Source organism: Impatiens glandulifera, chromosome 4 (genome assembly GCF_907164915.1).
Source record: "Impatiens glandulifera chromosome 4, dImpGla2.1, whole genome shotgun sequence".
NCBI lineage: Eukaryota > Viridiplantae > Streptophyta > Magnoliopsida > Ericales > Balsaminaceae > Impatiens > Impatiens glandulifera.
Window position 1 is genome coordinate 8,860,863 of NC_061865.1, and position 60,948 is coordinate 8,921,810.

Genomic DNA, 60,948 nt, shown 5'->3' on the forward strand with positions numbered 1-60,948 from the left:
GTTATTTCTTGTAACATCTCTGTTAATTTTGTTTGAACTCCTTACAGAAAGTTGAGAAGGAGAATTGGAGAAGCTAGCAAAGGTACGTTTCGATTTGATTCAAGCTATTTCTTTATTTTACTTCTTTGGGAAAGGTTTAAGTCTTCATGTATATGTCTGTTTCTTTTCATTATATATTAACACCCTTTAAATCTTGTTACCCAAATAACCCACTTTTTCATACCCTTGTACAAAACAAACAAATACATTTACATTTGGTAACAAAAGTATGGGTCTGTGACATATGATGTGGGTTTTTGAGGTGATTTTCAAATAACCTCATATCCTATCTATCATCCATCACATCATTCAAATTCTAAATATAATTAGTTCACCCATGCCTAAAATTTGTTGGAGCGATTTCAGGAGAAATTGGCAACAGCTTCAACTGAGGTGCCAGTAGCGGAAGCTGCTAAACCGAGCCAATCATCATCATCGTCTGCTGTGTGTCCCAAGATAAGGACAGGAACTATGCAATTCTTGCTGGTTTCGTTACTATTGCGGGTGCTCTTGGATGGTATGCTTTATCCAAGAAAGACAAGGACAAGCCAGAAGTGCAGGACTAGCCGACTTCACATTCAATAAGGTAGTTGTAATAATTTGCTTGCCGACATTTTAAGGGTTTGGACAAGAAGAAATAAAAGAGAAAAAGGAAACTTTCCCCTTTTTTTTTCCGCAATTGCATATGAATATGATGTTTATTTTGGATAACCTTGTTTTTGAAACTGTTTGTCTTGTATTATGATATGCTCTTTTTACTTTTCTAATGAGAAAATGTTTTTAATGATATCCTTACTCTTTGTCTCAATTCTCATATAGATCTCTAACTTTCAAAGTTAACAATGAGAAATTTGAGAATTGAGACAAAGTTCCTAGGGAAACTACTAATTATCCCTCAAATGAATTTGTGAATTTAAATTGATTTAGATCTTTGAAAAAAGAAGTAGAAATAAAATGCTTGAATGTTTGTTTAGCTTATTGGTAAAGCACATTATGAGTATAAAGTGATGGGATTAAAACATGAATTTGAAAGTTCATGACCCTTTTACAAAATATAACAAAGGAAATGGTCATTATTTTTTTTGTTCCAAATAACTCTAAAAAATATTTGCTGTTTTATTAATTGTATTTTTTCAAGTGCAAATGAATTCCAAAACTTTGTTTGTTGGAATCTCAATTTCTTAAATTTGGAAAACTATAAAGTAAAGGTTTTTCAAGCCAAAAAATTCTGTGTAGATTTAAAAAAAAAAAAAACATCATGAATTTATTTGGAACTCAATTTGTAACAACAAAAAAAAAAACTTTCATTTCAATTTTTTTTTATATTTTAAAAAAACACAGTTTTCAATTTGTGACTGAAGTTTGAATCATCATTTTTCGAATCATGAAAATTTTAATAAAATTTAAACTTTATTAAAAATTTAAAAATATAAATATTGAATCTCCTAGAATAAATCATAAATAAAATCTTACTTTCTGTTAGTTCAATTTCCACACTAAAAGATTTTAACTCTATGTATTTAAAGTTTAAATGAAACCATTACAATATGCTCAAATACATTAGTTGTTTTTCAAAGAAATAAAAAAATCATTAGTTGATGTCGGATAACATAGATGTAATCGTCGATGTCAGATTGACTCGTCTATGCCAGATGGCTCGGGTCCCCAAGCACTTGTCGATGTCGGATGACTCCTAATGCAAGATGACACAAATGAATTACTCAATGCTAGAGATAGTATAGTTGTATTTCTCAATGCTAAATGACCCAAATGCATTTATCAATGTCAGAGAAGGTTCGGTTGCATTCGTCAATGCTAGATGACCCAGATGTATTCATCAATACTGGATGACTTAGATGCATTCGTCAATTTTGAATGACTCAGATTCATTAGTCTATACAGAATAACTCAATGTTCTATCGTCCCTCCTTCTAGATCTAGAGTTGTCTCCGAGACAACTTAACAACTTCTTTTTTAACCTAATATTCAAGGGGAAATTTGACGAAATAACCCTCGTAAGAGGGTTATTACCAAATTTAGCATAGGCTTCAAATTAAAAAAAATAAAAAAATTTAGTTTCTTCCCTCCCTCTCCTCTTTTCATATTTTTAAACGGTCCCTCTTTCCCCTTTCCAAACTGCCTCTTCATCATCCCCCCGAACCCCCTCTCCCCCGATGACTCTCCGATCCAAGCCCCCAATCCAAGCCCCGACGACTATCCGAGTGTTCGACAATGCAATGCAGTATAACGCTGAAAAGAGCGATGTTCATTTGATAGCGAAGACTTTGTCAGAAAAACAAAGAAATTTTTATAACGATGAAAAGAGCGATGTTCATTTGATGGCGAATATGCATCTATAGCAGACGAAGGTGCATCTGTCGCAGACGAATGTGCATCTGTCGCCTGCGACAGATGCACAGTCGCCTGCGACAGATGCATATTCGTCTGCGACAGATGCATATTCCGCCTGCGACAACCTTCGACAACCTACAACAACCTTCGACAGATGCATTTTAAACCCAAAACGATTCAGTCAGCCAATAAACCTAAACAATAAACACTAAAACCCTAGTCGTTTGTTCTGCTTTTGCTTGGATAGTCGACAGATGCATGAAAGGTAAAAGACATAAAACGGGAAAAACTCACCTTCAATGATAGACGTTCTACTTGGATGGTCGTCGGGAGCTCGAATATGTCATCGGGGGCTCGAATAGTCCGTCGGGGGTCGGGGGAGAGGTGGGGTTTCGTGGGCTTGGAACGTCGTCTGGGAGAGGTGAGGTTTCGGGAGTTTGGATTGTCGTCGGGGAGAGGTGGGGTTTGGATCGGTCGGTCGTCTTCGGGGAGAGTTCGTCGTTTGGAAAATATGAAAAGAGGAGAGGGAGGGAAAACTGAAGGGAGAAAGGAAGGAAAAGGGGGGGAATTCGGGAAATGTTTTTTTTAATTTAAGGGCAATAAGGTCTTTTTTACATAAACAAATGGTTATATTTGAAAAAAATCAATAAGTCTGCTACATTTGGAAGTCAAATTTCCCTATTCAAGCCTATTCAACCGTTTGTAAGCCACATTTCCATTGCCCGAAACCGGCCGTCTGTAGTCCCACCCGTCTCTGGCATAAATTACCTAAATTCCAAGGTTTTAAAATACGCGGTCCGATCGGTGGTCTAACCGGTCCGACCGCGATACGGTTGAATGAGCTGTCCGGTTTTTACCTTAAATAAATTACCTTTCGAACCGGTCAAAAATCCGGTTCGACCGAAAATCTGAGCCGGAAATTTCCGGTTCGTAAGGTCATTATTCTAGTTTCAATATTCTGGATAATTCTTCCTCCTAATTCGGCGACCTGGATAATTCTTCCCCTCGAAATCAGATCTCCGGCAAGGGTAGAGAGAGAAATGTGTTCGGTGGATGAACAGTGAAAATGAACCTGTCAATGACGGTCATTTCAATGTCCCATTTCATTTATGACTTATCAACGACTTCCTATCATTATTCCTATATTGTTTGTTTTAATTACATGAAACTTCCTATCATTATTCCTATATTGTTTTGTTGTAATTACATGAAATTATGTATTTGATAGAGATATTAATTTAATTTTAAAATATTTAGTTTATTAGTATATATTTGATTATTTTTAGATACAATTTACGTATTAATCTATTTAAATTTATTTATTTTTTAAAGATAATTAAAATCCGGTCCAACCAGTGGTTTAACCGGTGAACCGGATCGGACCGAAGTTGCTAAAAATTCTGAGTCGATGACCGAAACATTTTCAATACCTTGCTAAATTCCTTTATCAGAATATTATTATTCTTGTCAATAAATAATTTCATTAACCAAAATAATTTTACATTATTTTTATTAAATTAAAATAACATTTTAATAGTTAAACAAATTAAAATCCAATATAATTTTTTCTTGACGACGGCGTCAGAATTTATTCTCGACGGTTTTAAGTGATTAGGGTTCAGGTCGTCGGAGGTGAGAAATTCATCGGTGAAATTCAATTCTCCGGTGGTGAGATTGAGAGAGAGATAGAGAGATGTCTACTCTACCAGACGATCTAGGAGGCGAATACTAAAGATTGGAACATCAACTCCGAACTTGTTAAACTTCAAGGATCTTTGCCGCCTTTCCATCACTTGCCGATCTTTGAATCGTCTCTCAATCGAAGAAGATCTCTGGTCTCATTTACTTACTTCCGATTTCCCACAATTTGCATCATCCACCAGAAATAACACCTCTTCTCAGAATCCTACAAGCAAAGCGCTTTACAGAAACAGGTCATTTCTTCTTAATTGTCTGTAATTTTATCATATGTATGTATAGAGAGATAAATTATCCTCACTGGGTCTGAAATTAACATGTCTCAGGTACGAGAGGATTAGATCTAAAATGCATTCAGCCCATCTAAGAATTGTTCTAAGGATACAGAGTCGGATTGCAGAGCATACAAAACAGTTGGAGGATTTAAAAGTGAAACGGGCACAAGAAATAGAGAAATTAGAGGTAGCAGTTGCAGAATTGTCAAATTTAAGCAGGATCAGGTAATACTTCCTGGGAAATATTGTAATTACAGCAAATTCTTGTTCATGTGATATAGATTAGATAATCATATGAATTAACACATGATGTGATCTATTTTGAAAAGATAGATTTGTTTTGGTTGTCCTAGTCTTTCATATACAACAAAGAAACATTGGAAGTAAACAACAATCTTTCCCAATACTACATTATCTTCAAATGTAGAATAATCCGACAAAACAACAATAAGGATGCTTGAGGTTGACACATATAACAGCCTCGAAAGGATATTTAACTAATATTCTTGTTCGACAACCCCAACTTGGGAAAAGATGATTTCATTGACTGTAATTGGCCCTAGTTTAAAATAGTTTATGTGGGTTTTCTTACTCTATTTCAAAAATCTTCAAAGTAAAATGTTCTCTTTAATTCCAAAGAAATGAAAAACAAGGATGCATAATCTCCATTTTAATCTCCAAAGAAAAAAAAATTCAAATTTGTTGTAAAAGTGAATAATTTGACAAGCATTACCAATAATATCCTTAGTAAGGGTATTTTGGCTAATGATTTAAATGATGAGATTGAAGAAGTGATGTTTGATTGGATAGTGGATTATTTGAAAATAACCCACATCAAACAAGGCTAAAGTTTTGAACAAGTGATTTGAAATAACGATATTAAATTTCAGCTAATGATGTTTTGATTGGGTGAAGGCGGGCTTCAGTAGCACTAAATATTTGGCAACCAGAAGTTGTGAAGGGGAAACACAAACAATTAGTTGAGCAAGGTGTTGTCTCAATGGATTCGCGCGTTCGTGCAGTTGAGATGGAGATTAGGCTATGCAGGAAACAACTTGAAGGTTTTGATAAGACTTCTGTAAGTAAAGTAAATGATTTTTGGTTTATTTGGATGATTATGATGATGATTGTTATATAATGTGATGCAATGACAGAAAGATGTGCAAAAAAGGCTCGATTATGCAAAGTTGGACTTGGAGTCTGCCCAATACCATCCTTTTGTTTTTGGAGATCAAAAATGTTAATGAAAGTGGAAGTGTTGATGATAGTAGCTGGAAGAGGACAAGGAAGAAGAAGAGAGAATTAGTCAAATAAAGTAAGTAAATCCAATTCTTTCCATATTTGAAAGGATAGGACCCTATTTGTGTTTTTGGATCTGGATATGGCTAAGATATAGGCAATTAATTTCTAAAAACAGATCCATACATGATTGGTCGGTTAGGTTTGAAAGATGGAGTTTTGGAATATGGTTAAGAAATGGTCAATTAATTTGTAGAAACAGATACATATATATGGTTTGTTGATTATGTTGTTTGAATATGGTTAAGAAATGGTCATTAATTTGTAGATACAACCTGTATTGTCTTTTGTAAAAGACATGTCTAGATTCGTGTGTGATGAGAAATCTGGTCAAAATGGTGTGTTTCAAAATGAAAAAATATTATTTGAAAGTGTTACTTTTAGCTACCAATCTAAAAAATCTGTTCAAGACAAAGCAAGTTTTTGGATTCTTTTCATAAGAAGAATATTGGGTTAATGTCACTGTTATGTATTATCATTTCTAAATCAAAACAGCATACAACAGTAGAAAAAAAAAAAAAAAAAGTATTAACTAAGAAAACACATGGTCTTGACTCTTACAATTTGTAGACCCTATTCGAACATCTTCCGGATGAAAAGACGAAATGACTTCATCATCAGCAACATCTTCAATTGCATCTCTCGGTAATGGTCTTTCTTCTTCATATGATGATGTCTCGATAACAACGATCTATCTTCACACTCCTTGTGTTTATCAAACAGATATTAGAATTGCACTTGTAAAAAATAAGTTTGCAATCGATTATGAGTTAAAATATTGATATTCTATTGATTTGAACCATACAATAAATTCATTGATAGATGTCAATTATAAATCTTTTTTTAGATGATTTTTGAAAAACAAAAGGATAGATGCTTTGAATAGTTCAATTCTAGCAGTCCAATTCTAGCAGACAATGTTTCGTGACTCTCAGTGGATTAGGGGAAAAAAGTTATATCCGCATTTCTGATAACACTTTTTTTACCTTCGTGAAAAAACAAAACTTGAGTGTTTTGAAAACAGGTTTAGGAATATACCTCATGTAGAATAAATTCTTCCTTCGATTTTGAATATGAAGACCAACATTTTTTTCATGAATTACTTAATATTTTAGATCAAACTTTTTTGCTATTAACAAAAATTGCATTTCAATATTTAAACTGATAAAAAATAATAATAATAATAATAAGGCATAATCCTATTAAACTCTCAAAACTATTTAGAGGGCTATTCTGATTTTTGAATCTATCTAATCATATCTTAAACCAAATACAAAATGTATGAAAGGTTTGAGTGGCTAAATATTTGAAAAAACTTTGATGAGAAATTTAATATTAATTTTTTCACCGAATTTGAATTGACATGGATTTGTATGGTTTAATAAATAAAAGATATTTGATGGATAAAAAATAGTTGAAAATATTGAAAAGAAAGAATTATTAAAATTTATTAAAATGTGATAAACTAGTTGAAAAATCTTGAGAGAAACAATCCATTTCAAGAAAAAGTTTTATAAGTTGTAAAACTTTTATTTTCAAGTAAAACCAATAACAAATTGTGCATGAATTATCAAATCATTGATATCTAATCAAACTTTCTTTTTATGACAATTTCAGACTTAGATTGAAGTTTTTTAAAAACAATTTGAAAAAATTAATGATTCGATGATTTTTGAAAAGATTGACAATTATTTTTAATAAAAAATATTTAAAAGGGTATTAATATATATAAAAAATATTTAAAAGGGTATTAATATATAGAAAAAAAATTTAAAAAGGTATTAATATAAAATAAAAGATATTTTAATTAATGAAATGAAAGATTTAATTGTTGAAAAGTTATTAATTTGAAAAGCCTCATAATTAATTTTTAACATAAAAGTAAACATTAAAAAAACAAATGATTGTTCATCTATTCATCAAAGGAACATTTCAAAAAAAGTCATAATAATAATAATACATTCTAAATAAATAAAAACTGCTTAATCATCTTCAAAAGAGAGGGGGTTCCAGAAAATTCAAAATAACCAAACCAACAAAATGACTTCTCAAAAGATTCTGACTGGCTTTCCCATGGTGCCTCTTCAGGTACAGGCACCTCACCTTTAAGAATAATAAATACCATCAGATATATAATCAATCGAAGGAAACAAATACTTCATATAATCTGTGAATTCAAAAACCGATACGAGAAAGAGATTGAGCTCACATTTTGCCAGTTCTTCTTCAACAGGGAAACGAGAAAATTAACGCTCATTTGCACATTTTGGAACAACTGCTTCTCTTCCATGCTTAGGTTCCCACAGCAACACCCATGCACAGAACCTTCTTCATTGGAACTTACTGTTGCCTTTATCTCGTTCACTTTCGCTTCTAGCGATTCTTGGTGATTCACAAGAGTCGGGAATTTTTCCTACACACAACCAATACATTTCATGTCAAATCAATGAAATCAGTATTCATTATATACTGAATTTTAAGTACTTGTTAAGCAAGTTGATTTAATGAAATGTTAAAAAACTAATGTTGGAAAAGTATTTAAAGACTATCTTACCCTTATACTGAATTAAGTTATGTATATAAACTTAATTGAGCTGAATCTAAAATTTTAAGCAGTTTTAAGTAACACTTATAAGCAGTTCTGTAAGACAATAAAATTTGGTTCTAGAAAATTCTTTTGAATATTATATTTTAAATGTAGTTTGAATAATATTTTTCTAAGAGAAGTAAAATTAATTTGATTAATGTTTGAAATGCTTGCCCTGCTTTGTTGAGACCGGGGCCTAGAAGACGCGGAATTTGCTTAATAATAGCCTTCAGATGCCAAGAATGCATGATACTTCTTAGCAAGTTTCTTAACCAGCTTCTTATTTTTGTTCAGTTTTTTCAAGCTTCCACATCCATGTACTCAAGGCTAATCTTCTCAGCCTGCAGTTCAAATGGAAATTATATCAGATAAAGGTAAAGTTCATGGTATTTGGAAACGGTCCAGAATCAAAACAAAACACCTTTATTATAACAGTCTTTGGTAATCTTTGTTAGAAAGCAAATGCTATTAAAAAACATAATGGTTCAAGTTGATTAATTTATGACAAATTATGTCATTACTTGGGTTGTAATGCAACTACCATGTTTAACGTTTGGATTAATGAAAATGGATCTCACTTTTTCAAAAAAATATGTTCTTTACATTTGATGATGTTTTTGACAAATTATTAGTTCATGCTACAGATTGATAAGAGCAATGTAGCAAATTACTCTGTAAAACAAAGTTTAAAACACTTGCACAGTGAAAATATTAAGGTCCATGAAATCATGGAATATTTTATAAAATAGATACATAATCGAACATGGTTTCCCTATTTTCTGCATCCATTAATTTCAGAAACATCAACAACACAATTACCTCTCCAATATGCTGAGCATCTCCAGCATGCAGCCCTTCATCTTGGGGCGAGAATATGAGGCAACTTAACTGATCCACTGAAACGTTGTCTTTCTGGGGATCATAATTCTTCAAACCAATCTGCAGTTCAACAGTTTCAGTGAAGTTACGCTTCTTCTCCTTAGCATCAGTTGATATCTGAGTAATTGCTTCTCTCAGGCATCACTCTGAAGCTTACTGTAGATAGAAAATGAAAAAGATGTTATTAGTAATCAAACAAGTGAGCAAAAAAGGAAGAGATGCAGAGACTTCTTACAAGACAATAATATAATAAAAAATGTAGATTAACCATTAGATAACGAATCAAAGTATGAACAAATCTGATCATATATCAATGCAGTCCACCAATTAGCATCAGATCCTAATGTATGAATATATCATTAAACAAAGATCAATTAAGAAATTTCGCTCAAATGTTAGAAATGACATGCCAGGTCTAAGGAAGCCACTTAGGCAATCCTCCGCGTAAAATGAACCTCAAATTTGATGAAATTACTAGATCGATTTCAAATCAAAACGATAATCAAACAAGTGAGCAAAAAGGAAGAGATCCAGAGACTTCTATGACAAGAACATTATAGAAAATGTAGATTATCATTAAATAGCGAATCAAGTACTAAATTTAACATTTATAAGCAGCAGAGTATAATCTGATCATATATCAAAGCAGTCCACAATTAGCATCTGATCCTCATGTATGATTACACCATTAAACAGAGATCATTCAAAATTTAGCTCAAAAAGTTAGAAATGACATGCCAAATCTAAGGAAGCCGCTTAAGCAATCCTCCACATAAAATAACCAAAAATTTGATGAAATTACTAGATCGATTTCAAATCAAACAAGAACATTATAGAAACTATAGATTAGCAATTAAATAGCGATCAAAGTACTAAATTAACAGTTATAAGCAGCGGAGTATAAATCTGATTCATATATCAATGCAGTCTACAATTAAAAAGAGATGATTCAGAATTTCGCTTAAAAGTTAGAATGACATGCCAAGTCTAGGAAGTCACTTAAGCAATCATCCACGTAAAATGAACAACAAATTTGATGAAATCACTCGATCGAATACCAATAAGCCTGACGAACTGATCAATACATAATAAGACTAACGAACCAAGGATGCGAAGAAGTACCTCATGGCTGAATCTCTGTCCTCGGCTCAATTTGCACACTGAAAGAAACAGAAAGAAACATACAATCAATCAGTCAGTCGGCAACAACAAATCAGATGATAATCGTCTAGAAACAGCATGAAAAATGGAATGTAAAGGAGTAAAATCTGAAGTTGATCATCATTTCTAGTATCATTACAAGAAAAAGGCGGATTCCGACGAGAAAGAGAAGAAGAGTTTACCAGAGAGAGGGAGAGATGAGAATCAGAAGGAAATGGCGATAAGCTTCTTCTATGAGTTAAAACTACTCAATCAGAAACCCTAGAAGCCATACCCTTATTGGGCCGGGCTTTTATATTAAACCATATTTAATTATAACTCAACTAATTAAGAGCCCAATTTTGCAAATGACAACACCTATATTTTAATTCTTCTTTAGAATTATTTTAAAAAAAATTATTAATATTTTTTTTGTTAGAAATTTATTACAACTTTCAGAAATGAAGCCTATTAACGAATAAATTCTTATTAAATCAAATAAAAAAATTACATATAAATATTAGTTTGTAAATAATATTAATAACATCTAAAAAAAAAATCAAATAATACATATTTATAAAGATTAAAATTTTAATAATAACTCATTTGAATTTTTAATAACAATGAAGGATTAATAAGAACTAGTTGGCCAATTAATTAATTAGTGTAGTGTGAGTCCAAAATTTGTCAGGTTTGGTAAATAATGTTGTTTTCTTTTCTCAGGCGAGAAACTCATACAAATAATTAAAAATACATGTAAAAGAGATTAAAGATAAATATAAAAAATATTTATTAAAAAAACAGAAAATAAACTACATATGCAATAAAATAATTTTTTTTGCTGCAAAGAAGAAAACCAACATTAACTTGAAAAATGGTCATCAACCACAATTGAAGGTATGAATAGACTAGACTAGACGACTCACTACATCATTATGATAATATTATGCAGATTAAAGTGCGAGATAATAAATCTGATTCGGAAAAAAAAAATTAATGCACCAAACCAAAATAGCAGCATAATTCCTATATAGTGATGGAAAGAAAAACAAAACATTCTAGATGCTAGAAAAACTAATGAAATTTAGAGTTTTCTTTGTTAGGTGATTTTTTTATTAATTAAAACATAAGCCTACTAAGACTTTGTCATGTATTTATTTAGAAATCAATTTTATTAATTCAATACATATCAAAATTAAATTACAAAATAATTCGAACAAAGTTAAAACTTGTCATCTTAAATATGTACAATTATAAATAGACTAAAAAAAGTACATGTGTTGGTTTTTCTTAACTAATAAGAGTAGCAATTTCAGTCTGAGAAAAAAAAATACAGTCTATTTGAATTTTTTTTGAGAAGAAAAAGAAAATGTATTTAAAGATGGGCATTTTTTAATAATTAGACAATCAAAATTCATTGAAAATGAAGAAAAGTAAAAAGAAAATTTCTTCTGCTATAAATTAATTTTTATAATTTTATGTGATTTTTTAGCTTCTTTCCCTATAGAAAAATATATTTAGATTTTACTATAATTTTTCACATATAAAATTATCAAGGTAAGGTTTGTACCCTAAAAAAATAAAATTTAATTTAATTTAACAATTCAATATTAATTTGTTCATTAAATTATTGGTGAAAACTAATCACTTTTTTTTTTCTTTCTAAATTTGAATATTATATATATATATATAATAATAAAATAAAATTAATTTGCTCGTGGGTTAAGAATGATTATCTATATTATCTAATAACGCTTAATTTGAAATGTTGAGAGTGTATTTCAGGCTCTCTCCAAAATAATTCTCATATCACAAGATATTTTTTTCATATTTCTCTCTCTTCATTTATGAATTGTTTTTCTTCTCTCACTGTAAATATATTAATTAATTTTAATTTGTAATATATATATTAATGTTATAATTATTATTAAAATATATTAAAATTAATATTTTACATATACATATAAACCAAATAGTTAATATTCTATATTAATTGAGTTTTAAACAATTAAATACTAATTATAAAATAGAAAAAAAATTTATCATGTTTAGCATTAAATACTAACTACAAAATATTAAAACCTACAATAAACTTAATAATTTCAATTATATATTATATTAAATTATAAAATTTAACTTTCTGTTATCATATTATATTAATTATAATATAAAACTTAACCTGCAATAAAATTCAAATATATATTATATTAATTATAAAATGTAACTTTCAGTTACTATATTATATTATTATAATATAAAACTTAATTTTCAGTTATCATATTATAATAATTATAAAATTTAACACAAAAACATAATTATGAAAAACATAACACCGTTTAAACTGCAATTAAATCAATATAATAAATCAACCCAACTTTTCATCTTTTCTTCCATCTAAATATTGTTTTCCTATAAATAATTTTACATCAACAAGGTTAAATTTAAGAGAGAACGAGTGATATTCTGCCTATTCGTCTCCTTTTGCGGCTTTCACTATTTGTTTTTTTTCTCTAGAAACTACAACAACATTCTATCTTTTGAATTTCATCTTGGTTAAAGTGAGTAATATTAAAATTATATTAACATCAATTTCTCTATCAACATCATTATTTCATTCAATAATTAAAGTTGGTAATATGTTATGTTCACCAATGTGTATTGTTCATTGTTTTTTTTTCAGGAATTTGATCATTTCGGGTCGCTGCAACAACGTCCTATCTTTGAATTCGATCTTGGTTAAAGTACAAGTAATAATTAAATTTATTACTAATTAATAAAATAAAAAATTTAAATGCATATAATCTCTTTATTCTTAACATAATATTTTTTTCTATTCTCCAATTTTTTTTAAATATTATTATTACTTATTATAACGTTTAATTAATTAATTTATTATTCATATTATTTTATAATATTTGTCCATATTTAATATATTTATATGATATTAATAATCTTTTTATATTATTTAATCTAAATATTTTTAAATTACTTTAGTTGAAATTATCCAATATAATATTCATCCTTCTTTTGAGTCAAAGTAGGAGTAATGACTATATTTTATGATTTAATAAAATAAAAATAATTGTTTAGGTTAAATATATTTAATTTTTTTAAATACATATAGTTTTATTAGTTGAAAAAAAAGATGATCTCTTTCTTTAAGTATAAGATTTTTTTTTTCTATTCCAAACAATTTCACATGATAAAGTTTAATGTATTTAATAATTTTATTTTAATCACAAAGAAATAAATATTTTTTTGGAAATATTATTATAACATTCAATTAATTATTTATTATTTCCATTATTTTTCAAATTATTTTATATTCTCATTTTTAATGTATTACATATTATATTAATAATTTATTATTATTATTAACATATGATATATAAATAATTTTTTTTATAATAAATGTGTTTGTTATGTCCATAAACATCTAATTTTTAAATATTTGGTCATTTTTTTCGCATATACTTTCGTTAATTATAACAATCCAATTATTCACTTAAATATTCTTAATGTTTTTTATATAAAAGAATGTTTTGCATAATATATTAAATTTTCATAAAAATAAATAACTATTTTTAAAGAAGATGGTGAATTTATTAAAAGCTAATACACGATATTATTTTTAATCATAAAGAATTTTTTTAAATATATTATATTTATTATTTCTCATTATTTTATAATATTTGTCTTTATTCTCAATTTATATATTATTATTTTTAATTTTTTATTATTATTCAATCTATATTTACTTATAAATATTTTTAAAGTTTTTTATTTTAAATTTTATTTTTATGTTTATATTTATACTAACTATTTAATTATAATGTCAATTCATATCAAAATATCAGAAAATGGACACACAAGCCTCCATTGGAGTGGAATTATAGATTTGATTACGGATGGCAACTACAAACTTTAGTTAGCAAGAGTTATGTAAATGTGGGATGCAATAAATACTAAAAAAAATAATGAATTACTAAGTGTTATTTCTTATTAATAGACAAGGGAGGTAAGTGTGTTTAATATTTTGTTATATATTAATGTATGTTATGCAAACTAACATGTAATGTATAGGGTGCGGTTATTCACGTCAGCATCGATCGTCAATTTGTTCCAAGACATCGAAACTTATTAAGGATGGTAACATGTACATATTTCAAAAAATTGAGTGTCAAGTCAAACGCTCAGTACAAACCAGTTCCAAACTCTTGAAAATTTTGTTTAGCTACGGGACCACCTGAAGTCTGTTTTCTGAGATTCTAAATATTCCGAGATATAAATTTAAGTTTTCTGATTACAAGGAGGTTATTTCTAGAAGTGACAATTGCTCACACTAACAGATAGTGTTTTGATTAACTATGTCTTTCATTTAATTTTTAACTTACATTTTCCTTTTTTATGTTATAGTTATTACAGCTCGTCTTATCAGTTTGGGCTCTAAGACTTTTAGCAAACTGGATATAAACACACTTGCAAAACGTGGTTTAAACCTTCATTTGATAGTTTGGTTATTTATAAATCTATAAGTTAAATTGAGTTCTTTTGTTTTTTTACTCTATTAAATATTTTAATTTATTAAATATTTAATTTTTACCTTTTCTAGTGTTATTTTATAGTGGAGAAGATATTAATCTAACTTTATGGGGAAACATAGCCGACAAATTTGAATTTGGTTGAAGGATCTAACAACCAAGATGCCTATCGTAATAGTTGTGACCGACTTACTTGTCAAGTTATACCAAGGTATGAATTGTAAAAAAAATATGTTTATGTCTTAATATGTTTGTGTTAACCATTTTATGTGCTTTCAATAGTCATCATGTCCTTTCTTCAACAACGGCCACACAAGTTTTTCAAAATCTAATGATTCCAGAGGTGGTGACTATGCGAGAAAGGTTATATTGTCTTTCTTAAAAACAATACTCTTTGTTTAAATATTTGTTGTTTTAAATGACTATTATTTTTTGGGCCACCTTTACTCAACTATGTGTAGATTTGCTGTCCATCCATATCAAGTATGTTTGTTGGATGATACTGTTGAAAGTTCGATGTCTTTACAAGATGAGATGATGAAAGATCGACACACAATTGAGGAATTATACACACTATTGTCAAATGAGGAAAGCAAGGTTGGTAAAATTGGTATTTCAATTTTTTATAGTTATCTTACTGGTTTATTGGTTAACAGGAATGTATACGTACCGTTGAGGCGGTCAATCAATAATGTATGCAACTACAATGGTTGATTTTCTACTCTTGTGATGATTGTCGCAGAAAAGTACGCTCGAGGGCGATGTTTTTTTTGCAACTCATGTGTTAAAGTTACAAAAAATCCTACTCCAGTGTTTATTTTTGTCTCTTTGATCATTAACAAACTATATTCATATATTTAATTATATCTATTTTGTTTTTTCAATTAATTATTTTGTATCTATTTAGATATAAATTAGAAATTGAGGTTGGTGACGAGTCAGGAGCTGCACTATTTGTGCTTTTTGATAGAGTTATAAATAGTTAGTTAATCTAACTGTTTCAGATTTGTTACAATTACATCCGAGTTGTGACAAAGATTTACCATTTCCGTTATCATCAATGTCATCGCGAAAACTTGTGTTCCAAGTTAAAATTACTGATTACAACCTCAAGAAAAATCACACAATTTTTACAATTATAAAAGTGTTTGATCCAAGTCAATCACTCATTACTCAACAGGGTAAACATATTTGGATATCTTTATGCTCAACTTTGAAACATGTTTTATATATTAAATTAAATTTTGTTAAGGGAGGAGCATCAATTTCAGACAAATTGTTGAAGAGGTACTTTTTCAATTTTTTTATCAAATAAATTGTTTTTTAATCTATTTTAATGTCTTATTTAGATATTTGAAACGTTTATATATATTTGATTAAATTTTATTAGGGAGGATCATCAATTTCAAACAAAGTTGTTAAAGAGGTACTTTTTCAATTTTTTGTGATCAAATAAATTGTTTTTTTTATTATCTATTTTAATGTCTTATTTAAGTTTTTGAAATGTGTTTATATGTTAATTAAATTTTATTAGGGAGGAGCAGCAGACAAAGTTGTTGAAGAGATAGGACAAAAAGACAAAAAAATTTAGTTTTTATTTTACAATTTTTTAATTTCATTTTATGAAAGTTGTTTTTTTATTAGTATACATTATTAACTATTATTATAATATAGGATATCTTAATTATACTAGAGTTATACATTTTTTTTTTTTTTTTATGAATGCTTGTTTAATATTGTGTTAACTTAAATTTTATTTTGCTTTCAATAGTTTAAATTAAATCAAGCCTTTTAGTTTGTATTGTATTATTATTATTTTCGGTTTTAATGAATCATTCTTTTTCTCACATCATGTATATATTTCATAATTAATTTTATATAAATATATTATTCCTTACATAATTTTTCCACGATTATTTATATATTATTTGTTTATTATTTATTTTTATACATTTACTTATATTATGAAACAATTAATAATAATTATTTTTTCTATTTTTTTCTCTAATTATATATATATATATTATATATTTTCTCTTCATATAAACATATCTCTTTATTAAATTAAATATTTTATAAAAATTTCGTTTATATTTTTCCCGTATAACGTAGGGTTTCATACTAGTTATAAATAAACTGATATAAGAAATAAGAACACAATTGTTTGGTACAAAAATGCATCATTGAAGCAGCACTTCTATTCACTATTCCTCAAACAACAACACATGCTAAAGAAAATGTTATTATAAGTAATTCAATAATTTAGCAAGCTAAACTTCATCTTCTATGTATAGTTGCAGCTTCTGATTTAGGTTTTGATCGGTATGATTCCACTAACAGCGGATCATCGAGAGTTGGGATATCGATACAGCCGGCTAAAACCCACAAGGAATGAAGACCCCATAAGAAGATCATATCCTCCATTGTCTCAAATCAAACTAGAAAAGTTTAGTAAACTGCTCTGTACAAAAATTAAGAAAAATGTTAAATTTGATTTTTGGTCTTGTTTCTCAAACAACTAATAAAGTAGTGGTTCAAAGTTTGGAAATAGAACTTAATCAAACACAATTGATGGTTTCTCATCTAGATCCTGATCCAGAATGTATTTACAAACAAAAAAGTTACCTTTTATGAAGACAAACTTGGCTCCAATTCCTGGTTTTGTTCTTGTTCCCTCACGAAGAATGGAAGGCCTCCCGGATCTTCTCCTCTAGTATAAGGTTCGTGGGGGTAAATGGCGGGTACTTGTTTAAAATGTAGTCTATTTCTTCTCCACAGATCTCTGTTTGGCTCAGAAGAACCTGCATAACAATTCAATTTGAAGGAGTCATATAGTATTTTACTTTTTTGTTCCATCTATTGATATAAATCATAAGGAAGAAAAGAAACAGTTTTTTGTTTATAAGAAGTTGAAAATTGAAAAGGTAGTATGTATACATACCTTGACACTCTTAAGCAAAGCTGCATGGTGCTTTCTCAGCAAGTTAAGGGTTTCTCATAAGAGTTGCAAAGTAATTCTTCGGTCCTCTTTGCAATATCATCGTCCAATTCAAAATTAAGGGCAGGCTCGATCAGATCGTAGTCATCATATAACGATCCTTCAAAGTCTAGCCTGGGGCCCACAAACTTATTACCCTTCCTCCATGGTGGCGGTTCTCCATGTATCACCATCGGATTCTCCAAATTCCATCTGTTTGAGAAACAGGGGATTAGAATTTGAACTACAAATGAAGGTAAAATTCAGTGGCTTTTGGGTGCTTCTATGGGGTATATTCTGACTAATAAATTTTTTTATAAAATAAACAATAACTAAATTTTGAGAGCTTACATTGAGATAATTTTACGTGCGAGCCAGGAAGCATCTGCAAGGTAGTCAACCGATGCTCTTGATGTATCACGTCCAAAATTACTTCTTCAGCCGCTCTTCCACCAAGTAATATCTTCAAATGTTGAAAACGCAATCAATAAGAGAACCAGATAAAACACAAGCCACATAAAGGCAAAAAAGTTCATACCTGAAGGCGGTTGAAGCAATTGTGGCCTTCGCTCAAACAAATAAGCTTCATCATCTAGTCTGTTGAAAACAACTTGGGATAGCGTCTGCACATCCACAAACACCATTTGAGAATGATGGGATTCACTTAAAAACGAGCAATTAACAAACAAATTGCAAGTAACAAGGACTATTTGGAAACACTTTGAGCTCCTTTGATGTGGGATTTTTTGGGTTATTGGAAGATTTTGAAATAAAAACCTTTTTGATGAAAAAATGCTTTTGGGGATTATTGGGTTAAATTACTAAAATGTCCTTAAGTGTCTTTTTGGTATTTTAGTTAAGTGATTTGATGATCAGTTTTTTTCTTCTTCTGAAAAGACGCAAATAACCCAAGATCAAACAAACTCAAATCTAGATCCGAATCCAAATGAGAAACCGCCACTCAATTTTTAATATGTTTTAACTGAGTATGGCAATTTGGATCCACATCCCATATGTTTGACAAAAAATAAAGTGTGGACATGCCTGGCCACGAGGGTTAATTGAGATACGGTCACAGCTTTCAACTTTAGCATTCTCCAATTGCCTAACAAGTGAGCGATCAACGCAGTTCCCACTTCGGTTGTGGGCTCTACGACATTGTCCCTGATGTCCTAGCTCAATTCCTACTTTTCTGGGTCCCACTGTAAGACGGTCAACAGCATCATCCATATCTGATTGAAGAATGGCATTATGTCCTTTCCTCACAGCCACTAGAGCAGCCTCTTGCAAAAGTTGAGCCAATTTTGCCTCCTGACCAACCTGATTTAAAGAAATAGAAGCGTGCAAAAGAGTTGATACACAGAAATGGAACTTCAAAAGACTATGTACGGTTAGGAAGATAAACATACCCGGCAAGTTTTTAGCATAAGTAGATAAATCACCGAATTTGACATCTTTACACTTCGGGCATGAACTTTCAAAACATCCAGTCTCCCTTTTGCACTTGGAGGAAGAATTCTTATCTATATTGAGTAAACAGAAGAATTTCTACAATTAGGAGAAGTCACATTGAGTAAACAGACAATTCTACTATTAAAGCCTAAAACTATGTTGCAAATCCAAATTATTGCATAAATCGATGATATCTATAATGTATAAACATATTCTCAATAATACAATTTCTCTTTAGTTCTCTGCACACATCAAACAACTCACTATTGATTTACAATTTTGTATGATGTATTCTTTGCTTAATGATCCTTGTTTTATGTTATCATTTATATGCTTGTGGTTATTTGTAATGTGGAAAGATACGACCTTCATATCATCATTTCTTAATGAAGAAAACAACAGATACAAACCTTACGGTCAAAACGACCTGGCCGAAGAAGTGCAGGATCTAATAAGTCCCTTCGGTTTGTAGCACCCAAAAATATTACGCCTTTGCCTGTGTCAAATCCATCAAGCTCCGTCAGCAGCTGGTTCAACGTTGTCTCTCGTTCTTGTGTCGCAGCATTGTACATCTCATCGCTGGAATCACTGAATGTTCCTTGCCGCCTAAATCACATGTGACGTCGAAATACAAATCAATCCTTAGATTGGTCAATAAACAACATTGTTTAACAAGAAAACCCCAAGAAAATAACAGGTCAAAAAACGACAAACTACGTCATAACACATTTTGTAGCCTATAAAAAAATTAGTAGTAGATTGCAGCAAAGCCTATAAAAAGCATACTTTGTAGCCAATGCATCGATCTCGTCAATAAAAATAACCGATGGTTTGTTTACCTGCAAAAATATTTGACTACAGTTAAATCACAAACTTAAGCATATCTTCTAAGGAAATTTTCTATTTATGTTAAACTCCTGAAAACTTTTGTATCAATCGCAGTTGAAACAATTGAACCTAAACTTCAGATTCAGATCTTCACGAGAATTATTTCAGATGGAACCAAATGCATCATCTTTTTTATTTGTATCGGAAACTAGATTTAGTCATAGACATATTAAAAAATGATTGATTGTTTCTCATTTGAATCGGGATTCAAATACAAAAACAAAACTATAAGTGTTTCCGAAAGGGACTTAGTTAATCCCACTCAAGGAAGCAATATGTGAAGAGTCATCATCTACCTTGGCCCTCTTGAACAAATCCCTAATACGAGCAGAACCAACACCAACCAAAACTTCAACAAATTCAGATCCAGCCATCTGATAAAAGGGAACGCCAGCTTCACCAGCTATGGCCTTTGCCACCAAGGTCTGGAAATATGATTAGTATCTTCAATTAGAACCAGCACAAATGGAAGATTCAATATCCATAATATTGTTACATACTCATCAGAGAAAACAACCAACCTTGCCGCAACCAGGTGGACCCTCCAGGAGAACACCATGTGGAGCCTTGATTCCCATCTTATCAAAGAGATCTGGATTCTTCAAATATCTTACTAGCTGATAAAAAGACACACATATCCTTTTTATCTTTAATATCTTACTAAAACATAAGTAAAAACAATGGCATTCAATCAAATAAATGATATCAAATGTCAAAATGATTCAGACAGGGAAGTTGATCTAATCAACTAGCATGATTAAGGCCATCCTCAGAAACCATCATAAAAAAAAATAAGTGATCTATCTTCTTCTTTTTTAAGTTAGCAGTGAAAAATGGCTGATGTGTACAAAAAAAATGTAACTCCGGCATACAAAATAACTGATTAATAGAAATGAAAGCGCATAAAATAAAAGGAGTTCAGAAAATATACATATAGAAATGAAATGCAGAATCAAAAAGTGAAAGCAAAATACTGTACCTCTTGAAGTTCTTCAACTGCTTCATCAATACCTGCCACATCATTAAATGTAACTCCAGTTGAACCCTGAACAAAAAAATATAGGGATTGCAATCACTACATGGGAAAACTTTGTTCGCTAAGTAAACCAAATTGATCATGAAACTAACATCAATACGGGCTTGAGGCTTCGATTGAGAAAATTCAATGCCTTGCCATATATCCTGCATATCGTGAGAAATATGTCAGGAACAATATGAACTTACATAGTAGTAAATAGAGGTCAAGATTCAAATGAAAGAAGGAAAACTGCACCCATTTTCTGAAATTCTTAGGTCTTCTGGAAAGTGTAAATCGGATGAGAAGGACCATAGCAAAAAACACGAGCAAGATTGGTTTTAGCATTTCAAGACCGGAAGATATACCACCAAGAGTGTAGAGCTCATTCAACTTGGAAAAAAACCATCCATCCGTGAACCATTCGATCATACTTTCCCACACCGTTTCTAGAATACCGAGTGCAAGGCCAAGAAAAAGCCTAAGGAAAGGTTTAGCAATGGGCCAGACAATATATAAAGCCACTGCAAAAACAAAACTGGTTGCGGCAAAAACAGCTGATGCAAGAAATCCTCCCACAACAATGGTTGCCGCAACCATTACAGCAGTTAGAACCCCAAGCTCTACCATTATTCTTGTTGATATTTGCATGGCCACAGGATGAGGATATTCTGGTAATCTCCCAACCCAAGTCTACAGAGCAAACAGAAGACACAATACAAGAGGACTTTAGAAAATATAAATAAAACAGCTAAGATGTAAAATAAAGAATCTAGAACTCCGCTGATAAATCAAATGTATCCAAAATTCAAACTTGATCATTTATCGAACTTTTACATGTCCACGATTTCTCAAAAACAATGGTATATTTGTATACAGATTCGGCAGTTATTCATATAACCATACACTTAAATTTGGTCTTTGCAATGCAACAATAGATTTATCACTCTTTATGGTGCAAAAAGATGGCCTATAACCCATCTTACACACTTATGTTCTACTTGGGAACATTGTGAAACTATTACAATCCCGCTGCAATATCTACAAAAATAATAATCTGATTTTGTTGTATTATTGTCATCAATTAATCTAGAAAAGAGGATTGAGGGTTGGAACGAAGGTATAACAATTTAGGCCCCATTTGGAAACACTTTTTATCTTGTTTCTCATCCAGATACAGAAATATTTGAAAACTAAACTTAAATCATAGACATTAAATTGATTGGTTGGTTGTTTCTCATCAAAACAAGGCTCAAAAAGAACAATTACCATCATTTTTCTCTCGACTTCATACCGTGGTCCTGAATACTCCTCGAGAAGAGCCTGTGCTTGACCCTCATCTAGTCTCATTGCCCTATTTAAATGTGTAAAATGACATTAATATGGAAATTAACAATAATGGGTACACTTAGATAACATAGAGGAAAAATAATATAATTACACATTCATATATTGTTCACCATTTTGTTCTCTGCAAGCTCTTGTCACCAGGTATCGACTTCAATTCAACTATAAAATTCCTGGCCCCATTAGTGAGACCTTTGTCCTCCTTAAAAGTGATCAACTTAACCTTCTCAGATTTCATATATTTCAGGAAATCCTCATAACTAAACCTTGGCAAATTCTCAAACTCCCTATCGAATTCCTCCTCTTCAGGCAAATTCTTCGCGAAAACTTGTTCAGGAACGTAAAGCTTACCTTTATGCTCCCTCAAAAGGTCTTTCAAACAAACAGTATCCGACTCATCTCCAGTCACAGTCTTATTATCTTCATCTTCCTTCTTTAGCATCTTTTTCAATGGCCAATTTCTAAGAATTTCCAATAACCCAGAATTCCTATTTCTTTTCAATTCCTCTTTTTCACTAATAGTGTAGAATTTATCACCAATTAAGTACCTGGGTTCGACTTGACTAGGGTTTTCTTTCAAAACCCTAGTGACAAAATCATCTTCTGTGGCATTTGTATCAGTTTCAGAACTAACCTTCGAATTTGATTTCCGGAAAAGTGCACAAGACGGATTAACAAATGAGGGTCTTCCTCTATGGGTATAGATGAGCTTCAATCGAGTCGGTGGAGAATAGAGAGGAAGTGATGTGGGATTAAACCTTCGTATATTAACAAGGGATTTTGGAAGGAAAATTGAGGGTTTTGGACGGAAAAATTTGGATGATGTCAAAATTTCGTTGGTTCCCATTGTGGAAACCATGAACGGTTGCAGGTTTTGAATTCTAGAAATCAATTTCTAGGGTTCTAGAATACTGGGTATTGATAGTATATCATATCATCGTGATGAACTTGCTGAATTGAGAGTGTGAAAATTGTCAAACTATCTGCTGTGCAAAAGAATCGATTTTTTTTTTTTTTTTAAATCCTCAATTTTTCAGAATTACAATTAAAAAAAAATGATAAACTTTTATATTAAATATTAAAAAAATCTTTTAGTTTTGTAAATAATTATATTGAAAATTATGATAATGTTTTATTTTGTAAACGATGCTCATTATTATCTTATTTAATATCTCTTTTAAATTAAAGGAAAGGGTCATTGTTTTAATTTATAGCTTCTTTTATTTCTTAATATATATATATATATATAATTTTTTTTTTCATAATTCTTAGACAAAAAATATGATAAAAAAAAAATTATGCAACACGGTTTTAAAAATTGGATTAAAAAATATTTTTTATATTTCAATATTTTTTTATCTAATTCAATAAATTTTTTTAAAGTTGTGATTTTATAGGAGAAAATTGTCGAAATGACAGTAAAAAATGAATAAATGAGCCGGTGACTAGTGGTGACCACTTTATATTTTTTTTTGACAAAATTGTTCATGTCGCGAGCGACAATCGCGAGACGCAACCGAATGTTATGTGAAAATTCCACAATCGCGAGACGTAGTCCCGGTTGCGAAAAGCAACCAACAATCGCGAGACGTAATTTATTTATTTTGATTTTTTTTTTTAAAAATTGCGTCTTGCGATTGCCGGTTGCTTTTCGCAACCGGGTTTGCGTCTCGCGATTGTGGGCTTTTCATGTGGCATCCGGTTGCGTCTCGACAATTTCGTCAAAAAAATATAAAGTGGTTACTTGCGCATTTAAAATTATGCGTAATCACCCGTCATTTACCTACTAGTATCATTTCGTCAATTTTTTTTTTTTTTATCAATTTTTTAGATGAATTTGATAAAGATGTGATTTTATAGGAGTTCTTGACCCTTTGAGAATTTGATAAAGATCACTTGGACTCACATAAGGCCTTGTTTGGTTTCGTTAGGGGTTCTAATCTAGAAATAGAAAGATAAATTATTGTTTTTAGATAGAAAAAACATAGTTATTAAATAAATTATTATTTTTAGATAGAAAAAACATATTTATTAAATATTAATGAAAAAAATATTATATTTACCATTAATTTAAATAGGAGATAGATATTAAAAATTCATTTACAAAATAATATTAATAAAATTAAAATAACTAAACAAAAATTTTAATATTAAATAATATAATTAATTTTTAAAAATAAAATAAAAGTCAACTAAAATACACAACAATTTTCTAATTATTATTGATTTAATATAGTTAATTATATAAATATATAAAAGAGTAAAAAATTGATTATAAATATGAAAAAAAAGAAAAAACAAGTAATAAAAAAATATTTAAGAATTTTAAATGAAAAAAAGATTAATATCGTAAAGGAAACTTATAGTATTAATTATAATATATATAATAAAACTAAAAATAAGTTATAATTATGTTGTTTATTTGAATATATATATATATATATATATTATAATTTATAAATATAAAATTCATTTTATTTATTTAAAATTTTAAAATTAAAATAATTTATAAATTTATAAAATCATAAATCCAAATAATTTATAAAAATAAAATTTAAATTTTATTTTAACTAAATCTATAATACCCAAAACAATGAAAATATTTAAGGATAAAACGTAAATATATATAATCACTTTTATCAACTTGATTAAAATATTAAATCAATTTTAAAAAAATGTTATAAAATTCAAATTTTAAAATTACCTTATTTGAAAAAACGATTATAATTTACTTTATTAAGGCCCATCATCCATCCCCTAAGGGTAATAGGCCCAGCCCACTGGTGATTATTTAATTAATTAATATAGCCGTTGAAAAATTAACGTATATATATGGCATTTATTAAACTCTTTGTGTCTAGTTCTTTCTTCTTCTTCTTCTTCTCAAATCTCTTTCTGCACGTTTGTTTGTTTGTTTGATCATACGTTAACATCATCGATTATTATCTGCTTTGCTTGCATTCTTTCTTCTTGTTTGTTTGTTTCTTTTGCAGGTTTTTTTTTAAATGAATTTCAATTCGCGATTCCCTATTCATGATCGGTTTCTTCAACGTAAAAATGAACGAGAAAACGTAAGTTTGTTGACACCCTTGTTCTTTAAATCAGAAACCCAGATGAAATTCGTATTCTGATTTAATGCGATGATTGATCGATTGATTGATTGATCAGTTGGATAGGTTTATTCCAAATAGAAGGGCTACCAACTACGATTATGCGCGTTCTATGTTGACAGGTAATAAAGGTAAGGTAATTCTTCATGCAGATAAAGAAAAAGAAGCATACAGGAAGGTATTGGCGGAGGCATTTAACATGAATAGTAGAACTCGTATACTAGCTTTCAAGAACAAGCCTCACATACCCATTGACCCCATTCCCGACCATTTTACTTCTTCTTCTTCTTCTTCAAATCTTAACAATACTTCAAAATCTTTAAAGCCTCGCCGTCTCATTCCTCAGGTATGATGAATGATGATGATGATTATAATGATGGGTGTGTGTGAAGGATGATATTGTTTCTAATTGCTTGCTTGATTTGAATTGATCATTGTGTAGACATCTGAAAGAACACTTGATGCTCCGGACATGGTGGATGATTTTTATTTGAATTTACTTGACTGGGGAAGCACCAATGTTCTAGCCGTAGCCCTTGGTTCAACAGTCTATATGTGGGATGCAACAAACGGATCAATATCTGAGCTAGTCACGGTTGATGATGATTGTGGCCCTGTGACCAGCGTCAAGTGGGCTCCTGATGGAAGGCACATTGCTCTGGGGTTGAATGATTCTCATGTCCAGCTTTGGGATTCCGCTTCGAACAGACAGTTAAGGACCTTAAGTGGAGGACACAGCTCTCGAGTTGGTTCTCTTGACTGGAACAATCACATACTAACAACAGGGGATATGGATGGAAAGATTATAAACAATGATGTGAGAGTAAGACAACATGTAGTGGAGGAATTCATAGGGCATAGACAAGAAGTTTGCGGGCTGAAGTGGTCTGCCTCAGGGCAGCAGTTGGCAAGCGGTGGAAACGATAATCTGATTCACATTTGGGATAGATCCACGGCTTCTTCCAATTCCCCTACCCAGTGGCTTCACAGACTTGAAGACCACAATGCTGCAGTGAAGGCACTTGCTTGGTGCCCTTTTCAGAGCAACTTGTTAGCTTCGGGTGGTGGGGGAGGAGATGGGTGTATAAAACTATGGAATACACAAACTGGGGCTCGATTGAACTCGCATAACACTGGTTCACAAGTGTGTGGTTTAGTTTGGAATAAGAACCAACGTGAGCTGTTGAGTTGTCATGGGTATAGTGAGAATAATTTGAGTTTGTGGAAGTATCCTTCGATGGTGAAGGTTGCTGAATTATATGGGCATACTTCAAGAGTTCTTTTCATGACTCAAGTAAGTTTTTTCGTTGATGGCTGCTGCTATTACAAATGATTGATTGATTGATTGACGGGTTGTTTTGATGATATTTGACAGAGCCCGGATGGAAATACAGTGGCGACTGCAGCTGGAGATGAAACATTGAGAATTTGGAAGGCATTTGGGACACCTTCTTCTTCTGATGCTGAAGTTGCAAAGAAATCAAAGACTAACAATGAGCCTTTTGCAAGATGGAACCGAATTCGATGATGATTTGTGTTCTTGGTACATATTGTTATTGTTTTGTTTAAAGGTGGTGGTTTAGATAGAATAGATAACACAATACACAATTTTGTATATAATGTGGTATTTTGAGATATAATAATAATCTTCTAGATTATTTGTAAGTTGTAACAATTGGAATTGATATATATATATATAATAACAAATCTTTTGTTATAATATAATCTTTTGCTCATTATTATCTTATTTAATATCTCTTTTGAATAAAAAGAAAGGATCATTAATTTATTTTATAGCTTCTTCTATTTCTCAATTAATATAATTTTTTTTTTTATTTTTCAAAATTCTCGTACAAAAAATATGATAGAAAAAAGAGGATTATGCAACATGATTTTAAAATGTATTAAAAAATATTTTTTCTATTTCATTTTTTTTTTTATCTAATTCTATCAATTATTTTAATATCAAATAAAATCACTTTTCACAATTTGGATGGAAAGTGGAAACGGGCCTAACTTGTAATCAATTGAACGAAGAAAAACAGTAAATAGTGTATCAAAGGTGGTAAAAATCGAGAATTTACTTAAAATTGTTGATCAGTTGTAAATCATAAAATCTAGAGTTTATTTGAAGTCGTAAAAGTTTAATTTGAAAAAATATTATTTATATATTATTATTATTTATATATATAATTAAATATTTTATAGCCAATTTTAAAAACTTATATATTTAAATATAAAATTAATTAATATTAATAATAAATAAATAACACTATAAAAAATTATATTTACAAAATTATTTATATTAATTTATTTATTTAAATAAATAATAATTCATTTTAATTTATAAATTTTAATGTAAAATCAAAATTATTATAAACTCATAAAATATCGAAATTATTATAAACTCGTAAAATTTTATTATCGTAAAAGTTTACTTAATTTCCTCGAGATTTTAATAGTTTTGAATGTATCTATTATTTATGTGAAGTATTCAATCAATGCAATTATCAAATACCTTTAAAATCTTACAAAGAAAATTGTCTCATCAAAATCTTACAAAGAAAATGTCTTTCAACAAAAACAAGGAACATTGAAAACAAATTCTATGTCTGTAATCTGACCACAATAAATGAGGCATGAATGAATGAAGATACTATGCGACGCCAACAATATAAGCATTCCACGAATCTCTTTGTTCAAAGCTTACAACCTCTTCATATTTCACATCACGCCCCGAACCAAACCCTTCTATACTTTTGATCTCATCGGAAGCTGGCATCTCCCTCATCCAGAAATGAACAGATCGAAATCCTGCTTCCTCTAGGCATTCTTTGATCTCTGGCAAAGTCCACCTGAAAACGAAAAGACACAAATTGGTAAACTACTTTATTGATGCAAAATACAAACTTTGCCCTTTTAGGCATTCATGTGTAACATTACACCAATCATTCTCTCCTTTCGATTTTGTCTCAACAAAAACATTCACCAAAACTTGAGCTTAATCATTATACACAAACTCAGTACTCACTAACAAATCAAATTGATCGGTACTCTGAAAAACACGAAAAACTAACAGACCCCTTTGAATTTGACCAAAGAAATTTGATGTCTGAAAGAATATGAACATGAGATTTTGGGAATCTTATTCTATCCTTTGAGTTACTCATCACAAAGCATGTCAGCCCATGTTCTTTGCCTTTGCAACAGTTATTGGAATAATGCAAATGTTTCTTCCTTTGAAAAAAAAATCAGTAAAAAATTTCATGTAATCTAAACCTGTCACGCTGTCACGCACTTTACTAATGCGCGTAAATCTAATTTTTATTTTTTTTCAAATAAACGTTCATGAAACAAGCTCTAAGTAAGAATAAGGGGATTGTAAACAATTAGGAAGTAGAGTTTCAACTTACAATCTCCAGCTGTACGAAAATGCATTTTCAATCTTCTTCTTCTGCTTCTTGAGACGATAATGGAGACTAATTCTAGTTTGGCGCGTAATTATGTCAAACTCAGCCTGCTCCCAAGTATACTACAAAAAGAGATACGAAAAACAAATTTAAATGAAATTCTACAAAGACTCTAAGACTATAAAAAGAAAGAAGAAACAAAAAGTATATACCATGAAATTGGGAAACTTTCTTTGAAGTTTTAGCTCACATTCAGACGATGTTCCACCATAAAGATCCATAACAAATATACCACTTTTCTTAGACAAGGAAAAAAGGGCGTGTTTGAAATATGAAATAAGCTCTCGACGATTGTGGAGGCAGCAACAACTGTAATTGAAAGCGCAAACAATATCTCTAGCCGGCAACTTCATGTCTTTCATTAAAACTAAACCTTCTTTCTTATCATCTTCTTCATGTTTAATAGTTTCCTCTTTAGAAAGTTGGTTTTCAGAAAAGACTAATAACTGAGACTCAAGAGGATTCAAAACATTGCCATGAAAAAGAGAAATCCTTGCATTATCTTCAGCACCAATTTGGTACAGATTGTTCTCTATACACCAATTTAGTGCCTCATCGTCCAAATCCAAACCAACTGCAGTTCTTCTCGAGTCACTTCGAAGCCATTCAGTACTGCCACATTCCAAAGTTTACCCAGATTTATCAAAGAAAAAGAAGAAAATGATCTACAATTCATGAGAGTGCTGTCACTACTACAAAGATAGTGTAATCAGCAGTCAAAAAAATGTCAAACTGTATAAATATTGTGTTTTCTTGATAAACCCTAAAATTCCAAACCCTAAAGCCCTAAAATCCTAACCCTAAACCCAAAAACCCAAAAACCCAAAACCGAAAACCAAAATCCAAAACCCAAAACTCAAAACTCAAAACCCAAAACCCAAAAACCCTACAAGGCTACAACCCAAAACCTTCAACCTAAAACCCTAAGGGTTTTCTTGATAAGGATAAAGGGAATCAAGAATCACGAGATCTAAGCTCAATACTAAAACGTACCTAAGGAGAGCAGTGCCGCAAAAATCTTCTTGGAGATGAAGAGGCAATCTCCCACCAACATAATTCAAGAAGAATTTCAACAGATAGCTTATATCTCCTTTAGGGGACTAGAACAATCAATCATCAATAAACATGGAATTAGTTGATAGAAGAACTAGCTAGGTTTTGAGATAAAACTAAAAATAGATTTGAAACCTGAACAGATTGTTGATATAAACAGAACTTTGAAGGAATGATGTTGTGTGATGAGTTGATAGCATTTCGATCGTCTTCTTGAACATCTTCTTCTCCAGATTGATCGGAAAGGGATAGTTTGGAAACAGAAGAGTCAATTGGGTCTTCTTGTCCACCATTGGCGCTTTGACTGTATAATGAAGTTTCATGGTCTACTTCTTCGTGACTGTTAAAAGCTTCCCTTCGTGAAGCTTTCTGACGATGTCCTCCTGCTTTCTTTCCTTGCTTACCCATTTCTAACGAAGAAGAGTTGAAGACTGCAAATAAGGTGGACGGCGATGATTCGCTGCTATGGAAAAGAGTGAAGTAGTGTGAATGTTGTTTTCCTTTTCCATTTTGTCTTTTATATAATTTGGGATTATTTGAAAACATAAATATGGAAAGAAGATGATTGGGGTTGAGAAATGAAGCTTTTTAAGTTTAAATAATTTTAAATAAATAAAAAAAAGGAGAAAAATGTAATAAATCTTGGGATGAATAGAGCTTAAACGGTTGATTCAGAAAAATCGTGTTAGACTCTCAATTGTGTTGTGTCGTGTCTTAAATCTTATGTGCGTCGTATCGTGTTTTGACCCACTGAAAATATTTTGATCAACGAGCTCGTTCGCATCGTGTTAATTCGTGTCCACGAGTTTATTTGTGTCGTACGTGTCGTGTTTCGTGTTATTTCGACTAGAGTTCGACCAAATCGTGTCATGTCGATGCACGTTTTCATTGTATCATCTCTTGACATACTCATATTAATTAATTATTTATATATATATATTAAATTATATTGTTAACAAAAAAATTATAAAATATGAATATTAATTTATTTTAATTGAGAAAACTTAAATTAATTTAATAAGTTAAATGTGTTAAATATATTATTTAAAAAATTAATTAATATTTTAAATATGTAAAATGTGTAAATATAAATTTTAACCTATAGTTTCATAAATAATAATTTGAATGTCAACTATTTAAAATATATTTTAAAATTTCCAACTAATTATTTGTATAGTTTCGGGAATGAGATAAAAATTTTATAGGTAATTTAGAGAAGAAATTGATAACAGTTAGTAGAAATTTAATGGATTTATAGTTGACATATTTATAAATATATATTATTATATTATAATTTAATGAAAATGTGGTATAAATTATAAATATATTATTATGTTATCAAAATTAAATTATTATAATATATTAATATTTAATTTATTAATAATAATTAAAATTATAAAATAATTTAAAATTTTAAAAATAAATAAAATAATTAATTAATAAAATAATATTAGATAGAATTATTTAAAGACTCATATTTTTATTCATATAATTTTTGTTACAAAAATTACGTTCGGGAAAAAACTTTTGCGTTATGTTCTCCACGACCGACAAATGACAGTTTTGTTTTTTAAATAAAAGGTTGGCTATTACAAAATTTATTCAAAATATTTATTTACTTTAATTAGTAGTCTGGATGTCCTAAACAATGATAGGTTTATATTTCGTAAATAATTGTACAAAATTATTTAAGAGGGCGTATCTATGATTGCGTTAATATAAGTATAACATTTGAAAAATATTAGAAAAGTGTTATAATTTTTAAAAAAATTCCAAACGGGGCTTTAGCCAAAATATTTGTTTATAAATTATTCCAAAAATATTTAAAAATTCATTTTATGACCTTCAAGATTATTTGAAAATAGTTTGGGTTTCCAAAATTATAAAAATAATTTTAAATTTTGAAAAATAGAACCAAACTGGCCTTAGGACCAGAGTCCTATGACTTGGGTCCGTTTTTGCCGATCTAGGCTCGGATGGGCTTATTCTAGGCCGGGGTGGTCTGGATCCGGGCTTAGGAGCATGGGTCCATAGATCTGGAGGGCTCGGTCCTGGGTTCGGGAGGCTTGGTCTCGAACTCGGACTACTCAGTCCTAAATCTGGGAGGCTAGTTCCTAGGCTAAGTTTACTGTTCTAGTTCTTCGGTCCTAGGTTAAGGGGTCATCGGTCTTAGGCTTAAAGGGAACTCGGTCCTAAGTTAGAAAAATAAGTCATAGGCTAAAGGGAGTGCTCGGTCCTAGGTTAGAAAATTCGGTTAGATTTCTTGGTTCTAGGCTAAGAACACTAGTCATCGGGTTTGGTCTTAACTCAAGAACATCGGTCATTGGTCTCGGTTTTGACTTAAAGAACATCGGTCATTGGTCTTGGTTCTGACTCAAGAACATTGATTCTTGGTCTCGGTCCCAGCTAAGATCCTTGGTCCTCGTTCTCGGTCCTAAACTAAAAACTTCAGTCCTTTGCCCTGGTCCAACAGGACCGAGTGTTCTTGAATTGGCCACGAATTGCATGCTTATATTTTTTGATACAGTTCATGAAATTTTGATTTATAAGTTATAATAAACTCATGTGATTGTGGGGATTAAAATCCTTAACCTTAATCACGATTAATCGATCTCTCTCTACAAAGATCAATTTCTCAATACTGTTTTTAGGTCAAAATTTGGGATCTTTTGAATTAGTTCAACTAATGGTCTAATTCTTGTTCCAACAGTTTTGAAATGATAAACATAATCAAACACAACTAAAACAAGAACATCATTCAAGCTTTGTAACCGATTTACAAACTGAAATTCAAAGTTTATTTTTCAAAAATTTCAGTTGAATCAAAGAGAGATGATAATATTATGATTTGAAAATCATCCCAACATGTTTAGAAATATGTTAGGCAACTAATTAAACCAAAATTCAAGCTTAAAAACTCAAAAACATCAAATTCAAAAAATCCAAATTTTCAAACCAAATTTTCGTTTTTTTATGTTGATTCGATCAAATCTCTTTCAACAGAAAATTCATACATTATCTAGGGAGTGATTCTAAACAAAGAAAATATAAAATTGAACATTAGAACAAATCAATCCAATCAAACTTGAAAAAATTCACAAATTAAAATACAATGGATCTGAAAGTTTACTAAAAGTTGTAGAACACTCCTATGAAGTGTTAGAAGCTTTCCGGAAGCCTTGATCGCCAAAGAGAATTTTACAAAAATCCAATCTGGTCAAAATTCTTGATTCTTCGATTTGGACTATAAGATGTGATTATTGTTTGATGGATTGAAAGCTTAACATTTAGGGAGTATTTATACTCAGCTAGGTCGGTCAATCAATGTCAAATTCAATTCGATTTGGCTATCAGAGTTGTTCTTCTCCGTTTCTAAAATTTATATGAGATGATTGATTGTTTGATGAAGTAAAAGTAAGGTCTTCGAGAGATGAGAGGTCGATTGTGATTGGTGGATAAATGTGGAATGAGATGATTTTTGATTAGTCAAAGTGAAAATAAGGTAAAGATATGAAAGGTCGATTGGAAAATAAATTGATATTTGTGGTTAAAATATGCGAAAAGATTAGTTGTTTGACCGAAGTGAAAGTTAAGGTCATGAGATGAGAAGTTCAATTTGAATTGGTAGATCAATGTCGAATGAGATGGTTGGTCAGTCGAAAAGTTTTAAGGTAACGAGATAGGAGGTTCATTGAGAAAAAAATATGTGATGAGATATGTGAGAAAATGAGTTGTTCGAGTGTTCTATTTTTTATTTTAATATATTATTCATGATTTATTAAGAATTTAAATATTTAATATATATTTTAAAATTATTATAGTTTTATATTAAATTTATTTTATTTATATTTTTTTAGCTTATGCACGCTTATATTAGTTAAATTAACAACTATTTAAAAATATATATATTTATATTTTTATAATAATTAGATTTTTATTTTACACTTTAACATTTTAGATAATTCTTTAATTTATTTAAATTTATAAAATATAAAATTTATAATATGTTATTTTCAAATTTTTTAATATAAATTAAACATTTTAATAAATTTATATATATTATTTTTTTGTAAATATAAAGTTTGGAATTTAATATGAAAATTTTAAAAAATTGTTAAAGTTTAAAATTTCCTTCACTTAATTTTAAATTGCTAAATTTAAAATAATGTTAGAAAAAGATTGTGATATACAATTTTATAATTATAGTTGATTAATATTTGTAAGCATGATTAGTTTTAAGTTATTTAAGGGAGGTGTTTTTCCCAACCCTTCCCATATTCTCACTCCCGCCTTCACTCCGTAATTAACTCCCAAATTACTTATTTATCCCTATCATTTTTATATATTTACATTTCTTATTTTATTTAATTTACTTATTTATTTTATTTAATTATTAAGTTTTTTTTATTAAATATAATTAATTAATTAATTTTTAATATATTTTTTAACTTTATTTATTTAATTAAAAATACAAAATATTATTATTTTTATATTATAATTTTTTAAAATATATTAAATATTGAAATGTGTACTAATTTAATAAAATATAAATATTTAATATTTTATTATATTAATTATATATATATATATATATTTTAAAATACTTATAAAAATCAATTTTTTTATAAATAAAATTATTTAACAAATAAATAAGATAAAGTCTTTAATATATTATATATTAATAATTATTCAAATTAAATATAATGTTTTACTTAATAATATAAACGATAACCTTTGCATAATATTTTTATTAAAATATTTTATATTTAACTTTTTAAAATATTTATTTTATATAAAATTAATATTTTATTTTTATTAATTTATTATAATTTTATTAATAATATATAATATTTAAAATTAATTATTAATCTTTTAGATTTTTTATCTTTTAAATAGAAAAAAATATTAAAAATTAATTAATTAATTATATTTCATGATAAAAAAAACTTAATAATTAAATAAAATAAAATAAAATAAATAAGATGAAAGGTAAATATATAAAATTAATATGGATAAATAAGTAATTTTTGAGTTAATTAAAGAGTGAGATGGGAGCAGAATATGGGAGGGGTGGGAAAAGCAATTTGCTTATTTAAATAACTTAAACTAACTAACTATCATTTCATTCACAATTTTATTAATTTATCATTTAATTTATTAATTAAAATACTAAATATATTTTATTTTAAATTATTATATTATATTATATTATATATTAATACTTTATAAGTATTTATCATTACAAATCACTAATAATATTTTCTTGTGATAAATTTAAAAAAAAAAACTCAAATCCTAACCAGACTTAAGTTTTATTTATTTAATTTTTAATAATTTTAATAAAAAATTAAACAAATAAAAGTTTAACTTGTAAGACAACATATTCTATTCATTTTAATAAATAGTAGTTTCTTCAAAATAAATAAATAAACATAATGATAAATGACATGTCCCAAACAATGGGAAATTTGAGGAAATGACCCCAAAATAGGGCCAAATAGCCGATGGTGCGGCCCACTAATTTTTATAGCGCTGGTGACCCCCAAATTCTTTAATGACCATTTTACCCATGCGTCACGCACCCTCCAGGTGCGTGACGCACCCTGAACCCTATAAAGGCTTAATTTTTTTTCATTTTCGTTTCAGTTTCTCTCTCATCCAGCCCCTTTCTTCCCGTCTTCTCCGCCGTGAAACCCTAATGGTGGCGGAGAAGATTTTCTCTTCTTTTTCAGCGATGAAGAACGAATCGAAGAGGCACCGTCGACCATGGCACCATATTCAACGGCCTATAGCTTTGAAGAACATCCAATGGAGACGAGTTTGCACAGCGCTGAGGATTTCGAACAAATTGACATTTCATTCGGCCATTCCACTATATTTTTTGTTTATTTCGTTATTGTTTATTTCGATTTCCTATTCAGTTCGTGTATATTTCCTTTACAGAACGTTCCTCATTGATTCGCTGATTCCTTTACTGATTCGTTGAATGCAGGTTGTTTGTTTGGTAGGATGCGTCACGTAGGATGCGTCAAGATGGATGCGTCAAGATGGATGCGTCAAGATGGATGCGTCAAGATGGATGCGTCAACTCGGATGCGTCAAGATGGATGCGTCAACTCGGATGCGTCAAGTCGGATGTGTCAAGATGGATGCGTCAACTCGGATGCGTCAACTCGGATGCGTCAAGTCGGATGCGTCAACTCGGATGCGTCAACTCGGATGCGTCAACTCGGATGCGTCAACTCCGATGCGTCAACTCGGATGCGTCAAGTAGGATACGATGCGTCACATTTATTTTTATTTTATATAAAAACCCAAATAAGCCTCGACCACTATTCATGCTCTCTCTCTCTCTCGCACCCGACGACGCACCTGCCTCGACGACGCACCTGCCTCGACGTCTCTTCCTGCTCGTCTTCGTCTTCATCTTCTCGTTCATTCATTGACTTCATGAGGTTAGTTTTAGTTATGTTTGTTTATGTTCATGTTAGGTTTTAGGGTTGGTTGCTTCTTGTTTGCAAATGGTTCATTCATGGTTTATGTTAGGGTTTAGGGTTGCTACATGCTTGCAAATGCTTCATGCATGTTTTATGTTATGTTTTTAGGGTTGCTTCTTGCTTTCAAAAAGTTCATGCATGTTTTATGTTAGGGTTTTAGGGTAGGTTGCTTCCTGCTTTCAAACGGTTCATGCATGTTTTATGTTAGGAATTAGGGTAGGATGCTTCTTGATTTCAAATGGTTCATGCACGGTTTATGGGTTGGGTTGCGTCAAGCAGCTGCGTCAAGCAGCTGCTTGACGCATCTGACAGTTGTTTCTAGCTATTTTGACGGTTGCTTTTCTTCTCGTTTGTTTATAAACATTGTTGTTTTTCTTTTTCCTTTTGTAGATGGCAGACTTCACGGTTCATGATTTTCCTGGTAGGATTTCATTGAAATCTGTCCTAGCCTTGAAAAATGTATCTGATAGGTTTGAAGCGCTGGGTCTTATGGAGAGGGCTCTAAATTCTCAATTTCAGTATTTATTGAGAGGAGTCCCAGACTTGTTGTTCTCAGGGACCATTTTACATCAGTTGCTGGTTCGGAAGGTGAAGGCCAATTTGAATAGGATGATTTTCAACTTTAATGGGGAGGAATATACTTTTGGTCTGAAAGAGTACGCATTGATTACAGGCCTCAACTTCGACAGATTGCCTGAATACAAAGATGAATGCCGAGGTTGTCCACCCTTGCTGATAAAATATTTCAAAAGGAATACGTCAATTCGAATGATGGATTTGGAGTCTATTTTCATGAAATGCACCGATAAGGAAGACGCATGGAAGATCGGGTTGATCTGCTTGATTAACCAGTACCTCTTCTCATATGACCCAAAACGGCTTTTAAATCTCAAAATCATCCATATGGTTGAAGATGTTGAAGATTTCCTCTGATTTCCATGGGGGAAGGTGTCCTTTAGATTCACCATGAGGGGTCTTGACCAGGACATGAAACACCACAGGTCCGTATATATGTCCAGGAAAGGGAGTGGAGTTACTAATTCTTTTGCTTATAACGTGTATGGGTTTGTACTAGCACTACAAGTGTGGAGCTATGAGATCATTCAAAACTTGGTCCCTAAATTCGCCACAAGGAAAGACGTTGATGGCCCTTTTCGCCCAAGGATACTGTTGTATCAATCGAAAAGGAAGAATACATTTCAGGAGATACAATCTGCCTTTAACAGCGCTGTGTTTTCTAAGATGCAAGAGTCCTTCGAGGAGACGAGTTTGTACAGTGGGGAGGATTTTGAACACATTAACAATTCATACGATGATTTGTTTGAGGGAGTTACTGATGGGGGAAAAAAGAGAAAGGCTGATGAAGATGTTGCTGAAGATGATGATGATGAAGATGTTGATGAAGAACCTACTACTGTCCAACCTTCCAAGAGGAAGAGGAATGTTGAACATGATGATATATCCCCCCCCAGCAAAGCAGCCATCAAGCGTCGTAGCCTGCGTAACATGAGTCCCCCATCCGCAACTTCAACACCTCCATCATCACCTGCACGTGAACCGGCATCGGCATCTCATGTTCAGATAAAGGATGCCGAAGTGATAAAGAAGGATGTCGAAGAGATAAAGAAAGATGTCGAAGAAATCAAGAGAGACATAAGAGACATCAAATTGAATCAACAAAACTACTTTACGAGGTTTGAAAAGATGATTCTCAGTCTAAGCAACCAGTTCGCCAGCCATGTCACCAACCAGGTAATTCTGTTAGAGCTTTCTGTTTTTTACTACTTTGACGCCGTTGCTTGACGCAGCTGCTTGCTTGACGCAGCTGCTTGCTTGACGCAGCTGCTTGACGCAGCTGCTTGACGCATCCTTAATTTAAATTCTTTTCACTTTTGTAGCAGGAGCAGAAGGAGAATGACATCGGTCTGAATGACAATCGTGACAATGAAGAGGAAGAAAAGCAAGAAAAGTAGAATGATATTCGTGTTGAAGAAGAGGAAGAAAAGCAGAATGACATTCGTGACGAAGAAGATGAGAATGCCATTGGTCTGAATGACATTCTCGATGAAGAAGAGGAGCAAAAGGAGAATGAGAAGGTTAATAATGTTGAATTGGAGCAAGACAATGTTGAATTGGAGCAAGACAATGTTGAATTGGAGCAGAAGAAGATTGAGAATGAGATTGTTGAGGATCCGCCGATAGAGAATGCCATTGTCGAGAAAGAGGCCGTTGTTGAAGAAGGGGAGAAGAAAGAAGAAGGGGAGATTGAAGAAGAAGGGGAGAAGAAAGAAGAAGGGGAGATTGAAGAAGAAGGGGAGAAGAAAGAAGAAGTGGAGAAGAAAGAAGAAGTGAAGAGAAAACCTATACAAAAGACTTTTCAGAAAAAGGTGGGGAAGAAGGTTGGGAAGAAGAAAGACGAAAATGACGAAGATGAACTGGAAATAGTGAATACTCCTCCTCCTCTTCCTAAGAAAGTCATATTGGTCACGAGAAGGAATAGGAGGCCGAAGAATGATCCAGATTTCACCGACCCCAATCTGAAACAGCCCAAGTTAAAAGATCCTATCACCGTCAATCCACTTCTAAAATATGACGATCAACTTCTTCATCAATTGCAAACATGGCTTAAAGATCCAAACACTGACAACAACAAAAATGAGCTCCATACTATATTAGGTGATAAGGCATTATTTCGCCGAATGCTAAAAAGGTTCACCTGGCTGACTGATGATGTAAGTAATATTTATGTTAGAATAATTTTAGATTTGCAGATTGTATTTTAAATGTGTTTCTCTTGTGTAGGAAATCGATGCAGGTTGCTTCATTCTGAGAAGAAGAGCTTGGGTATATCCAAAGACATATAAGAAGAACTTCTTTATTGGAGATTGTTGGCTCCACACCAGGTTCACTGCTGAGTACGCTGCGTTTAACAAAAGTCGTATTGAGTTTGACATTGAAAACTTTTTCGAATACTTCTTGGGCGATGAAAGCAACTATAGGAATAGTTGGAAAGTATGCGATGATATATATATTCCTTTGAACATCAAAGACGTCCACTGGATACTTTGTGTTGTCCGTCTACAGCAATGGCGCGTAGACGTATATGACTGCGATCCTGGATGTTATGCTAATCTTGATGAGTTTGTGCTACCGATGTGCCAAATGATTCCGGTTATATTTGACAAGGCATTGCCTCTTGAAGATAAACAACGATTTCCTCTGCTCAACCCTGATTCCGTTTTGCCATACACAAGACGTCCAGAGTCAGAAGTTCCCAAAGCAACTAAGAGTGGAGATTGTGGTGTATTTGTACTTATGTATATTGAGTACTTGACTGCAGGTCTGAATCTATCAGAAGTGACCTCAAATGAGATGAAAGCTTGGAGAGAAAAGTGGGCAGTGAGGTTATTTCATGGAATTGTAGATCCATAGGTTATTTATGAAACTTTTGTACTGTACTGATATCAAATTTTTGTAATGTTAATCTCAAACCTTTGTAATATGGTTGATTTAATGATATCAAATGTTGTTAATGATATATATGTTATTGTAATTTAATGCCTCAAATGTTGTTATCAAATTTAATGCCTGAAGTACACAGTTATATAAACCATGTCTAATGTAATAAGTTCTGCACTAATGTAAACCATGTTTCGTCAAGCAGCGTCAAGCAGCTGCGTCAAGCAGCTGCGTCAAGCAGTTTCGTCAAGCAGCTGCGTCAAGCAGTTTCGTCAAGCAGCTGCGTCAAGCAGTTTCGTCAAGCAGCTGCGTCAAGCAGCTGCGTCTACAAAAACACTTGGTACAAAAACCCTGTCCCTGTATTACATTCACCAGAAAACTACAAAAACACCAGACATTTACTGAATCCTTGAATCCTTGAATCCTTGAATCTTTGATGCAAAAACAACATTAACACCTCCACACAAGACATTTGATAATAAGTCTACAAAAACAACATTAACACCACAACACAACACTAACAAGTTCATTCTAAGCTAATGGCTCGTAAGATTGAGATGATGGCTCGTAGAGCTGAGATGAGGGCTCGTACAGTTGAGATGATGATGGCTCATTCGGCTGAGATGATGAGGGCACATGCTGCTGAGATGATGAGGGCTCATGCAGCTGAGATGATTCTCTTGCTTTTGCGGTAGACGGTGCAGGCATCACTGCTTTGCATGTTGCTCTATTATGTCCTAGACCTGCACATGAACTGCATCGTCTCGGGACCTTACGGACCTCACATTGGGATGTCCTACGTTTAGTTTGTGGCCGACCTTTCTTAACCTTCACAGGTGGTTTTAGACACACGCGTTGTTTGATAATATCGGGAAGATCCCAATTCTCTTCATCACCAACCGGATAACATGTCTCCGCATATGCATTCAACCAAGATACAGTTGTATAATACCTATGAGAAGGAAAATAAAACGATTAAAAATAGGTTAAATAAATAAGTTCAAAACGATTAAATAAATAAACTAAAATTGTTGTATTAATTTTAATTAATTATTAAATTAATATATTGTAATTATTAAAATATTTTAAATTAATTATGCATTGAATAATATTTATAAAATATTAAATAATGATAATATTGATTAGATTTATTAAATTATACTCAATTATATTATATAATAAAACAAATTAGTTATATACTAATATAAATAATGAAATTTAGAATATACATGAGAACGACTATCGAAGAAGGTACAAATTTAATTTATCTTTTTTTTTTAAATTGAATTTATTTTTATATAATCTAATATTTTTTTGTGACTTGTTATTTGTTATGTGTAGAAATATTTATAAATGTAGTTGTATTGAATTTCATTGTTTTTATGTTCTCTTCAAAAAATTAAAATTACTAATTAATTTTCTTCTTCTTTTGTGACCCCTTCAAGTGTTTTAAATGAGATTCAACACGGGACATTTAGTCTCTTAAGAACTTACCTTATTGAGTTTCGATAGGACCAGTCTTATAATCGACTAAACCGATTTAGTTACCCACATTGTAACAAAGTCATTTTAAAACCGATTTTTTTAGAAGTGAGTTTAAATACGTGATATTTGATGTTTTAGGAACCACTTTTATCATACCACTTAAGCTATCTTATTGGATTCGATAAAACCAATCTAATAATCGACAAAACCTATATTTTTTATAAAACCAATTTTAAAACTAACCCTAAAAACCATTTTGTTGTTGGGGGGAATGTAGAAAAAGAGGTCCATATGAACATGACAATTTGACATACTTTTATGTATCCATCATACCAAATAAGAACCTTGATGAAGTTTCAATTGAAATACATCAAGATAGAAACGTGAGATCTAATCACAAAATCCATTTAAAATGACCAATAATGAATTTGTATTCATGGTGTTTATTCATGAATACCAATAATAATATGAGGAGGAGATAGATGTTCCATCAAGAGGAAAATCTTCTTCTAAGGTAAGTATACATGAATTCCTCATACGCAATAACTACTTCTTTCTATAAGAAACGCCATTGCAAGAAGAAGAAGTAGTAGTAATAGTAGTTGAGAAAAACAGAGAGATTGATAACCTGAAAATGACGAACACAAAGCAGCAGCAAGTATCTGAGCAGCAGCAACATTTGAGGGTGAAGAACTCGGAAATACTCGGAAGTCCGTTGCCGGAGGAAATGGAGGAGGAAATGACGAGATCTACTCTGTCGGCATTTCGCGCTAGAGAAGAGGAGATCGAGAGGAGGAAAAGAGAAGTTAGGGAGAAAGTTGAAGCGCAATTAGGTCGTGCGGAAGAAGAAACGAAACGATTGGCGGAAATTCGAGAAGTAAGATCGATCGATCGATCAATCAATCTGTTCTTCTTCTTCTTCATTGCATGTAGATTTTGCTAATGAATTCAAACATGATTGGCAGGAAGTTGAAGCATTGACAGATCCAATGAGGAAAGATCTCTCCATCATACGGAAGAAGATTGATATTGTCAATCGCGATATTAAACCGCTCGCTCTCAATTGCCAGAAGAAGGTAAAACCACTCTTCTCAAATGGGAAATTGAGGAGATGACACTCAAAAATGGGTAAATGGGGAAAGTGCAGAAGTTAAAAAAAAAAAGTGTTCATGACCCTTTTACTGTTTTTGAACGATTTTACTCAAGTCGGAAGTTGCGTGACACAACCAGAATCGCGAGATTTTTTTTTTTCGTCTCGCAACTGAGGTTGCGCGTGATGCGATTACGTGACGCAACTGGGGTTGCGTGACGCGATTACGTGACGCAACTGGAGTTGCGTGACGCAAGTTGGTCATTTTCTTCAAAAAAAAATTCATAATTAGAATTTTTTGGAAAAAAAAAAAAAATTGCGTCTGCGTGACGCAATAGGGGCATATTCGTAAGAAAAAAAGAGGGTCACCGACGCTATTTAATTTATGCGCTGACACTTAACCCATTTGCCCTCTTTTTGAGGGTCATCTCCTCAAATTTCCCTCTCAAATAACCTGAAATTTTTTCGAAATTAAACGGGACGGAGATAACAGTAAAAAATCTTCGAGGATGATAAATGTATCTTCCCGTCATTTATTCACTATTGTCGTCCCTAATTAAAATATAAAAAAAATGAAAAATTATAGATAATGTATTTTATTTAAGAATAATGAATTTATTTATTTAAATAAACTGGTTGTAACAGGAAAAAGAATACAAAGAAGCCCTAGATGCTTTTGGGGAGAGGAGCAAAGAAAGATCTCAACTAATTGCAAAACTTGTGGAGGTGAATTTAATTTAGTGATTGAAATATAATAATTAGATATTTAATTATATGAACTTATAATAGTTTATTTGTATTAAAATTTAGATTTTAAGTTTATAGAATAATAATAGTTAATTTCCAACTTTGCAGCTGGTGACTGAAAGTGAGAAAATGAGGATGAAGAAGCTGGATGAATTGAACAAGAACATAGAGTCTCTACACTGATTTATGTTGATTTTATTGAAATATTATCTTTTTTTTCTTATTTGTCCTGATTTAGTGTTCCTCTTTTGTTTTTTATTGGGTTATAATGGGATTTATTTGTAAAATAAATATATCTTAACAATATTGAACTTATTTGAATATTGTGTTTTTTTTTAACATTTGAAATTGTATCATAATTTGATTTGACATATGAGAATATATGGTTGGATTAAAGCTTATATATATTGGTTATTACTTATTTTTCATTTTGCTAAAAACTAAAAATGAATATATTTATTAAAAAATTATCACTATTAAAATTTGCAATAACTTTATTTTTTTTTTACTAAAGAATGGAGGTTAGAGTCTTGGAGAATTAGGTTAGCTATTTAAAAATAAAAATAAGATACTTTCTTTTATTAATCTAATTTAATTACATTTATCTTAAATATAAATCTCTTCATTTAAACTTTTTAGACTTATGTGACAAAATAAAAATACCTGGACCCATTCAAACACTGGGATTAATGTGACTAATTTTATATTAACTTGTATTTCTCACAATATAATAAACAATAAGTAATTACAAAAATAAAAAGACATATTACATAATATCAAAAGGGCAGATACATGACTTTCAAAACTGGGTATAAAGTAATTAAGTTTTAAATATCATTTGAAATTATTGATTTTATATTTATTTTTTTATTTAAAATTACTATTTATATATTTATTTTGTTTGAAATAGTTAACCTCCTAAACATTATAAAATAAATAGTCGAAATTTGAACCCTCCGTAATTAATTTAAAATCATTCATTACCTAAGATTCCAACTAAGATATATTTATCAGATTTGGATTTGGGTTAGAGCTTATTTTAACTAATAAATTCATAATCTCAATAAATGATAGTCATCTTTTGGTATAAGTCTTATATCAACATATTATGATATCGTATTTTATATTTTGTAATTTTTATCGTATTACATTTTAACCATAAGACAATCCAACATTTTTTTCTCCTTCAACATAAATATTATTTATATTTTAGAGATGAATATTATTTAGGGTTTAGAGATGAATTTGGGAACATAACAAAAATACATAATATTTAAATATGGAAAAATTAATGAGTAACAACTTTATCGTCACCTTAATCCTCCAACATCATTATCTAAAAATGGAATAGAGAAGATGCGTCATCGTCATTGTTTGCGAATGAAATTAAATAAGTCTATCAAGACGAATTGAAAGTTTTATCCATCACAGGACTTAAAAAAAATAAAAAAATAAAAAAAATAAAATAGATATATCATATATCACAGAAGAATTTGTGCCTATTTTTATAAAATTTTAAATAATTTTTGATATTTAGAGTGTAAATTAAATATACATGTAACATCCTACCTATTATCCTAAAAAATTATAAACATAAATATTAATAATCTATAATAAGAGTTTCTAAACTGTTATTTGAAACTATTTTTCAAATTTAGATGGAATAAAAATAAATAAATATATAACAATACTAATAAATTTAATTATAATCGATTTTAATAATTGATTTAAGTTTAAATTTAAATTTTTTATTTGACCATTTGAAAATCATCAAAAATAAAAAAAAGTAAATAATATTTTATTTTTTATACAAAGGATTAATATTAAAATTTTATTGATGCTCAAAGTTTAAAAATTAGACAATTTGACAGAACATAAATAGGACAGAATAATCATACTGTCAAGAAGAAAATCTGTTCCAAAACATATATTTTTAGCATTTACCAAAATAAAAAACAATATTACTTGATCAAAATTTGTCAATTTGAATCCTTAAAAAAATAAACAAGAAACCAACACCAACCATCATCATAGTCACCATTGATTCTACAACGATTATAATAAAATCCCGAGACAAGACACAGACAATAATAAACCGATCTTTGTGAATCTTTAACGGAATCACTCCTCCATTCGACCCTCCTCCAACTTCTGTTGCGCGACCTTGACTTTGATCTTTGGAAGAGTAAAAGATGGATCTTGTAGAAAAGCTATTGGAGCCTTTACCATATTGATACTCTGTTCCAATTCCTTGTGTGCCTCCCTTAACTCCTGTCCCTTCTTTCCCTTCATCCTGTATAACAAATAATCGAATCTCAATCAAAAAATTGACGCTAAACAAATTGGCTGAAACATATTTGCAAACAAACGAGAAAAAAACCTCTTAGCATGGTGTCTGGCCTCACGATCGACTCTAACTTTGTCGATCTTCTTAATTGCCTTGAGAGTATTCTCTGCCACATTTCTGTCATATCTCTCTGGCCTGTTTCGCTTCCTCTCAAATTCAAATGTTGAATCCTTGACAACGTAAAAACAGAATAATTAAAATGGGGAACATTTTGATTTCATGAGGAAATAATAGGGTTCAGGGTTAGGGTTATTTACTTGAGTCATATCCTTTCCATGTAATCGCCTGTAAGCTTTGGTCCACTTAACCTTTCGTGGGTTCCTCTTCATCTTGAAGTTCTTGTGACATTTAGACCTACAGAAGCGGAAAATCTGCATATGGGGACAAATACATGAAAGAAATTAAGAAGGGTATTTTAATATTTTCATTGATTATTTACCTGATGAAGTGATCGATGATGGGTTAAGGTAAATAAGGCATATGCACTATTCCAAAGACTTTCATCAGATATTGTAATTTTTCACAATATTAACCAATAGGAGGCACAAACTATTGGCAAAAATTCATTTTTTCAATACTACAAAATTGCTCCATATGTGATTCATTTAAATTTCAATTCTTTATCGTTATTTCAACTGAGACAGATATGAAATATTAACTCTTGATTAATCATCAGCTTCATCAAGATGATAACCTATTACTTATGCAAAAACAACATAAAACAGTGATTCGATCAATAAAAAGTTTGTGATTTATAAAGTTCTTGTTTTGATCATAACTATATTAGTTCAAGAAAGCACAAACTCAACTTTAATGTAAATAATCTCGTTGAAGCATTCAAATAAGATAGTAGTTTACCTTTGAATCGTTTCTAACAAACTGAATTCCATGCCCCGGATATACGGTTGAGGAGCAAAACCAACACTTCTCCAATCTCATTGCGGGTCTTCTTTAGGGTAACTTTTCTACAATATACCGGAAAATGAATAAAAAACTAATGAAACTTCAAACCCTAATATCTGGCAGCTTAAATCATGCAACAATTCAACATATTTTGTCTTGAGAATCTGATAAATTACAATACAAATACAAATGGTTAAGAGATCCTACAATTGATTTCAGAGCATCAATCAGAATCAAATCACCAAAAACATGAGCAAAACAATCTATTTCATTCTGAATCATTATAAGTTACAGAGCAACACCAAACAACTTTATGCCAATTTACAAAGATTAATCAAACACAAGATGAACACATCATAGCAATTTACTTTTGAAACATTCGAAACCTAACCATTCGAATCATCTTATTAAGTGAAATAAATGATTAAATACTTAGAATCGCAGGACTCAGAATTGTTTCTCGTTTATAGCTGCGAAACACTAATAACAGGTCGTGTAGAACTTTTGAAAATCGCCTCAAAACATAGAAACACTATTATTTCATCAATTTTAGGGTTCTTTCATATCAAATCATCACACGTTGATCTCTAGCATACAAAACAAGTAAAAATCACAAAAAAACAGCATATTAGAACACGAATCATGATAGTAAAAGGAAGATCAAACAACCGAACAATTATCTTCCATCTTCCTTGTTCTTATACCTTTTTCAGTTTTGCAAATTGGTAATAGTAGTAATAACAATAAGAGAAGACATGGACTTACTGTGTATCTTCTTTGTTGGACGGAGAAGAAAGGATTTCTTGAGGTGAGAGAAGAAGCGGCCAATAATGGTTTGTGCCGCCGTTCTGAGAAGAAGAAACTAAACAGAGAAAGGTTAGTGAAATATAGAGGGAGAATGTTTTAGGGCTTGGGCCTTCTTCTTTTAAATGGGCCTGTTTAGTATATATAGTTGGATTTTGTTTCAAATTAAATAATTATATTTATTTAAAATATATATATATAAACTAACTTCCTGAGCCATTTTCAAACACCGACATTTTCTTAAATTTAAATTTTAAAATAATATTAAAAAATTTGTGCTACCCATTTGACCACCTAATCTTAAAAATGAATAAATTTGCAATATTAGATTTATATAATTTTTTTTATTAATATTTTATAAAAATATATTTAAAACCTGTTTTTATGAATTAAATAATACTTTATTTTACATTAATTTATTACTTTCAAGTTAAATACAAAATAAGTGTTTGAATTTCATGTTTGTTATATATTATATTTATTTCATTTTAAATTTTTTATATTAATTCAAATATATAATGAGAGTTTTTTTCTAATGACTAATTTATCAAATTCAAAAACAACATCGATATATAATATGATGTTTAATTTTTAAAATATCTGGATTGCCGAGTTGAGAGATGTGATTAATTTGATATATATGTGAGAGTAAATGAATACTTGGGTCGGATTATGAGTTGATTCGCCCATAAACTTAAAACAGTTAAAAATAAAATTAAAAATGTTATATGTATGTTTAACCAAGTGTGATGCAGTGATGGAGACGTGGTTATCGATGTATAATAGGTCACTATCAATTAAAAATTGTTAAAATAAATATAAATCAAATACTTGATTAACCAAAGTGTGAGGTTACTATATTAAATATTAAAAAAAGTCAATGTTAAATATTATAAAAACATGAATCAAATATTAAACAATATGAATCAAATATTTTATTGATCAAAGAAAGTATAAGGTCACAAGATTATAGATTAATTTAAAAAAAAAATATGTAATGACATATGAGAAAATAAGTTGTTTTCCTGAAATGAATAAAATGTGGAAGAAGAACGTTCTATTTTTTATTTTAATATATTATTAGTGATTTATTAAAAATTTAAATATTGAATACATATTATTATTTTTAAATTTATATTTTTATAAATCATTCGTTCTAGTTTGTTATAGAGTTGTTATGCAATTAACATTTATTCAGCTAAAACTAAATTTATTGTTTACTAACTATTTCACTTAAAAAGATTGTAGTTAATTTTGAGAATAATTTTTTCTTTATTTATTAATTCTTTAATTGGTTTACATGATTTGAATATTGTGATTACCTTTTTTAGATACAAGAATTATATTCGAATTTAAATAAAATAAATTAATATTAATTTAAATTAGATAAAATTTAATTATATATATATATTAATAAATTGAATAAATAAAAAAATTAATTATAATGTTTACCAACAAAACAAAAGTCAATGTGAAAAAGTAATATATTTAATATACCAATATCTAGGGTTACTTTTATTTATTTTGGTTTATTTTGTTATATTGAATAAAAATAATTAATTTAAAATAAATAATTAAAATGTAATTTTCTTTTATAATTAAACAGTAAAAAGCAATTTATAATAAATAATACATATGATTACATCATTCTAACATGAAAGAAAGAAATACAGTTCCAAGCTTACCATATCCATCTCTCTCGCGCACACTGTACTTTACTGTAAATCTCTCTCTCTCTCTCTATAAATCTCTCTCCCTAAATCTCTCCAGCAAGAACTTCACTGTAACTCACTTCATCTTCTCAAATCCAGTCCATCTTAAACCCTAGAATTCAGTCCATTTGAAGTTAATCTTCTAGATTCCGCCATTTTAGATAACGGTGAACTCAGCTAAATACCAGATCTATAAAGATTCATACTCAAATTTGAAGGATATGCAATTGTAAGAAGATGACAAGTACCGACCTCAACAAACGACCTCGACCTGGACCATGGCCACCGACAACTCTTCCACCAAAACCTAATGCAATGCCGCCATCTTCTTGGGCTAAACGCACTGGATTTCATCCTAAATTCTCTGGAGAAACGAACGCTACTCATTCTGGACGACAAACTCTGCCACAACCTAAGGTAAGAGAAGTTGATTCTCATCTGGATCTAGAAGCTGGTAGAGTACGACAGACGACGACGACGACGGCTGCGAAGTTGAATGGAGAACCGAAGAGAGTTACGTTTCCGCCTCCACTTTCCGACGGTGGAGCTACAAATGCTCCGGTTGCGGTTGCGGTTGCGGTTGCTGACGCACCACCGCCAAAGCAGATTAACAGGAGGCCGGTAAGTGAGGAAGTTGTTGATGTATTGCCTCAAATAGTTGAGGATGATGAACTTGTTTCTCGTCATGCACATATGAAATATGAGCTTAGAGATACACCTGGATTTGGTGAGTTTTATTGCTTCTTTAGTTGAATTGGAAGAAGGATTTTGTTCTTTCTAATATGTTTTTTTTTTTCAGTTCCAATTGGTTTATATGGTTTTCAGCATTACATTTCATTGTTGGGATCTTTGATACTTATACCACTCGTTTTAGTTCCTTCAGCAGGGGGATCCAATGTAAGTATTCGTAATCTTATTATTGTTCAACTTTCTGTGTGTGGATGATTCTCTCATATTTTTTTCTCATAGAAATTAGTTTAGTTGGTGTAGGAGGATACGGCTAATGTGATTTGTACTGTGCTATTTGTATCTGGAGTGACAACACTTCTTCATACGTTCTTTGGATCAAGATTGCCTTTAATTCAGGGTCCATCTTTTGTCTATCTTGCTCCTGCACTCGCAATCATCAACTCCCCTGAGTTTCAGGGTTTGAATGGAAATGTAAGAATTCTAACACATTATCCCTTTTGTAACTGCTGTTTTCCGATGCAAATGCACAATGTTCTGACAAATAGTAGGAATTGCTGAGGGATAGTAAGATATATACATCTAATAAACTTCGATCTCTCAATTTTGAACAAGCAAATATTGTATGAAATAAAGATGGTTCTTCTTCTTCATTACAAAATTGGAGAAAGTAAAGAATGTGTGAGAGGAGGAGAAAGAGAGGGGTCCTCATTCCTGGCCCCAAGTGGAAAAACATGAAAAAGTACTTTAGCAAGAAGGATCTGAATCTTTAGCCTAGTTAGTTTTCTCCTTGCTAATATTTAGAGAAGGACAGATTTCCTGGATTAACTTAGAAATTAAATATTCTATTCTTCTAGTGCCTGTTGACAGCCAAACTTATTTCACCTTGCAGAATTTCAAGCACATTATGAGAGTACTCCAAGGGTCCATAATCATATCTTCAGCTTTTCAAGCCATACTGGGATATAGTGGAATAATGACAGTATTGTCAAGGTACAAATTTCTTCATTATATCTTCTGCAATATTTGTTATTCTTCAAAATATATCAAACTAGCAACTGTTGTGGAAGGTACATTTTGTGGTGTCTTGGTTGAGATGACTAAAAATCTTGCATCCTTGTTTGGTTAGTGGTTGGAGACCTTATTCCCAATTAGTTGGCTAAGGTTTCAAGATCTACCCATCTACATGCATAACAAATATGTTGCTATTCTGTAATGTATATGGTTATGATCAGTTTTGTACTTGAGAATACAGGCATTGACATTCATCTAGAGAGGGTAATGAAACTGTATAAGCATGTTCAATGGTTGATTTTTATTTGATATCCTGTTTTTAGATGAAACTTATTAAGACACTGTGTTTCTTTTTTTTTTCCTTCCAATTTATGCTATACTTTTAGGATAAAAGGTCATAAATCACTTAACTTTGGCTAAGGACACAATCAAAGCCCTTCAATCAACTCAATTTTATAAAAATTAAATAGTATAAATACCCACTGTTGAATGGCTGTCTATATGGAGTAGCCTTTATTTGTAGTTTCCAGTTAACCGCTGCTACCTTATCCTAGGTACATTGTACATGAGCTGGCTAACATAAACTTTTAAATATGTTAAAATATAATTCTTAAATAAATTCATATAAGAGAATGTATGTTAGCCACATTAATTATCAAATGGGAATTTTAAGTTGAGATTGCAGTGATTTAATTGAAACTAATGGTCATGGTTGGTTAACAGTAAGGTACTCGTATCATTTTTATAATTGTTTTGACTATTATGTTCGGATTTAACTTATGTTGACCAGATTTTGATGTACTATGATATTTGCAATAGCACATCATCATTCATCCTTTTCATTTCTCAGGTTAATCAATCCTGTTGTTGTGTCGCCAACTATTGCTGCTGTTGGACTTTCTTTCTACAGCTATGGTTTCCCAAGGGTTGGTACTTGCCTTGAGATTGGTGCGGTTCAAATCCTTCTTTTAATAATGTTTTCTCTTGTAAGTACTCCCTTTCTTCTGCATTCTTCTTCAGGTCAATTACATTTCTCACACAAAGTAACTATTTGTATTCTAAACAATTTGGTTTCCTTCATTTTTCCTACAGTACCTTCGCAAGATATCTGTTCTGGGTCATAGAGTTTTCCTTATCTACGCGGTAGGTTATCATCCATGTCTATTCCTATTTAGACCTCAGTATCTGGCTTCATTTGAAAACAGTTAATACCATCCTGAATAGTTCTAAATAAACTTGTGCATGCTCACTTAAATCGAAAATTGAGAAAGGGGAGCACCTCTTGATTTTTCCAAATGGGATCGTTTATTTCTCCTTCTGGATAAACCCTTCTTCACATGTTTGTATGTTCGTCAGGTACCATTAGGTTTGGGAATTACATGGGCGGCTGCTTCTCTTCTTACTAAAGCAGGAGTATATAACTATAAGGGTTGCGATGTAAACATTCCAGCATCAAATTTAGTTTCAGATCACTGTAGAAAGCATCTCCAAAATATGAAATATTGCCGAGTTGATACCTCTCATGCTTTGAATTCTGCACCGTGGTTCAGATTTCCTTATCCAATGCAATGGGGCACACCTATCTTCCACTGGAAAATGGCTATCATTATGTGTGTGGTTTCAATAATCTCATCGGTTGATTCGGTATGTTTTCCTTTCTTGTTGCATAAGTAAAAAGTTTGAAATGCTAATCAATATCGGCATTTCACATGGTTCAACATTTTAGCAGTCATATTTATGCAATGATGCATCACATTTTTGTGTAATTTTAGCTGCTACTATGTAAATATGAATTGTCGTAGGATGTGGAACTCCTTCTGTTCATTTGAATTAGGTTGTTCTTCATAACAGCTTATCACTAATCTAAATAATCAAGTGCTTATTTGAATTAAGTTGATAACTGTGATTTAAACTCACTTAATTATTTAGATTAAGCTAAATTTTCTTGTTTAATTCGGTAAGCTATGAATGACTTAACACGATAATCTAGTAATAGCATCCAAAAGACAACTTTAACCCATAAAATTTAATCAAATTATGTCATTATAATGGTAAAGTAGTCTTTAAATACTTTCCCACATTAATTCCACATTTTATCAAATCAAATTGCATACTAAGTACTTAAAAATCATATATTTTTGTTTGATTTATTCAACATTTATTTTTCCGCATCTTAGCTCATTTAAAACTTAAAATTCAGTATTCGACATTCATCATTTAATTTTCAGTTTTTTCAAACACACCCTTATTGCTATTTGTTTAAGCTTTAAGAGTTGAAATTTGTTTAAGCCTCAAGATGAATGTGTTTCTAGATTATCTGTATTAAATGTAAAGCATGTTTGGATTGGCTGAATATTTCTCAAATATGACACATGCAAATTTTCCAGATGAGATTCATCTGTGCAATTTGTATACGATAAACAGATAATTATGTACGCCTTTGCATAATATCCAAATTTTAAGCCTTTTAGATGATTCATGTTATTTCTTATCATTTCAGTAGGCAGTTAGTCTTCCATAGCTAATCATTGCTAATGTTTTCTTCAAACTTACAGATTGGTTCATACCATGCATCTTCTTTGTTGGTGGCCTCCAGGCCTCCACCTCCTGGAGTTGTAAGCCGAGCAATTGGTCTTGAGGGCTTATCTAGTCTGTTGGCTGGGTTATGGGGAACAGGGACTGGATCAAGTACTCTCACCGAAAATGTGCACACAATTGCAGTGACTAAAATGGGTAGCCGCAGAGCAATAGAGTTAGGTGCTTGTGTTTTAATCATCATCTCCCTTGTAGGTACGTAAATGTTGGGGAAGAGGTTGTTTGATGTAAGTTTTATTTTTTTAAAATATCTGATTTTTTGGAAAAAAAAAACTTGGTTAATGAAAAGTGGATTATTTGGATTAAATGGCTAAATTAACTTTTGTATTTAATATTTTAAAATGTTATAAAAAGTAGTTTAGTATTTGTGTTGATGGTTTGATTAAGGTTATTAGGATTAACCCTTCATCAAACAAGGGCCTAAGTGTTTTCTTGGGATTCAATTATCTAAATTGATATATTCTGCATAGCAGACTATTTTTTTTGTAACTGCAAATCCAGTTTGGTTTCAAGAGTCCTTTTCTTTTTGCTAGATTCAAGATTTACTTTTTTGTGGTTGTGTATGCATCATATAATCTGGTGCAAGTTGCAAATAACCTTGTTTGGTGTAAGATGTGGGTTATTTGGGTAACATGACCAAATGTCATTATTTAATATCATAAAAGTTAAAGTACAAATAATTTGGTATTTTTGATTGATGATTTTAATAATGTGAAGGTAGATTGGATCGTGGGTTATTTGTAAATAACCCACATCAGACAAGGCCTTAGTCAGTCTAACTTGATGATCTTCTCAATGGATTGAGGTTTTAAATAAGTGTTTGCAATTTTTGTTCATTGAGTTGCTCTGTGCAGTTAACTTTGATTTTTTTTTCAAAATTCTCATTTTTTTTATCTTAATATTAACAGGAAAAGTTGGAGGGCTTTTTGCTTCAATTCCTGAAGTCATGGTAGCGGCTCTATTGTGTTTTATGTGGGCAATGCTTACAGCATTGGGCTTGTCGAATCTACGATATAGTGAGGCTGGGAGTTCAAGAAACATTATAATTGTTGGTTTGTCTTTATTTTTCTCCCTGTCGATACCTTCCTACTTTCAGCAATTCGGAGTCTCTCCAAATACCAACTTGTCTGTTCCAAGTTATCTTCAGCCCTATGTTGTTGCTGCCCATGGTCCTTTTCAAACAAAATATGGAGGGGTATGCAAATAATTCTACTTTATCTTTTCTAATTGTTACTAATTTGTTTCATATATCCCATTTTTATGATACCCATGCAATTCAGAGCGAGGTAGAAAAATGATTTCTCGATCTTAAGTATAGCGTGGGGCCCATTTGGAAACACTTTTTGGATATGGATTCAAAACTCGAGTAAAATTTTTAATTTGTTTCATAAATAGTTTCTGTTTTTCCAAACATGATACTGAAAAAAAGTGTTTCGAAATAAATTTATGAACTGTTTCTCATATGGATTTGGATTCAGATCCAGAAACATAAAGTGTTTCCAATGTGTAATGATTTGGATTCAGTCTTGATTTTTTTTTTCTTTTTTAGGGACTTGTTTGATTACTAGATTATTTAAAATCATGTTATTCGGGTAATGATTTGATTGATGATTGGATAGTTTTTTTATATATTAATCATTGAATCCCGGTAGTTTCTCCTTTTTAGGGATTGTTTGATCTAGGGTTATTTGAATAACCAAGTGGTTATTCCTAAACAACCTTCTTTGTCTTGAAAATCAGGTTATGTATTGATCCCGCGTTTTTACTTTCTTTTTTTTTCTGCAGCTAAATTATGTATTGAACACAGTGCTATCGCTTCATATGGTGGTTGCGTTCCTTATAGCTGTTATATTAGACAATACCGTACCTGGCAGCAGACAAGAACGCGGTGTTTATGTTTGGTCTAATCAGGAGACTGTAAGAAGAGAGACTGCAGTTGTTAAAGACTACGCTTTGCCATTTAAAATAGGGCGAGTTTTCAGATGGGTAAAATGGGTTGGCATTTGATTGATGATAGCGGGATCTTCACAAAGTTACATTTTGCTGCTATTTCGATATATAAACCCGAAATTTCATAGGAAAACAAATCTCCATATGGGTTTATTATCGTTTTTTGTGGCCATCACAATGATCCTAACCAAAAGTACCCGGTGATTTCCTAAACTGTTCTTTTGAGTGGCAAGGTTATTTTGTGTACATTGGTTTGTGTTTGTTGTAAGTTAAATGTAAGTAATTTTGAGTTACAGAGGATCTCCTGCAAGCTCTGATTTTTTTTTTTTTGGAATTTTTTTATTATGTATAATGTTGGGTTATCTTGATACAGTTTTAAGGTTAGAAATGATGTGTTAGTGAGTATTTTTTATGGAATATATTGAAATTTGGACCTATTATATATTTATATACTTCTTTTTTTTAAATCAAAACTGAATATGCAACATTTTGTTTTCATATTCAAGATTTTTTTTCACTTGAGCATGAGTTTGTTTTTGTAGATTTTATGATTTTTGCATGTTTTTGTATGGATTGTATATTTTTTTGACAAGTGGTGTATTTTGATGGTTATTAATTTTAATTTTTCTTATGAGTTTTTTTTTTCTTATTTGGTTTTCTTTGTAAGACTATATATTGTACCCTTTGTTTTTCAAGATTTTTTTCATTATAAATATTTTTATAGTTTTGCTTCAATGATTTATGTGTTCATGCATTTGTTTCAATTATAACCTACATTTATCCAACTTTGAATGTGAAAAATGTAAAAAAGAAGTAATTTTTTTATAAGTTTTATAAATTTTAAATTATTCAAAATCAAATATGTAGCTAATATTAAGAAAAAGTTATAAAAAATATTGTTTGTTTAATTTTATTGTTAGTTATGTCTCATATCATATATATATATATATATATATATAACTCTTTCTTATATATATATATAACTCTTTCTTTTTAGCTGCCTACATAATTTAATACTTAGTTATTGAATATTTTCTAATATTTCATTTGAGTAATATAGTCAATTATAATTTATATGTTCATATAATTTTTTTTTATCATTTAAAAGTTGATTAAGTTTTTTAGTTTTTATTAAGAAAATAAGTGACATTCGTTAAGGGAGTTAATAGTTTTAAAAATAAATTAGGATCTCGATAACTTATTGAGTAACATGGTTGTACTATATTTTTTTTTTATATTATACTTTATGATTTATCGTTTATAATTTATCATTGTGTTTAATTGATTCTTATCATTTATAAAATACATCTACCTTGATTGATTAATAGAATTAAATTTTATTTAATTTTAAATAACCATTTTCATCCAATATCATTGATTAAAATGATTATAAACATGTTGTAAAATGTTTATAAGGTTCACTTTGAACAAATTAACAAGATTAAGATCTCAATTGAATAATAATAAAATTTGAACATTATTTTTAAGTTCAAGGATTAAAACATTATTTCCATTTTATCATTTTCTACAAAAAAAAAAAAAACTTTTCATCCATTAAAACCCTAGTTTTTGCAGCAAGTCTATAAACCCTACCGTATTTCTCTTCTTTCGAAAACCCTAATCTCCTTCTCTCTATCATTCATCACTTCAAAGTTTTCTTCATTCCTCTCTCGCTTAATCTCATCAATGGAGTTTTGGGGTAACGATCTGCTCATTATCTTCCTTACTTACCGTTTTCTGCTTTTGATTCTTCATTTCGTTTCATATTTTATTGTTTTCTCACTTATCTAAACATATATTCGTACAATCCATTATAGTTTTCATCGCATTTCTAACATTTGTATGTATATTTTGTTCGTTTCTGTTTTGTTAACGGCTTACGTTCATTAAGGATATTCTTGATCTTGATTTTGTTGATTTCTTATATTGTGAAACCAGATGCTTCTTCTCTATTTAGTCTAACTTTGAGATTTCTTATAGGTGTTGAAGTTAAAGCTGGAAAGCCTCTTAAGGTTACTCCTGAAGTGGGCAAACTTGTTCATATTTCCCAGGTATGATTTACATTCATATTGATTATCAATTGTATTATTCTCTGGTCAATCTAGAACTATGTTTTATTATTGTAATGTAGGCAGCATTGGGGGAGTTCAAGGGAAAGGGTGGTGAAATTGTTCCACTTAGGTTGAAGATTGATGATCAAAAGCTTGTATTGGGAGCACTTTCAACTGACAAAACCCCTCAAGTGGTTTTTGATTTGGTGTTTCACAAAGAATTTGAATTGTCACATGATTGGAAACATGGGAGTGTTCATTTTCTTGGATATGTTGCTGATTGTCCATTTGAATATCCTTTTAAATTGTTTCAATATCATGTTTATGTTTCTCTTATTTTAACAATCAATGATTCTTGTTTGGGTTTTTATCCTTTGGATTCCTTGATTCTGCTTTTTTCCCTTCCCCTACAGTGAACTCTGACGATGGTGGGTCTTTGGTTTCTTTATTTTTGAGTTTTTCTTTATGTTTAATTTCCCTGCCCATTGACATTTTGTATTCATACTGTTAGATGAAGATGATGATGAGGAAGATGAAGAACGTGTGCCCACACTCATTCCTGATGTTGGTAAGTTTTTTTGTCTGCTAAAGCTGAATACATATGTTAAAATGGTCTTATCTTCTTATAATTTATTTTGTAATGATATACTTTACAGCTAAGGTAGAGGCTGCAAAGCCCATTGCAACCAAGGCTAAAACTGCTGCCAAGCCTGAAACATCTTCCAAGCAAAAGGTGAGCATTGTCGAGCCAAAAAAGGATAGCTCTGATGAATCTGATGACGACTCTGATGAGGTAATTCACATTTTACTGTTATCCATATATAGCCTACTAAAATTTGAAGAAGGTTCAAATAAATAGCCTGCCTATCTAACAATTGATTGATTTGTGTTTGTTGATTTAGGATATGGAGGGTGATTCTGATGACTCAGATGATGATGAAGACGACTCTGATGATGAGGAGGAAACCCCAACTCCCAAGAAGGTATCTTTTATTTTACTTTTTTCTTTTCGGTTGCCAAATGTTTTTTGTGGGTCTGCTCTAATATGTTGATAATGTTTTCTATTGAAGCCTATTAATGACAAGAAGAGAGCCAATGATTCAGCTTCGAAGACTCCTGTTCAAGCTAAGAAGGCAAAGGCTGATACCACCCCTCAAAAGAAAGGTAAGCAAATTGTTTTTCAAATAATCACTTTTTTCATTACATAATCGACACAATTATGGACTGTTTGGATGATACAAATATTACAAATTTCAGATGGGAAAAAGGTAGCTCATGTGGCTACTCCTCATCCTGTAAAGCAAGCAGGAAAAACTCAAGGAAAGGGACAACAAAGCCCAAAATCTGATGCCAAAATCACTTGCAAATCCTGCACCAAGTATGCTTACTTCTAAATGAACATATTTTGTTTTGAATTTGCAATTGTATACTTGGTTATAACCTTTTGCATTATAAAATCTATTTGTAGGACATTCACCTCCGACGGTGCTCTCCAATCTCATGCCCGGGCAAAGCATGATGCTAAGTAGATGTATGTTTTTCGCTATTGAGATGAGTGAACATCATAGTTTCTGATTTTGTTTGCGGTTTTGGGAAAACTCGATGTCTTGTTTATTTGAAATTAGTAGGTTTCGTTTATTGGAACTAGTTGCTAGTAGAACATGATTTGGTTTATCTGATATCTATATTTTTGAAGAGTTATCAACTTCTTCTAAGCATAAGTATTTTGCCTTTCTTTTCACATTTTTTTTTTATGAGTCTTTTTTTTACACACTTTTTAGGGTTTGGATTAGAAAGTATTTTAGATAATATTTTAGATGAGAATAATATTTTACAACATAATTTAATTAGTTATAAGTTGAGTTTAAAATTAAATTAATTTTACTTTTACATTAGTAGTTTTTAAGTGTTTATATTAGTGATTATGATGAAATATTAGTTTTCAACTAATTTTTATTGTTTATTTTCTGGAAATCTAATTTTATACATAGTTTTTAATATTATAATTATCCTTAAGATCTGACCATTATTTAATTTATGAAGCAAACTTAATTATCATCCACACAGAATCAATTGAAACATAAAATATTAGGCTGATGTAAATTTTAAAGGAAATACAATAGTAAATGGTTTAAATACAATTTGAGATCGAATTTGAAGCGTTTTTCCACTATATGAGAATTGAACTTTCAAATGATCCATAGGGTGAACCATTTGAGGCTTATACCAAACGTCCGTCCATTTATGATAATATGTTTTTGTTTTTTTACCCTACCACTTAATTTAATTGTCCGTATTAAAAATAAATAAATAAGATCAAAGTTTAAAAACCCTAAATTATAAATTCTAGATGGTAAAATCTTTTTTTTTTCTCACTTATCTTCTTATTCCTCTGGTTTCTTCTTCATCTCGACGTTGCTAAGATTATTTAATAATCGTTTAAATATCATTTGAGGCTTTAACTTGAAACAGTTGGACCATATGAGGCTCAAACTTTCAAATAATCTATATGGGGCTTGAACTTTTACATATTTAACAATTTAGAGACTTCAAACAGACCAAACGTCCATCTATTTATGAACAACTTATAGATTATGTACAATAAATTATAACAATAAATTTAATATTTTTTATTATATATATTATTATAATCTCAAAATACTATATATTTTAACTACTATAATGTTTTTGTTAAAAAAAAAAATTCATGTTTTCTTTTTGTCGTTAAAATTTATATAATAATTTTTATTTTTCAACGTAATAAATTTGGTTAAAAGAAAATCTACATTTTAGTAGAGTGGTTATTGCATTTCCATCAATATTTGATGTTGATGATTATGTAATAAGAGTTTTCAATAAATTGTGTATTTAAAAAAGGAAAAAGATTTTGCAACCTTTTATTTTTTTGCTATATAAAAAGATTGTGTACTTACCCTTAATCATACATCCAATTTTGACATCATACATTCACTTTTAATTTCTGAATTATGTGGAAATTATAACTTTTTTTTATTATATCTTCATTTCTAAGTAAAGTTAATTCAATTACAATAATCAACTTAATTAAAAGTTAATTACAAAGATGTAATCAAATTTTTATAAGTTAAATTATGACATTTAAGTACTTAAAACTAAATATAATGGTTCGATTCTCATTTAAATTCTTTAAATAAAGTGTAAGTTATTAAAAAAAATATAACTTAGGGTATTTTTTTTTTAACTAAGGGTAATTTGTTTTTTTTAAGATATTTCAAATAAAAACAATATAAAGACGTATAAATTAAGTAAGGGTAGATTTAGTTTTTATTTGTATGAATTTAAGAAGCTAGCAATATTTTGTATACTCCTAATCTTTTCTTAATTTAAGATATTTTTAACAAAAATTAATAAAAATAATTGATTTTTATAATAAATATTTTTGTTACATAGACTATCATATTGAACTATCCTTAAATATATACTTGATTATAAATTTTAGAAATATG

At 30.5% G+C, this 60,948-nt stretch overlaps 9 protein-coding genes and 1 pseudogene across 9 annotated transcripts in view; 6 read left to right on the forward strand and 4 right to left on the reverse strand.

Annotated features, from left to right (window-relative positions):
- Positions 1-803, forward strand: part of LOC124934656 (uncharacterized protein At2g27730, mitochondrial) — a 1,342-nt gene extending 539 nt beyond the window's left edge. Inside the window, 4 exon segments of the mRNA XM_047475176.1 lie at positions 48-76; positions 142-154; positions 406-481; positions 484-803. Of these exon segments, the coding sequence (XP_047331132.1) occupies positions 48-76; positions 142-154; positions 406-481; positions 484-605 (240 nt within the window). The 3' untranslated portion in view covers positions 606-803.
- A 3,281-nt stretch (positions 804-4,084) lies between these two features.
- On the forward strand, positions 4,085-5,934 carry LOC124936537 (F-box protein SKIP24). Its single transcript, XM_047477044.1, is given in 5 exon segments — positions 4,085-4,106; positions 4,109-4,325; positions 4,416-4,589; positions 5,280-5,442; positions 5,519-5,934. Coding segments are annotated over 5 exon segments (666 nt in total). The 3' UTR covers positions 5,609-5,934.
- A 1,617-nt stretch (positions 5,935-7,551) lies between these two features.
- On the reverse strand, positions 7,552-10,256 carry LOC124934657 (annotated as a pseudogene).
- Positions 10,257-17,438: 7,182 nt separating this feature from the next.
- On the reverse strand, positions 17,439-23,490 carry LOC124934658 (probable inactive ATP-dependent zinc metalloprotease FTSHI 1, chloroplastic). Its single transcript, XM_047475177.1, is given in 20 exon segments — positions 17,439-17,515; positions 17,518-17,611; positions 17,752-17,807; positions 17,810-18,000; positions 18,139-18,214; positions 18,217-18,264; positions 18,341-18,410; positions 18,832-19,095; positions 19,097-19,107; positions 19,197-19,229; positions 19,232-19,310; positions 19,650-19,845; positions 20,026-20,078; positions 20,424-20,552; positions 20,649-20,744; positions 21,107-21,172; positions 21,256-21,309; positions 21,401-21,835; positions 22,412-22,496; positions 22,603-23,490. Coding segments are annotated over 20 exon segments (2,859 nt in total). The 5' UTR covers positions 23,349-23,490.
- A 2,004-nt stretch (positions 23,491-25,494) lies between these two features.
- LOC124936599 (cell division cycle 20.2, cofactor of APC complex-like) lies at positions 25,495-27,315 on the forward strand. Its single transcript, XM_047477113.1, has 4 exons — positions 25,495-25,560; positions 25,658-25,945; positions 26,042-26,893; positions 26,975-27,315. The coding sequence occupies exons 1-4, from the start codon at positions 25,495-25,497 to the stop codon at positions 27,125-27,127; spliced, it is 1,359 nt and encodes a 452-aa protein (XP_047333069.1). The 3' UTR covers positions 27,128-27,315.
- Positions 27,316-28,106: 791 nt separating this feature from the next.
- On the reverse strand, positions 28,107-30,607 carry LOC124936013. Its single transcript, XM_047476464.1, has 5 exons — positions 30,258-30,607; positions 30,063-30,169; positions 29,222-29,681; positions 29,013-29,131; positions 28,107-28,454 (listed from the first exon to the last, which is right to left on the reverse strand). Exons 1-5 carry the CDS (start codon positions 30,528-30,530, stop codon positions 28,256-28,258), a joined length of 1,158 nt encoding a protein of 385 aa, XP_047332420.1. The 5' UTR covers positions 30,531-30,607; the 3' UTR covers positions 28,107-28,255.
- Positions 30,608-42,025: 11,418 nt separating this feature from the next.
- Positions 42,026-43,798, forward strand: LOC124936360 (uncharacterized protein PF3D7_1120000-like). The gene is made up of 4 exons (XM_047476856.1): positions 42,026-42,440; positions 42,529-42,639; positions 43,299-43,379; positions 43,509-43,798. The coding sequence occupies exons 1-4, from the start codon at positions 42,198-42,200 to the stop codon at positions 43,581-43,583; spliced, it is 510 nt and encodes a 169-aa protein (XP_047332812.1). The 5' UTR covers positions 42,026-42,197; the 3' UTR covers positions 43,584-43,798.
- Positions 43,799-45,314: 1,516 nt separating this feature from the next.
- LOC124935875 (probable ribosome biogenesis protein RLP24) lies at positions 45,315-47,552 on the reverse strand. The gene is made up of 5 exons (XM_047476307.1): positions 47,416-47,552; positions 46,606-46,712; positions 46,005-46,118; positions 45,781-45,917; positions 45,315-45,693 (listed from the first exon to the last, which is right to left on the reverse strand). The coding sequence occupies exons 2-5, from the start codon at positions 46,684-46,686 to the stop codon at positions 45,522-45,524; spliced, it is 504 nt and encodes a 167-aa protein (XP_047332263.1). The 5' UTR covers positions 46,687-46,712; positions 47,416-47,552; the 3' UTR covers positions 45,315-45,521.
- Positions 47,553-49,129: 1,577 nt separating this feature from the next.
- LOC124935896 (nucleobase-ascorbate transporter 12) lies at positions 49,130-55,856 on the forward strand. Its single transcript, XM_047476330.1, has 10 exons — positions 49,130-49,893; positions 49,966-50,063; positions 50,157-50,327; positions 50,746-50,846; positions 51,718-51,853; positions 51,960-52,010; positions 52,224-52,511; positions 53,423-53,657; positions 54,371-54,657; positions 55,248-55,856. Exons 1-10 carry the CDS (start codon positions 49,404-49,406, stop codon positions 55,467-55,469), a joined length of 2,079 nt encoding a protein of 692 aa, XP_047332286.1. The 5' UTR covers positions 49,130-49,403; the 3' UTR covers positions 55,470-55,856.
- Positions 55,857-56,990: 1,134 nt separating this feature from the next.
- Positions 56,991-59,195, forward strand: LOC124934659 (histone deacetylase HDT1-like). Its single transcript, XM_047475179.1, has 9 exons — positions 56,991-57,111; positions 57,393-57,463; positions 57,544-57,877; positions 57,975-58,031; positions 58,120-58,256; positions 58,366-58,446; positions 58,534-58,627; positions 58,721-58,841; positions 58,932-59,195. The coding sequence occupies exons 1-9, from the start codon at positions 57,099-57,101 to the stop codon at positions 58,990-58,992; spliced, it is 969 nt and encodes a 322-aa protein (XP_047331135.1). The 5' UTR covers positions 56,991-57,098; the 3' UTR covers positions 58,993-59,195.
- Positions 59,196-60,948: the final 1,753 nt, after the last annotated feature.

Coding starts and splice junctions, on each gene's coding strand:
- LOC124936599 (XM_047477113.1), top strand. CDS start 25,495: ATGAATTTCAATTCGCGATTCCCTATTCATGATCGGTTTCTTCAACGT. Junction 25,561..25,657: donor GTAAAAATGAACGAGAAAAC/GTAAGTTTGTTG, acceptor TTGATTGATCAG/TTGGATAGGTTTATTCCAAA. Junction 25,946..26,041: donor CTCGCCGTCTCATTCCTCAG/GTATGATGAATG, acceptor ATCATTGTGTAG/ACATCTGAAAGAACACTTGA.
- LOC124936013 (XM_047476464.1), bottom strand. CDS start 30,530: ATGGGTAAGCAAGGAAAGAAAGCAGGAGGACATCGTCAGAAAGCTTCA. Junction 30,170..30,257: donor TATATCAACAATCTGTTCAG/GTTTCAAATCTA, acceptor TGATTGTTCTAG/TCCCCTAAAGGAGATATAAG. Junction 28,455..29,012: donor TTTTCGTACAGCTGGAGATT/GTAAGTTGAAAC, acceptor TTTCGTTTTCAG/GTGGACTTTGCCAGAGATCA.
- LOC124936360 (XM_047476856.1), top strand. CDS start 42,198: ATGACGAACACAAAGCAGCAGCAAGTATCTGAGCAGCAGCAACATTTG. Junction 42,640..43,298: donor CTCTCAATTGCCAGAAGAAG/GTAAAACCACTC, acceptor TGGTTGTAACAG/GAAAAAGAATACAAAGAAGC. Junction 43,380..43,508: donor TAATTGCAAAACTTGTGGAG/GTGAATTTAATT, acceptor CCAACTTTGCAG/CTGGTGACTGAAAGTGAGAA.
- LOC124935875 (XM_047476307.1), bottom strand. CDS start 46,686: ATGAGATTGGAGAAGTGTTGGTTTTGCTCCTCAACCGTATATCCGGGG. Junction 45,918..46,004: donor ATGGAAAGGATATGACTCAA/GTAAATAACCCT, acceptor TACGTTGTCAAG/GATTCAACATTTGAATTTGA. Junction 45,694..45,780: donor GCCAGACACCATGCTAAGAG/GTTTTTTTCTCG, acceptor TTTGTTATACAG/GATGAAGGGAAAGAAGGGAC.
- LOC124935896 (XM_047476330.1), top strand. CDS start 49,404: ATGACAAGTACCGACCTCAACAAACGACCTCGACCTGGACCATGGCCA. Junction 51,854..51,959: donor TTTTAATAATGTTTTCTCTT/GTAAGTACTCCC, acceptor TTTTTCCTACAG/TACCTTCGCAAGATATCTGT. Junction 52,011..52,223: donor GAGTTTTCCTTATCTACGCG/GTAGGTTATCAT, acceptor TATGTTCGTCAG/GTACCATTAGGTTTGGGAAT.
- LOC124934659 (XM_047475179.1), top strand. Junction 58,257..58,365: donor CTGATGACGACTCTGATGAG/GTAATTCACATT, acceptor TTGTTGATTTAG/GATATGGAGGGTGATTCTGA. Junction 58,628..58,720: donor TACCACCCCTCAAAAGAAAG/GTAAGCAAATTG, acceptor TACAAATTTCAG/ATGGGAAAAAGGTAGCTCAT.